We start from the raw sequence: 61,215 nt of genomic DNA on the forward strand, positions 1-61,215 counted from the left end.
AAAAAAAAACAAAATTATAATATGCTTAAGATACAATATATATATATATTTACTGCGAAAGGATTGAAATAAAATTTAAATTTTGAATATATGTTAAAAAATAATGAAATTAAATCTATGGACTGTTATAATATTATAATATGTACGAGGCTATAATAAGTCAAATTGACTTAAAACCAAAAAAAAAAAACATTATTTTTCAAACGATTTCGAATCTAAATTCATATTCTTAAAAACTATAAAAATGTTTCATTTTTTTAATCGATGGGAGGGAAAGGGGAATAGGTTCTTTGAGATAAAGTAAGCTAGTTTAGAACCATTCATTTGTACTCCGTAAAGTCTCGGTTAACTTTATAAACTTATTGTAACATTGTATGTAGATTTAAATACTCATAAATTGTTTAATATTTATAATAGTACTTAGATACAAATTTAGTGAAAGAGAAAATATTTTATAAAAACATCAGTAGGTATACGAAATCATTTTTTGAACATTCTCGCCTGATCTTCATAATTAAATTATGAATTTATTTAAGATCTTATTTATAAATGTCCTTAATTTAAATTTTTTACAGTATTTATGTTTTGGATATTACAGTATTTTCTTCTTTTTTTACACAAAACAATTTTATCTAATAAAATTAAATTTAAATTCCAACTAATATTAATTCAAGTTATTCAACTTTATATCTTGTGTAACTACTGAATTTTTATTTATAAATTTGTTAGTAAAAACGGTATAAAGATATTTAATACATTAACTATTTTAATGTATGATTTGAAATCTATGGTTTCATATAATATTGAAAAAACACTGAAAAAAATTAAACTTATTGAGTAAGTGCTTAATTACAATGCTGCTGCTGTAGCTTATATAAATATCTAAATCATTATTGAATTTAAAAACATTTATAAATGATTTTCAAAATAAAGTTTTATTAAAAAACGAAGATTACTACCAAACTCAAAACATGAATTCATTTTAAAAATTTGGATACTATTTACACCCTTGATTAAAGCAAAAAATGTAATCAAACATATCTAAACTAATACTGTGCACTTATAATATAAAATATTATATAATATGTATATAATACGTAAATTAATAGTAATCGTAAATCACCACGTTTGGATGTTACGATAGTTGATGGGGTTTCTTTTTTTTTACATCATTGACAGAATAGTTATCCCTGAATATGAGATAACTGCAACACTGAACACACTGTAACGCGTGTTCTATGTCCACACATCACATACACGCACGTCACGCACACATATATTTCTATGTACAAGTGTACTTACCTAATGCCACAGTCTATAACTGCAATTTATTAAATAGTTTTCGTTTGTATACGATGATCAAACTGGTAAAATTTAAAAAATAAAAATAAGGGGATGATAATTATCAGCTGAATACTGGCATACCTATATAATATATTATCGTATATATTATATTATAATGAACCGTATCTCGAGAGCAGCTTGTACAATATATCTGTATTTTATAGGCGGTAGTAGGCTGTGTACGACGAATGACCCAGGTCGAGTATAACAGCGGAGGCTTACAGTAGATGAACTATCCGCAGGAGAACTGAAAACGGTACGACGGGGGCAGACGAAGGTCGAAAGTTGTAATTAAAAATGTGTAAATAACCGTGGAACTTAGATAAGAAACGCGCAGCCAGTTTCGCGCGCGAGCATATAATTTATATATATATACACACATACACAAACCCGTGTACACACTAAACGAATGCGCGTTTATTCGTTTCGATAAGACTGATGCTTCTTATATTGCATATATATATATATATATATACATTTTTCTGCCATCCGGGAAAAACGAGTTGCAATATTAATGTGACCGCTGATGGGGTGGTAGAAGTTTTTCTTTTCCTCGGCTCTGAAAGGACATGCGCTTTATATATATTATTATAATATTATAATAATATTCTATGTAATACACCATATCAACTGGATTTTCTTCTCAATTCTTTATTGTCAATTCTCTCCATGCGAAAATACACAACTAATATTAACGGCCATTTTAGCACTTTTGTTTGCGGACACAGTGTACAAAACCAACCGTAGATAAAAAAAAACACACATTCACAAAAATTGATTAAAAGTTAGAACATTGAGAACTAATACTTGACAAAAAAACATTCTCATTCCTTCCTTTACTTTTGGGGTTTTATGATTAATTTAAATTTATATTGCATGTATAGTGCTCAAAACATGGAACAAAATTATTATGCTCACGCGTCACGTGCAACCAACTGTCACATGTTTCAAAGTTCATAAATATACTAATTAATTAATATGATTTGTGTATTATATGTGTTTTTTTTTAATTAATTGACATTAGCCGACAAGTATCTCTTTTGGAAAATAAAAGTGTACAAACTTGAGTACCTACCTATAACTTTGTCAATATTGTTATATGATTTTAAAATGTTTCTAACTTTATAGATTGGTTGATTATAAGTACATAATTTCTTTTTAGATTGAGTATTATTAAAACTGAAAATAAAAAATAATCATATATTTAAGTGGCAAGGGAACGTTTAAGTGTGAACATCTACAGTTGGACAAGTTTTGGAAGGGTTGAAATTATCGGCATTTTTGTTATTAACAATATACTATTATTATTTAAGTAGTCAAATTTTATATTCAAGCCACTTAGCCGAGTATAACGTTTATCCTGGCGGTTGCGTTCGTCGTAAAAGCACCCTGTACAATGTTATTGTTTTTATCTTACTTATTAATACACTCGCCATGTCCTGCTAGTGGTTAATCAACCACGCGTTCTTCACGTGTTGGAGGCGCGTTTTTATTACACGGCCGTCGTTGTGAACTTAAGCCGAACGGTACGCGAGAAGACTCGTGCCATGCAATTCCGTTGCACACAATAAGACATGCGGCACATTATAACTGCACTTATAATAATCGCTGTAATAATAACATTAATGACGCGCTACGCCGCGGAAATTATAATAATCGTAATAAGTATAATAACGACAACGATGATAATATTTACGAAAGATCGAGAAGAAACGAAACTCGACGGATTAAACGCTTAAAGATGGCAGCGATGCATATACACACACATTTATATATAGGTATATATTATGTACATAGTCCATAATATATATATATACATATTTGCCGGTCGTACGCGATATACTATAATAATAATATACTCTACTGCACCGGTGCGGCGGCGGGGCAATAAAAACAATAGGGCGCAATAAAGAATATTATATACGACGCGCGCGTACCGAGCATATATTATTGTTGTCATTATATATATATTATATTTCTAATGAAAAAAAAAACGGAATTAAACCGGAAAGGATTACGACGGACCGACCGTGTATAATAATATATATATATATTATATATAAAATATATATTATATTATATCGTATATCTAACTTTTAAACGGGTTTTACGCGCCGACCGGGATTTGCGTAAATGAACCATTACGACGACGACGACGACTACGATATTGTTGTAGTGCACTGTCGCTGTAATATTGTTCTTTTAATAACAATATGTGTGTATATTACTATATTATTGTAATAATATTAGAGCGCCACGACGAGTAGAGTTCTGCTGTATTATCTCGTCATTATTCTTGTTGTTATTATATTCACAAGACGTGTTTACACATAAAAAACAGTATGTCCGTAAACTGTTAGTATCATGAAATTTAAATGTCACTTATAATAAATGATAAATCAAAGGCTTGTAAATTTTTTTAATACTCTATCATTATAGACTGTAGGTGCATATCAATGCTCGTATACGCATAGATAAAAAATGAATAAATTAAATTTGGTTATATGATAACGTTGTTGGTTCATATGATAAGTCTATTTTTTCCTATTTAAGTGTATCATGTATATTATAAAAATAAGAATATGTTCTATTCTTATTAAAAATCGTCATTCTCGTGAAAAATTTAGGCAATGTGAAAAATAATGAACGTATAAAACAATTTTTGACGGTCTTTTTAATTTTTTATAAATATGAACACCCAACGATACACTGTTCAATCATAAACCATACAATTATTATTTAAATAATATACTTTTTTAATTAATAAAATAGGCAACATTCATTTTTAATGTACATTGTTATACATATTTTTATTTGTGGTATGTGGACGCTTCAACACTTTTATCTACTATCTATTTATATCTCCATTATATACCTGTATATAAGTCCAATATTATCTCATCCACCTGTGACCATGATAAAACAACTCAACCTAATATATATTATAATACATAATATATTTTCTCACTTCTTTATTATTTTCGATTATAGTACGATAGCAAATATGTCATCATTTGCATCACCATAATTTATAATAAAAATATAAAAAGCAACAATTATTTTTTTTTAAATTATGATATTATGATGTTTCTTTTCAAATATATTAAATGTTAATAAAACTAAATCACATGTCCCACAACATTGTCATACCTCAATTTTTATTTTTTAAATTATGAACGAATTTAATTTCTTAATAATAAAACAACTATAATTTTACAATCTGAATGAAATTAATTCACGTAAACAATTTTTTCTTAAAATTCATAGCTGCTTGCACCATTATGCAATGTATTATATTTAAGCAATATAATATATTTATAAATATGATTCTTTGAAGTTTGATTGTATTGTAACTCTTAAACATCATATCTATATTTCATATTTAAAATTGATCCTTACACTGCAATTACTCTTCTTGTGGCGAAAAATCTGTAGTTTTCTCAAAACGTAACAGAACATTTGTTAATTAAAAAACAATCAACCGAAATATAATTTTTAAATTTAATAATACTACATATTAATATCATAAACAAACTCTGAAAGCTAAATTTTATTTTTACGTGAATCTGGAATAACAACTACCTTATGAATTTATTATTATAAACTGTTAGATTTTGTTAAAAACTGTATAGTCACTTTGTGTAATGTTCAATAAATTAAATAAAGTGAAACTACTTAATCAAAATAAAATTTGATTGTACTTGATTCATATTTTATATGATAACGTTTTTTATTTTTTAATGAACTACAAAACACGTAAAATTGAAAGTAACTAAAAATTATGGCATTGGTTAAAGTTGACGCGAAATAATACACAAAGGGAAGTATTCTAAATTACTTTTTGTGTGTGTATACTGTATGTTGAGTTAAGATTGCAAAACTAATACAATAGGGTGAAGATTGAGTATTCATCACCCTCCCTCCCATACGCTTCCCCTGAGTATTGCTATTATTATAGACCTTTATTTCAGTGTAATTTTCAGCTGTTCAAAATATTGTCAATTTAGGTGGTGTTATATATTAGTGGCTTGATAAATTCTAAATTTTATAAGCATAATATACTTATCATGTATAAATACACAATAAACGTTTATCAGATTATTAAATTTAAGAATAAAATACCAGAATACAAAGAACAGCCAACAGTAAAATATAACATAGATGGACACAACTATATACAAATTAAAATATAGTTCGTTAAAAATGAATAAAAATAAAAACCTTTTTATTATTTTTTTTTTTTTTTTGTATAAATATTTTAATACATATAATATAGTATTGTATTAAAATAAGATTAACAAACGTTATTTATTGTACATACTGTGTTATAACAATAAAAACAGTTATTTATTCTTAGTGATATTACTTTTTAATACTAAATAAACTAATTTTGTATCATATACATATATATACAATTGTAAATATAAAAATTTTTTATTAGCAAACCTTAGATTGCTTAAATAATTTGTATATTTTTAAAAGTATTTTAACGAAAACATTTATAAAAAATAAATAACTTTCTAACATAAAAGAAAAAATATAATAATGTACTAATCAGAAAATGTTAATTAAATGTTTATTTATTTTCAATAGGTTATTAAAAATTATATAACTGTAATATTATTTCTAGTTAATGTTATTTTAGTTGAGTAATATAATATATGACACTAAGACTAATTATTGTTCTATAAAATAGTTATAATAATAAAATAATTAAATTAAAATAATAACTTTCCTTAGTATGAATTATATAATAAGTAGATACACAGGGCATAATCGTTAGTTTCATTTTTGAGCGGAAAATGATTTAAAATTTGCAGTTTACCTACAATATGAGTGCTTAAATCGATCGTTATCAAATATTAAACAATGGAATACGAAAAAATTGGTAAACGATACAATTAAAATCAATCACATCCATTCATACCACCCAATAACATTCTTTTGTATACCTACATTACAATAAAATGACGCCTACATGCGTTACGAATAAAATACTACCCCGTACCTCCGGAGATATTATGTATGTCATAATTTTCATATTGAGTAATATGTATTTAATTAATAATTCCTCCTCATAGCTCTATGTAATATTATCTGAGTTTCTTCTAATCGGTAAAATTGACGCGTTCCGAGAGTATCTCTCGCATTCCTGTAACTGCGAATTATAATTCTATTATGCATCACTGGAAGGATGTTTTCGATGTCATATTGATTTGCGAACATAAAATAGTTAAATACAATTAAATATTATAGGTCAAAGTTCTTAGCATCGTCTGTGAAACACGTCTGCTTTAGTGTGGTGAACGTAGTTCTGTCTGTGAGACGTATACATTTATAGTTATATTATTACTCGAACTTTCTGTTCACTAACCTAACCAATACAACCAACACCATCTGACCCTTCGATCAGGTGTAGTCTATATTTAAAACAACAAATTGGCGTGTACTGCACTGGAACTAATTAACCGGTCGAAATGCGTTTGTAGTACAAACGAGGCATGTATACCTAACCTTGTTAAAAAATCGAGAGAGCGAAATAACGTAAAAAAATATGTATATTGTTTATATATATATATGTATGTATTATGTATAAACTATACATACATATTATTTTATACTACCTATATACAATATTATAAAACCGTCCGCCATTAAATTTCACTACGGTTTCCGTTCAGATTGTGACGCTCATCTCTGGGGTACGATTTTTCGGGACGTAACCGTGCCGCGCGAGCTCTCTGCTTATTCCGAAACGATATCACCTGCTAAACTGCCTCTCACCGAAGCCCATCGCGGGGACCCATCAGAAAATTTGCATATACGCGCTCTCACACATACTCACAAGCATACGTGCGTTTATTCGACGCCATTATTTTAAATTGCGTTCAACGATTCTCGGGGACCGAATCGCAAGCAATATCCACCGAATCGTCGTACCGCACGCCGTTGCATCCTCATCCGCCGCTGTCAGACCTCGGAGAGATATTATCACGCGTGATGAGATCGCTTCAGTCGTGTATAATGTGCATACATAATATTAAACACGTGTATAGGTTATATGTTGTTATCACGAGGGTATCCCCACGCACAAAAATTATACCACGCATAAAACCTCTCGAATCACTCAGGACGCCAATGATAACTACTGCATGGATAGTAGGTATATAGCTACATTAGTATGTTATTAATTGCACCTAATCATATAAAACCGTATTCACAGCTATGTCATTTTTTATATCGTATCCAACACTCGAGCTCGATCTAATTCAAGACACTTCTTAGTAGATTACGGTTAGTAAAGGTACTCTGATAACTATATGGCCAGTCAGAATACAATAAAAACTATACGGTACTACAGATAATATCTAACTTATGTGGACTCAATATAACGCAATATGGTTAAGGTAATCATAGAGTTGGTATAAAACTAAAGAATCATTCATTTCCTTTATTTTATTATAATGCTACCATCGTAAAATATCACAGCTGAAGGCATATACAGTTTTAAGCGAAATCGGATCAAGAAATAAGGATCATTATTTTAGACTACACATATGATACACAAGATTCAGAATAAGCTCTTTAAACTTGTCGCACATATTATATTATGATAAATACATATACATATATATAAACACATAATGCTAAAAAACATTTTTCAATAAAAGTTTTATAAAAAAATAATATAATACTCATTATTACTACAATTATTATATGATGATTTATAATGTTATCGAATACTTTCTCACCATTCTAGAATTTTATCAAATTCAATAACATGCTGTCAAATTTTGACTTTTTTTGATAACAACAATCTCTAGGTGATTGCTTTCAACCATAGGTATCGTCCTTTATTTTATCGTTATATCAAACTAATTATATTAGCTAATCGTTACCTTTATATATATATATATATATATAAGTATAGTATATTTATTGTCATATTGTATTATATTATATTTATTTTTCGCTTTTTAAACGTCTCGGAGGATAAGTTTTGCAAAAAGGATACGCCCGCACACACGCATAATGATTTACGTACACATTTATTACTCTTGATGCCATTATTTAAATCACGTTGTTCAACGATTCTTTGGGGCGTAACCCAAGCACAAACAATATTGGAATTATCTCATCGTCGACGTCGTTTTAAAGATAATATCTGCACAAAAGTTCTCAGACGACGTATCAATCGAAGCGATCAAATCGCATTGTAAACGTTTATCCAAATATTTGTCATGGGGGATAAGTTTCTTCGAGTGAAACAAAAACAAACAAACCATTAGGGGCAAAAAAATAAAAAATAAAAATAAATTCTTTTGTTAAAGTGCGAACGTTAGTCCTCGATAAAAAAAATAAAACTGATCTATGTGAATTAATATAAACCTTTTCGGAATTTTGTTCTCAAAAATTTGATTGATAATATGTTTATCTTTAATTTCTATTAATTATTATAACAAGCTAATTAAAATTACACACCGCCATTGTTTTATTTTCTTAAAATTCGATCAAAATTAAATTTTATATACTCTATTATAAGTTATATCTCAAAATCTTGACTCGTCTTATCACGTATATGCTTGATCATATATAGAACAGGATCTTGCGCAGACATATTGTAGAATAACATGCAATTGATTGGAAGTCACTCAATGAACGAAAATATACTATTACTTATCATAAATTAACCACCCGCTCTGTATAGTAATCAATTAGTAGTAATTGATTATTGATAAATTATCATCCATCATAAGCTCGTATACATCTTCGTTCATATAGAGCGGAGAGACTGAATATTATCATCTTTATAATATATTATTATTGTTATTCTTGTTCTTATTATTATTATTATTATTATCATTACCAGGAGACGCTACGAAAACAGTATAGAGTTTATAATCTCGAGAACTCCTCGTAGTGGCAGTATAAAGATACGACCGCGGCGGGCAATACTTTACTCCCCTTATTTCGTGCGGTATAGATTTTTGTTTTTTTTTTCGCGCAAACAATAAACGATAATGCGCCATCGTTACGTATTGTTTGACTAATTAAAAACAAACCCTGGCTCGAATATCTCGGGGGTATTAAAAGAGCGAACATTGCTCCCCACGATTTTTTATGATAGTCGTTACTCGTGTGTATATATATATATATATATATATATTAAATATTCCTTTTTCATCCGTTCTCTAAAGACAATAAACGTATAATAATACAATATGTCCCACCGATATGGTAGGTATATATTATTATATAATATACAGTGTTTGGTGTGTGCGGGGGTTCTCCTTTATTTAACGCTTCGCTGCATTTTGCAATCGGGTTCGCAAACATTAAGAATATCAGACCACTAGTATAATTATATACACTTATAGTGTATACATAATAATATATAGCCATGTAGGTACTTTAAACTAGTTACTGAAACTACTACGGGTTACATCTAGAGTATCATCATTTGTACAAAGTCAGTATTTTGATTATTGATGATTCTTTTTTGCTTTTTTTTTTTTTACTTAAAAACATTTTTAAGTAAATTTTTTTCAAGTCCTATCTCCGACTTCGAGTATTCACTTAAATCGACTTTTAATCAGCTCCTAGACTTATAATATAAAACCAAAACGAGCTTCCGAAAAAATCCGCCAGAATGCACGCACTTATATATATAAATTAGTATTACATTGTGTTTCACATCAAACCTTATCTGTTGAGTTTTAAGAAATTTTCCATAATATGTCATGAACCAGAGACAGGTAATACAATTTCCTCTGTGCACCGGTTTTTAGAATTTTAAGTTTCACAAATTGAATGTATTAATTTTTTTTTAATTTGAATAATTAATACGAGATAAAAATTGAACTGGAGAGTGGCCTGAATAAAAATAATAAATTGGGTTTAACTACAGACTCATGCGTGATGTATGACATAAACATTTATAGCCGTGTAGAAGGTAATATAATAAATAGGACGTTGATCACTCGTCTTGTCTTAAACACATTTAATAAATATTGAGAGTTGTAAACTGTATATATCATATAGATTATAAATACCTATATATATTATAAGTACCTATACACGCTACTCACTCTATAGTTGATAATATGCAAATGTTTTACGTATAGAACATCGTTTACTTGTGTGAATGTATTCGTTCTGCATAAGAAAAAGCTGATATCACTGTTAAAATTATTCGTTTAATGTTAGTATACACCGTTAGTTGAGTGAAATGTAAAAACTATGAGTTCACAAATCACACAAATCACAGTGACCTTAAATAACAATGGAAACAACAATCGTTACGTAACATTATTTATAATATTATTTATAGTGAAAGTTAGAGTAAACTTTACAAATGTTCAAAATACATTTTTCTTTTTTATTACACGTAGAAACCACATTAAAATATATTTATTTCTGACATGGAAAAATTATATAACTTTAAGCACTGTGCAGTAGGTATATAATGCCATTAAAATTATACATCTATAGTTTTTAAACATGTGTTGTTACTCCCGTCGTCAAAATGCCATAAAAATGTTAGCTTATGCTAAATTATTTATGCTTATCAAATTATAAAACTAAAATTATTTTTTAAACATGATATATTTAAATAATTATAAATTTGTATAACTATTATGCATAATTTAATATTAATTATATTTATATTATATTATAATATAATAATTTAATATATTTGACTACTTATATATAATTATATTGTATAATTTGTTATTGAAATATAATATTAAACCACATAATATACTATATTATTTTTTATTTTTTTGCATAATATGACATGATATTAGTGTAGAGTAACCATATTTAAAAAAAATAAAAACAGGACAAAATAATAATCATGATATTTTTAAATTAATATTAATTATTATATTTTTTTTTTTTTGTTGATTTTTAATTGTGGAAAAATATAATTTTTAAATTATTAAAAATTTTAATTTAAACATATAAAAACATTATTTTGAAAAACATAAAATAACATGGTTAAATTAAATTAATACTTTTTAAAATTTCCTTTAATCACGTATTTTATTATTTTACTTAAAAAAAAAAAAATGTAAATTTTAGAAACTTACCGAATCATTGAACTCATTATTAATTATATGTTATTAATTAATTGTCAGCTGTAGATTTAAAAAATGGTATTTCAAGGCGGGTGGTATGTCATGTATATGTAATTAAATTTCATTATTGAATATTACATTTTCGATAACGAGAGAGTAAGTAGCATATAATCTTATAGTCACTACCTGTGAACCGTTAGTCGATGATTATTGCGAGTGCCAATCGCAAATCTCGTATAGGCAACACGGCCGCCTCGAATATCGATTATGGTTTTAAAGTTATAAATAAATGTTGTATATTATTATTATACTTTTTTATATAAGTAACCTAATAACAAGCTTATAACAAACAAAAACTAATAACCACACTTGGTTACGTTTAAGGCTAAACAAATGCTTAAAAACATTACCATTGTATAATTCATTTTTCGAAATTATGTTTTGTTCGAAGTAATGAATTCTTGTATAATCGATGTAAGTATATAATATTATAATGTTTTTATTAGTTACAAATTGCTGGAAATAATATTGTTAGGTATATTTTTTTAGATTAAAGATAATTATACCGTGGATATTAAAACAAAAAAAATGAACATAAAAAATATCATATTAGTTTTATTATTATGTTTTAATTTGGCTGGTAATATAATATATATTCAATTGCGCAATTAGTAAATACTAAGTTTAGAATGCATAAAAATTATTATAATTTTAAATTTTTTTTTATTCTTTTTTAACGAACCCAAGAATAAAATGACTATAGAAAACAACAAAGCAATATTTAAAGAAATTTATGGGATTAAAGAAAAAAATAATGAAATAGAAAAACAAGAATTACCAAATATAGAAACCGCGGATAAAAGTTATAGCAAAATTTTGTTAACTCTTACTAAAAGGTACTCCAAAATTTCCAAACTATATCAAGCCATAAGACAAAATACTTCAAAAAACAAAGAACAATCTACTATAACGAACAATTTAAATGGGTCAGGTAATACTATCATAAATAATGGAAATGGAAATATTTATGTAAATTAAACGATCTATCTAAATAAAACAATTCCATAATAACCGCTGCCCGCTGCTCGTGAGTCACACCGTTCGATGAGTTGCCGGTGGATCTCCTGAACTCAACAAGCACCGCCGATCCACATCAATAGTATATTTAAGTATGTTCTGGATCTCCCGCAAAACCGGTTAATCTGGATACCCTGCCAAGCTTATAATTCTATGCTATCACATACTTACCCGGCCATGTTCGGCCGGGCCCCTCCCCTCCCATCCATGTCTATCACTTACGTGCTCGTCTATGTCCCCTTCCCACTCGTCATATCATGTAGTATCCACCCTTCTAAGTACAGTTGTATTAGAAACTGTACCTTTAATAATTTATGTGAAAACAAGACGTGATATATATAAAAAAATTTTATTCATTGAAATAATATTAAGTTTTACGATAAATATTGTTTTTACTTCGTCTTTAAATTGATTATAATTTATAAGTTATAATTTGGTCATGTAATATTAAACAATATGCCGAAGTAAGGCTGAAACGCTTCATCGGTCTCAATATCAATCCTTAGATCAACATCTGACATTTTTACATTATCGTTCTATCTGCTCATAGAGTCATATCCACAACTATAATCGGTGATAGTTTTTTTTAAATTTAATCGAGTCAATTAGGGGAGTAACATTATTACGACCCTAGTAGGATTTCTGGAACTCGGTATATGCGTGGTATAATGAAGCCATCTTGTTCTTAGTAAAGTCGCTTTGAAAATCTTCGTAGGGGAATACTTCAGAATTTAAATAAACCTTCAAGTTTTTGATTTTACAATGATTAAAACATGACATTGCTTTACTCATACTGTTTTTCCTATCAGTCTGAAATCCGATTATAGCATAGGCACCCAGATTTTTCTAATTTCAAAATATGTGTGACGACGCTTGTGCTCAACATGGAGCGATTATAATTGGGATATACTTAGAGTAATAAAATAATAATTATAATAACAAACATTTTATAAGGAACAAGTTATGGTCAATCGCACTGGTCGGTAAATATAATACTGTTATACGTAGGTATACGGTTTACGTCGCCGACAACAATAAGATTCAGCAATAATTATGGTAAAAACAAGAATCCAAAAATACTATTGAAAAGTATAGATTCTTTTATTATTCTATTCAATAATTTCATACGAAAATACCGTAAAAAAAACGACTTTTTCCTAAAATCAATTTCAAAAGTTATAAATTATAACAATAAGGCAAAAAAACGGGATTAATACGGGACATATTTGTAAATACAGACAAAAAGCATCCTGAAAGAAGATTTTCAGGACAACAGAACTTAAAGTTTAAATAAAAACAATCCTGTATAAAACAGGACGTATGATCACTCTATATTAGTGTACAATATTATACAATACATTTAACATTCACATATGTTCAAAAAATATTGTAGATAAATGAAAAAAAATAAATAAATAAAAAATCCAAAACAGATTAACAATATTTGTTTTATTATTTTAAACTAATAATGGTCGAAAAATATGCCAATTTACGGTTTGCCGATTATTATAACACTACGAATGGATTTAGCGATTGATATATCATAACTTTCGATAATATTTATAAAACATTTTAGGGAAAATATTAATTTGCGAAGTGAAGTGATGAAATTAACTACAAAAAATAATATTTGACATATTTAAACATTTCTAAAATTTTTTTTTTAACACAAATTTATTTTGTGTTTTTTTACAAATAGTGACCGGTTTTTAAAATTATGTGTTCTTTGATTCGGCATATACTGGTACAAGTTACTACGTCTTCAGTTTCAGTGACTTCGATTATACAGTGCTAACATGTCCATCCAGTATAACTTCCTTAAATTTTGAAGCCAACGACGCTGTTCTATTTTTATTACCATCCAAAATTGTTCACAGTCTCCAAATTACTATTCACCACACATTACTTAGTATATAATTAAAAAAATAAATATGTTTACAGGTATTTATTTATAAATGTCAGTGAGTATAAATATCAATTACACTAAAACTATGAATACAATATACGTATGCAGTTACTTTTATATAGAAAAATTGAATTAATAGATAATTTAAGCATACAACTATAGTAGGTTAAATAAAAATTATAAAACCCTTAAGTGGCTAGATAGTCTGGATAGTTTATAAATTTTATAAAAAGACAATAAATACAAACAAAAACAATAACATTTTACGTGGTATGCAAAATACTTATATTATTTAATAATTATATAATTAATATATCTTATTTGTGGTTCAATCGTAAATAAGTAATAAATTAATTAATTAATACATTTGTATATAAGGCGTACACATATTTATTATTCAATTTGAAAATATTTACTTCAAATCGTCTGTGTATTTCTAATCTCGATTTCGAACGAAACACGTGATAAACAGTAGACTCATTGAAAGTTTTATGGACACTAATATCCTATAATACGACGAAAAAAGAAACGAAAACCGCTCATTACATACGTAAGATAATGCATCATCGAGAGTTATTTACCACGAACTACGTGTATGTATCGGAGTCCTTAAGTTACGTTGTCGAGATGCCGAACGAATGAATTCCACGCATTAATATGTAACATATATATGTTATATAAAACAACGAACGGACGTCTTTAACGTCTCGACCACCGCCACACCGCGAATCCACAATCGAGCGAGGATATATAAATCTTCAGCTCGGCAGCCGGGTGGTCTGTCCGACGTGCTACTCCTCCTCGACCTCCGTTTAACGAATATCCATCACTATGCGGGCTCGCCTTCTTCCCACCTCCATCACCGCCACTTTTGGTAGCCAAGGCAAACGGAAAAACCGTTGTAGATTTCCCACAAGACAGAAGGAATCTCGAAGGTGTATAGTGTATTTATTTGTATGTGTGTATGTGTGTGTCGAAATAGGAGAGCTAAACATTGTGGTGCGGGGGTGGCAAGGTTGTGCTAGCGGTGCAGGGTGGCCGAACTCCTTTGATAACTAATTAAGAAGGTTTGGCTTCTGCCAAGACAAAAGGAGTAATTAGTTACCACCGTGCCGCGACGCGCAGTGGCAAGTTCCTTTGGGCGCAAGCTGGCTAAACAATATCTTTTCCGATGCCCCGAGGGCACACAACCAACAGTCCAAATTAATAGCGCACATCGTAATTGCTTTTAATACAAACTGCCCGGTCACCCGGTGGATCGACAAGACGCGCGGCCGAATCCAGTGGCGGCAGAGGCCCAGAGCAATCAAACTTTATGTGTACTGCAAGACGCGAATACGCCAGACTTTTTGAATTTACGATCCACGCCGCGACTACACATCGCAGTAAATAAATAAATTTATATCTGTATATATATATATATAATACATTTATGAACGAACACTACATAAATAGTAGCGGGTAATGCATTAATAGTGTATACAAAATTGCATAAAAAAATTAAATCTTTTGTACACTTCTAAACTTTGACCGTTTTCCTTAAAAAAAAAAAAAATTATAATAATAATAATAATAACCACAAGCTCACGGCTATTTCCCAGATGGAAATAAGCCTTTCTTTTTTTATCTCTATATATGTGTGTGTAACTGATTGTACCGACTCCATCTTGGTCTTTAATCTCCTTCCACTTCAAATCCTGTACTCAATTGGACTGCATTGTAAAATAATATATTTATACGAATGTATTGTTGACCGTCATTTCGAGTGATCTTTAATTTTTTCTTATAGGTTTATAGAAGAACTCATTAAATCTAAAAACTGAATTGTTATAATAATTATTATTATTAATCGAGAAAAATAAAATTATTTTATAATTTCTATATACACATTTAACGCTCGTATAATTATACTATAATTTTTACTGTATAAGTACATAAAATATCCATTAGTTGCTTAAAAAAACTCTGGATAATTCAATATATATATATATATATGTGTGTGAAATTTATAATTTTTAGATTAACAATGTATAATACAAGCGCCTAATCCATAATATTTTTATAATTTATAATGTATGGATTACATTAAATTAACTTTTTCATAAATAATATATATACGAAAAAAAATACTATCCCATGTTGGTGGAGTTAAAGCAACACTTTTATTTTATAAATGCACATAAAGTATAATTTAAGTTTAACAAAAGACTGTATTCAAACACAATAGTTGCATGTTAAACGTATTAACTCAATACTAACGAATCGTAGATTTTATCCAAATCATACACAAAAGGTATACAAGTCTATTTTTTATTTTGAGGTTTTGATTTATACTGACAAATAAAAATATTAATGTTTCTTTCTTTTAAAATAAACGAGATAAATCAAATTTATGTCAGAATTATACAAGTTTTAATTGGTAAATATTTTAACATAATTTTTATGAATCAAATTAATGAAAATAAACTCAAAGTTATTTTTAAACAAATAATTCACTTTTCAGCATAAAATGAATCCATTACATTATATTAAATAAATTTAAAAAAAACTAAATTCTCAAAACATTAAACTTTGATGAAAATATTTCAAAGAACAAAGTCCGTATAACTCATTACGCCTATTTTTATAGATAATCATATGCATATTAGTATAGCTGTATTTAAAATATTGTACTAATTATAAGTTATACTAGATGTTAAATGCTATTGTATACCAATTATTTAAATAACTTTAACATGTAAATGATTTAATTTATAACCATGTGATATAATTTAAGATTTATAGAATATAAAATGTTATATATGCTTTATATGTCTCATATTAAATACAATGATTTTTAAAAGTAAACAATAATTCCATTTAGTCCAATTAACTCCATAAAGCATTTTACAAACCAAAATAGTCTCAAAAATATCCATTTTGAAAACGTATAGTATAGTAATTTGATATTGGACGTTAAGGTAAATTATTAAAGAATGTACTGTTGTCATAAAGTATAGCATACTTAATAGTTAAATAATGAATGATGAAAAAAAAAGAATTTTCCTGTTATTTTTAAATATATTTTAACATTTAATTGTAATTCAATTGATTTATAATATATTTAACTCAATAAATTATATCTGTTAACAAACATGTTTAAACTACTCAAGTATACATTATTATTTATTAAAAAACTTTTTAGGAATTTAAAACTGTATCTACTTTTTCGAAGAAATACATCAATTTAATCATCTGGAAAATCAAAAAAAAAATCAGATTTTTTGTGATTTTTTGCGCAAATGAAATATTTTTAAGGTTTATTTGTTTTTATGTGTTAAAAAGTGTATAATAGATTTTAGCATTTTGGTCACTCCCCAATTTCTGCCCACTCGAAACGCCTTTATTAATTTTTGTTTCAATTACAGACCGCAAAGTTATCCAGTCAGGACTCAGGATTCAATTAGCCTATGGAAATTTGTAATACCTACAAGTATAATATTATACATATTAACAAGTGTTTCACGTGTTCTGTCTGCATAACTTTCATGGTCAACAATGAAAAAAAACCACTTATTTGTATTTTTAACGAGCAAATATCATGTTGTAAAATAATAGACACGATCGGACGCGATTTGGTCAAAAAAAAAAATAGTATTGAAACATATTTTGTTCAATGGTTCTCAGTCATTCGATAGAAACTATTGTAAATTTAAAGTATACTAAAAATTATAAATCACATGTAAAAATATGAATTTTTAAGTCTATATTTTACAATAATTCGTTAATTGCTTAAGAGAAATAATTTATCAATCTTTCACAATGGCAAATAAATATTATAATAGATTTGTTACGTTTATATCAAAACAATATATTATTACCTTACAATAAATACATCTTTTACACAACAAAGCAATCATATAGTATCAAATATTATAAAGGGATGATATATTGATATAATAACATATTTTTATAAAAATGTATTACTTTTTATTGGCAGTAAGTAATTTTCTTGTTAGTATAGTATTAACTCTTAATAAATATATAGCCTTTTGTATGAAAGTATCCAATAAATTGAAAAAACTTGAAAAATAACATCCTTGTACAATTCAATGACTCATTTAACACTGTAAATGGTATAGAATTAATTAAAATTACTATTCTGGCCAAATCTTTTGTATACTAAAATAGTATGATAGGTATATAATATTATTCAAACTTATTAACCAATTTAGACTCAACATTCAATTTAAAGTTATTAATTATTCACCATATGATAATTTTAGTAATGCATTATCTGTATTAATTAGTAAGAACAAAACAATATGTATGTATTTTTAGTATGTATACACGTGGCATTTAAAGTATTAGTGTAAATTATAATGATATCAAACATACTAATTAATAATTATCAATAATCAATATTATTCACCTTGTAATTTGTATAAAGCATTTATTTTTGTATAATTTATTTAGATAATAAGTTGATTAAAATAAAATTGAAATCAATTAAAATTACATAAAATAACTTCGTGAATTATTATAACTATAGTAAAAACACTGCTTTTTTGTTATTCAATATTATATTATATATATTGTTATCTATTATTCAATATTTTTAATTGTATTATTATTTTTTCCTTTTATAAATACCTAACTATAAAAATATCAATTTCTTAGTATAACTTTGTAATTTAAATATTTTAATATTAATACCAATGTAAATTTTACACCCAATGGCCCTAGATGCCGTGGATAGATTTTTAATAATAATAATAAATGTTAATAATCACTATTTATATTATTATTATCGATTAATGTGATTTGCACATTTTAATGTTTTATTTTTTATATACCTAGCTAAAACTTCACTTACCTATTTAAATTTTATTTTGAACATTGTTAATATAAACCATTAAAGAATCAAAGTTTAGGAACTCCTGACCAACGGTCATTGACGTTAGGGTCGACTTTAAAAATATGTAGGTACTCACCTTTTAACCGAAAGAGAATTGGTATATTGAATCGTAGGGTTGTAAAATAAAAAAATAAAAAGGGTTACGATGACCGCCGATGAAGATAAGCTCACAGTTAATTTATACGAATTTCGCATGTAAGGTCACGTGATCGAAGCAAAAGACATGGAAAATATTACGAAACGATGTATTTCATGCACGGTTGTTCTACTGAATACGTTTTGCATATAAATAGGCCGGAAAATGATCGTCGAATTCAAATTTTTACATTTCTGACGTGAACCCGCCCTTTCTTCATATAAGTAGAGCACAAGTGTCTTGTATTACAATACACGGTCATTGTCTGAAAGTTTTTTTTTTTTTTGGAAAACACGAGAAAATGTATCGCCATCAGCGGCGGAACGCTTCCGGTTTTATTCATATGTACTACATAACGTGGTGGTATTCAAGACAAACGATATTAGCATTATGTGTTTGTAAGCTTTGACATTTCTTTTCTCATGTCTCCAGTTTTTTCATACCCGTCTCCTTCACACGCACATGTGTGTGTATTATTTTTTTTATTGTAGAAAAACGTTTTCCCGCTTTCCCTTTGACAGGACGAAACATTTGATGGATATCAAATCCTGTAAAGAACGAGACTATGACGTCTGGTCGTATATACAAGTATGTATTACGTATAGCATACGTAACGATTACTAACCCCCTCACAATAATTTTGTTTCCGTCTCGTTTTCTCATAGCATTACGATTTGACGTGGTTTCTTTTTCAGTTGTATAATAATATACATAAATATATTATATATGTATGAACATATACACATTTATATATGTATGAAAATAAATTCGATAGGACCCTTCTGCAAAGTATTTGGTAAATCGTTTTTATAATATACTTATAGAACTAAAACATAATCTCGATTTTATTACAATAAAAGTCCTCTAACAAACCTGTGTAGAAAGCAGTACAGCAACTTTATGATATGAAATTTTACTTTATTTTACTGCAATGAGAATAAATCATATCAATTCCATCTGTATTCTAGAAAAAAAATTACAAAAAAAATAATTACTTGAATCCAAAGATAGATTGCTATACTTTGCAATTCGGTATTGCAGATTTAGTTTAATTTCATACTTTATATAAATTTTAATTGTTTTATCATAAATATTTAAATAATGCAATTAATTCCATACATGTTATACACCACAATAATTCATATATTTTATTTTATCAATGTATAATTAAAAATTATCGTGATATTTAGATTGTAATTAATGTTAAAAAAATATATTAAGCGAATTATTATTGATTTTCTATAACTTGGTTAGTAAATTTAAAATTCTATAAATAATAATGGATTAAAATTATTAAACATAATTCAGATATAGCATAATACTTATTTATACTTATTATAACTACATACATAATATATTCGTAAATGTTTATTTTTAGTCAAATGTATTTCATATATTATATTAAATTGTTATCAACACCATTAACATGAATACATTTCCACTTAAGTGAGTTGAAATTTAAAGATGAAGTTACCGCTAAACAAACAGTAGGTACACAAGTTACACTCGATTTAGAGCCAACTATAATATAAGTGGTTGTGTTGTAGGAATAATTATACATCGGACCATTATAACCACACACGGAATGTTATGAAATCATCTGAATCGATTGATAAAGTTTAGGGAACCCTAAAACACAATTATATATACATGCCTACCTATAAAACATACATTATATACATGCACAATCGGTATATTATTTCGGATGAAAGGTTCTTCCACCGTGCGCATTTGATCACATCAAGGCCATAAATTGTCAATGTTTACCCGTTCACCACCCTCTCACAACTACCAATCACCACCCGACCGCCCTATATCTATTTTGGACAAGGTATTTGGTGGCAAAAACGTCCGATAACTATTAAACTGGGTGCGTATTACCTATATACTTTTGACAATCTTATGTTAAGTATATCTATACTGCCTACGGTATTATATATTGCATAGAGGAAGTGGAGTAAATGTTTGAATACAAAACTTGGCCCAAGTGTGCGTTTAAGAGCCCTTTCCTCCATTAAACCCGCAAACATCGATGTCTCCACACCTATGCGTAAATCACCTCGGAAGTCTAGAGACTTAACCTGTTAAAGACGCTCCTTCATCACCACCCTTGCATAACTCAATATATAGTATATATTATGTTATATACATAACTGGAGTATCTTAATTATAAATGCACGTTTTCAATTTTTGACATTTCGTCTAACTATATAGTCTATAATATATATAATATATTATGAATAAATTATCGTTTTATTTAACTATCTCGCATCAGAATTAATAAATATTTTATTCCGTATGCAAACAATATTATTACAATATAACAATTCAAAATATCTTAAAAATTATAATATATTATTTTGCATTTCCTTTTTTTACTACTAGGTATGTGAACAGTTTTAGATCAAAGTGAAAAAAAACATTTTACTGAAAATTCTTGTACATTAGCTCTAATATTGAATACATACAAAATAATAAGTTAAATGTTAATAAAAAGAATATGTATATATAACTTCAAAGTTTCCATAGTCCACATACTGCAATAGATAGTTAAAAGTTTGATGTAATTTAAATTATCTATATCATCATACATTAATGTAATCTTATATTTTTCTTTATAAGATCAACATGTTTACCTATACACACACATACCCTAAACTAATACTAAAATAGGTACTTGTTTTCTGGCATGAATTTTCAGGTAGTTATAATTATCTATGCATGAATAATCAATACTTACATCGAAGAAATCAATAAAAATATTAATTCATATTACTTCTACATTATAATAATAATAAACATAATATTCTGTAACGATATATTTGTATAATAGAATCGTAAATTGTAATTTGTTCAAAAAAGTATAGAGTAAGAATAAATGTCAAAAGTTATTAAAATTGTTAAAACGATAAGCTAGTATAAACTTTTATTAATTTGGTTTATAGTATTTATTTCAATAAAATTCTAAATTATATTGATTATTTAAAAACAAATTAACCCTTATTACCGTTAAAATTTTTAAAAGATCATTTGATAGTTAGTATTATAATATTATAAGCTGGAAAAATTTTTCAAAATAAATATAAAGTTAAATATTATTATATAATATAGTTATGTATTATTAATTAATTAAATTATTTATAATTTTAAAGATTTAAGTCCTAATCAAAAAAAAAAAAAAAATCAAAATAATTATGCATAATTTTTTTTCTTTGTTTTATAAAAGTTAGGTTTAAGAATGATTTATAATAAATTTATTTAATACTTAATTTTTATGCGAATAGAAATATGTATTGGTTTAAAAACTAACTACATTATTATTGTAACAGTATAACAGGTGTATATGAAATTATTTTATTACATACCGAACACATAATATTCTTGTGGTTGATATATTTTTAAAACTGAATAAAGTAAAATAAAGCAAATTATATGTGTATACTATATTACTATATATCCACTCAATAATATAATATATATATATATCTGATGGTAGGGTAATACTGAAATACTAAAACATTTTAAGTTTTTATCTTAAAATTATTTGATATCACGATGTACATAAAGTGGGTATGTAAAAAAAACTTAAATATGATAAACAACAAATAGTTTTAGAATCTGATATTATGTATAGTATTTTTAATCTTTTTGGTATACCTACGTACTAATAGATATGTACCTGCTATTTTTAGGTATATTATATAGATGATTTTACTCTAACGAGTAACGATGTATGATTAGCTGTGTATTTATAATTTTATTAGATTTTTAGCGTTTTGTTGAAATTTATAAAATTATATTTTTCCTTATAATAAAATGCCCTTAAAAAAAAAAAAATTGAAAAATATTCACTGCTATGTATTATACCTAAACTATATAAACAAATAATATATTATCAATCTTTAAAAAATATTCATTAACCATTACAATCCATATTAAAAATGTATAGGTTCCGTATAACTTTAGTATTGTTGGAATACTTTATACTCTGATTGAATACGATATGATGTGTGTATAATTTTAAAATATCTCAAATGTATTTTTGGCTTAATGTCTACACACGACTACACGAGACCAAGATAAACTCGTTGAGCATTCAATCTTCCAAATTGTCCAATTTACGGGAAACGAATTACGTATATATACCTACGGCGTACTACGCGAACAAAAAGTTGGCAAACACTGTTGTGGTAATCGTCTTTATAAAGGATAACCACGTGTCCTTATTGAAACAACGCGCTATACAGAAACGAATCCCAGGAGAAGAAATAAAAAAACACGTGCACACATCCAGGATAAGTCGTTAAAGAAGGGAAAATAATGATATATATATGTACTCATGTATACATATTACACATATATATATGTCTGCTATACAGCAGCTAGTATTAATAATTTAACAACACTTTGATCGTTGTTCAATACATGTATAAAGCTTATGGAAAGTTTTTTTTCAATTTCGTTCTTCGAGTCTATTATCTTCGAAACAATTTTTTCGTCGCCTTAATAATTCAAAATATATTATGCTTTCCCTCTCCTCATTGCTGAGCGCTAAACAAACATAATATTTTGTACTTGCAGCAATTGCAATAGGGCACCGAAGGGCTACAGCGGTGGTGATACACATCGTGGGCGCCATTCATCACATAATAGCTTCAGCTCGATTAAAATTTCACTACGAACTAATTCGGTTTCTTGTTTACATTCCATGCTCTCCTTTGTCTATTAGTGTATATATAGGTGCATACTGCATACACATGTTCTAATACACACACACACGTACACGTACAGACACACGCGTATAGACCCTTCTTAATTTAATGAACTGTCCGGTGCGTAGAATAAATGAAAAAAAAAATTCCTACTGTTTTATATATTATATATAATTTTCGCTAGACTTACCATTTTTGTAGTTGCGTATTATTCTATACAAGGTCGTTGTATGTAATGAGCTCGTGCACATACTCCTTTACCGTATAAGCTACACGCTCCTTCCACTACATAGTTCTTAATTCACGAATGGCGAGGTGTGTCTATGTTTGTGTTTCTCGAATACGTGACCAGAATTTCACCTACTGCTGCGCATCCTTTTTATAATTTGTTTACCGACACCAGTAGCTAAGAAGAAACGAAATTGGTCGTCCAGAACAAAGGCAATAACAGTTATTTAACAGATCATCATTCGCATTCGTAACAATAACGAACATTCTACAAGTAAAATAAAATTCAATTACGTGTTTAAAGTTTTTTTTTAGAAACATAGTATTATAGATCTATACACACTGACTTTTAAGTCAAGAACTCAGCAAGTTATACAATATAGGTATAATATATCATTTAAATATAACATGGTGTTATATACTTATAATATATGTCACTTTTATGTATTTCAATAAAAAGTAGCTTATATTACTAACATTATTATATAATGCATTATTATGTTAAATTATTGAATAATTGTTGTAGGTAACACGTAAGTACCTATGTCGTACACTAAATACCTTTCATTGATTTTATGAAGACTAATACATGGCGCATAGATAAATATTTTAGTTGGAAAATAACGTTACTCATTTGGGACCGACATATACTTTTCATAAAACTTTGGTAAAATATACATGAAAAGGTATTATTATAGACCCTTGAGTTATATTTAAGTACTATAACTGTTAAATTATAATTAAAATTAATGCGCAAACTAACAACAAATTTTAGAGTAAAATATTTTTGACTTGGTAACTATATAATATACTGCAGCTAGTGCTGCTTACGTCATAATGAATTTGAATTCATAATGAAAAAAGACGGAAAAATGGTAACCTACTGGTTCAGAATGGGTGTCGAGTAATCCACTGTAATAGATGTGTTTAGTTTGAATTCATTGATATCTTACTATATATACGAATAATATTTATGAGTTATTACTAAACAATACCATACAATGTTGACTTAAAATTTCTGAAAAAAAAAATTTGGTTTTTTTTTAAACTGAGTGGTTTTACTATGAATAACGTAAAAATTAACTATGTATAACATTTTCAAGACTTAAAATATTTTTTTTATAAATTTTTAACTACAAAATTATCTACGAATTTTGTCAAAGTTATAATTTTAAACGTTAATAAAAAACATTGTAGTTTAGTAGTTTTGATATTTTTTAATTGATAAATGAAAAATTTATCAGAAAATTAGAATTTAATTTTCAAACATTGTTATCCAACAAAAATATTTTTTTCACATTAATGAAAAACAAAAAACTAAAATTAGAATTGTAAAAATAAAATTAATTTTATACAACTTTTTGTTATATATTAATTTAATCAAATAGAAAAACAAATTTAACAGAAAATGATAAATTTAAATAAGTAATAACAATAATATATACATTATAATTTATAAAGTATAAAAATTATTAAATTTATCAATTCAATGTTCAATAAGTTGTGTGGTAAAAATTAATTTTCCAATAATTAAAAAATAAACTTGGATCATGAGGATTAAACACAAATTATGTTATATTTATTATATATTTATATATATTAGGTATACTTAAACGTCTTTAACACATTTTGAAAAAAATAGATAATATATTTACACACAAACATGTTCAGTGTATTCATATACAAAATAGTTTAACCAATGGTTACCCTCTGACACTCTCATTCAATATAACTTTATACTTGATATTTGCTCCTAATATCCTAATATATAAATTGCACATACTATAATTACACAGATTTCTATATAATTTTTAGTAATAAACAATAGTATTATTATTATGTAAAAATGCGTGTATAATAATTTTTATTATAATCAAAGCAAAATATATTTTACTAAATTTCGCGCATTTTTTAATAAATATGTGAGCTGTCCTAAGTGGTAGCACTGGTTTATAGTTAATAGCTTATCACTAAGGTTGGACCATTATGTTCACGTGTGATAAACAACGTTATTTTTTTTTTTTTTGAAAGATAAAAGTCATAAAAATATAAAATCGTGTTTTTCCGTTTGTTTTTTTTAAATCCAGTGTTTCGTAATATTTATTCATACAATACGTTATTTAAATACTTGCGCACTCAAAATGCCTTCCATTACAGACATGCTAAACTTAAACAAACTGGACATGTTTCAGACCATGAGAAAGGTATTAGAAACCGATGGTGCAAACATCGTTCGAAATCTAATAGCATACAAAGACCAAATATTGTATATTTGGAATCCCGACGAATGCTGTTTATACTCACTACTATTGAATACAGTTCATGAGGAACATCCATTGTACCAAGTAAGTAAACGATATTAATATTAGTATTAAATGTATCTTATTGTGTGTAACCTGTTGTGTTTACTTAATAGTAGCTTTGCTCAACATTTATTTCTCATCAAGGAATGCTTAAAAAATACTTTTTATTATTATTTAACGATACATCTTAAATACATTAACCTGCTGTGAAATTAATAATGATTGTACTATTATAGCAAAATGTTTTTTTTGGTTTTTTTATTAAAATATGCTTTACACAAATAACAATAATATTACAGTACAACATTTAAATAATTGTACCAGACATAGTTGACTGTGGCTAACTTTACTTGACTTGTGTATCATATTATTAAATTTGATGACAAAGTAGATACATACATAAGATGAAACTTGCTTAACCACTTTATGATATTCAATTATTTGCCTTTAATAAAATTGTGACATTTAAGTATTTTGCTAGGTATTATTTTGTTATAATTCAAAATTTTTATAGATTTTATTTTAAACATGGGATACAATAAAATAATATATATCTAACTTATAGAAATATTCCTTATCACTTAACAAAATAATTTAAATAATAAACAGATACTTACATAATGTATGCCTAAATAATTTAAATTATTAATCTAACAAAAGTTAAATGTTAATAACCTTAAAATTGGTTGCTTTATTACACGAAGGAACTATTACTCTAAATTGTCATCATATATTGTTCTTAAAATGTAATACTTAAATTGTAAATTGTGTAGGCAATATTAAGTATACCTATTATAATAAAATTATATTTTAGTAGTATTTTACAATTATTTTTTAAAAGTAGGTACATATATAATAAAAACAATGTTTTAAGTTATACTAGCTATTTCTCTTTATAATTTTTATCTTTAAGTTGTTAATAATTTTAATAAAGTATTAGTATTTATTAAAATGCTATTCCAATTTCATTTTTTTAGTTCTTGCAGACAGAACCGCGTTAAGCTATGTTGTTGCCCCGGGGCAAATTAAAATATGCCGCCCTTACAAAAATTACAATTCAAAATTATATTCAACACACTATTAATTACAGTCAGTAGCGTACAATATGAATGAAGTTTTGGAATTTTTCTGAGCAAATTATCGGTTTTTTTTAGTTTTTCTTTTGTCGTCTTTTTGTATGCTGCGCCGCTTAATTTAATTCGTTTGTCTGACATTATTAATATAAAAATATTGTTACCTATCTAATTTTTCAATTAATTCTTATTACACTATTTGTTGTCAAAATAATATTTTAACTGTCAAAAAAAAAAATCATCAAATTGAAAATATGTTTGCACATCTAACAGTACAATGTACTTATTATAGTTATACAGTCACACAAAAAAAATTATAATTATACATTTTTTATTTTATGTTGATCCTCCAAAATTTGCCGCCCCGTCAAACTTCAAAAAATTTGCCGCCCTGGGGCAATTGGCCCTCTTGCCCCCTGTTAAACGCGACTCTGCTTGCAGAGTATTCATTGCATTATATTTTTATTAATTAGTAATGTTGGACTATGAAAAATATTTGGCCCTTAAAAATGTATTGGACTGAGTCTAAAATTTGTTTTGAACTGTGTAGTGTGTATAATATATTTTGGGAATAAATGAATGCTAATTTTGAAGTTAAACGAAAAATGTGGTCCTTGTGTTGATAATTATCAAGTTAAATAATATATTTTTTCACTTTTAAAAAACAGCATTTATTATTTAATACATTTTTCTCTGTAGCCATATAGCAGAAATATCTAATTATTAATATTATAGTAAATAACAACCCACTACCGGCTAGAGAAAGTCTGATGCCCTACCACCATTATTAATTAGTTACTAGTTTCTGTTTTAAAAGACATTCAATTTGACATAATTAAATGAGTTCCTATAATTTTTTCTGAAAATAATGTTTGGTCAGTACCTACAGTTATGAATTAATGATATAGGTATATGATATATGTATTGAAGTTTTTGATTGAAATTATTGTGGATCATTACATACTTAATTTTAATATAATCCAATACATTTCTATTAATTTCATTTTTTAATTATTTAATGGCATACTATAGAATAAAATGTAAGTATTTATTATCAAAGTAAAAATGTTTTCCTAGCAAACCTATATCATCATTAATATCTTAAATTTACCATTTGTATGTATGATGACATAAATAATCACTTAACATTTAATAAATCAATAGTGAACTAATGTTCTTTGCATAAATGATTTAGTGGCTCGTGATTGGTTAATTGATAATTAGTAAACCATTTAATTAATTAAATGTTGATAAAATCTAGCATTAGAAGGTATAACTACTAAGTAAATTAATATACAATTTTTCTCATAAATAAATATAGGTTTATAATAAGAAGAAATTTGAATACACTTAACTAAAATTCTGATTTGAGTATATTATAATTAGGCAAGAGCATTAGCAAGAAAGTCCAAAAAAGTCATTGCACCTCCCTCTCTTTGGAAATTGTTTACTGTATGCATTTTAATACCACACATATGACATTCCATTTTACCATTAAATTCTATTCCAGAAATTTGAAACACTTTAGTATCTAATTTTAAAGAAAGTTCTCTTAGAAATTCAGTTGCTCTAAGTTTAACAAGATGGCCAGAATCCTACAATGTTTAAAAAAAAATAAAAATGAAAATAAATTACTATTACTGAAGCTTTGAATTATATTTAAATTAATAAGTAATAAAGACACATCAATTAAATAAAATTAAGTATATTTTTAATTCAATAACTATATTGTTTTTACTTTGGTTAAGAGTAATTGCAAAATATTCAGTTATTATAGAAACCGTCACTAATAAACTACAAGGTATTGGAGTTAAAGTGTTAATTAATTTGCAGTACAAAAGCTTATAGTACATTTGACTATTATATTTCAGTTAATAGAAGTAATAGTGAAAAGATTTTTAATATTTTGATGAAACTTAAAACAGTATTCTAGTTATGTTGGTATTGAATTTGTGATAATTAAAGTTACTTCTAAACAGACTTAAAATAAAATTATTTTTATTAATTAACTACTTTAGAATTACAGTTTTCTTCTAAATTTGGGCATATTAATATAATTATTTTTAAATTTCATTTTGAAGCATTATTTCGACTACTTCTGCTGTACATAGATACAAAAAATAAAAAAAAACACACATCATTGTAAAATCAATACATTCATCACTCCGTTCAGAATCTAAAATGTAGTATTTACTTCTTAAAAATAAAATAAAATATTATTTTCAATAACTTTTTTTTAATTTATTAATATTTTAGAAAATAATAGTGATGATAATTTTTAAGCTATGATTTTACCATAAAATGTATAAACATGTTTAAACCTATATTTTATGTTTAAACTTAAAAGTAATGTCATTCTTAAAAATGTTTGCAAATTTTTAGTAAAATTTTTTAAAAATATCGAAAAACAATAATATTTAGTTTATTTGATTTTGATTGGATTGAATATATTATGAATACTTACGTATTAAAAATAATTAATTAATACATTAACTAAAAAAAAAAAAAATGTAAAAAAAAGTAAAACTTATAAGTTGGATTAAGCTTTGAAGTTGTGAATAAGAATCCGCTAATAAAACAAATTTACTAAATTGGTAGACTACAGATTTTAATGCATTAAATTGTACTATCATCGTCGAGCAATTCAAATACAGGGTCAAAATTAACTATAGATTTTTAGACTATATTATGATGGTGGTGATTAATTATCTATGTGTACCAAAATATATATTAGAGAACCTATAAAATAAGTATATAAAAAAAAATTCATTTTACTCTATTATAGTTATTAGATTAAAGAGAATGATGATTTGAGGTCTGGGAGTTTAAGCATCTAAATTACTTTTTCATTATTATGTACTCGCCCATAATGTTATTTTATTATCTATTTATAAAGTATAAAATAAATGTAGTATCATAACTCTAAGTGTTCATAGATATTTTATATGTAGTAGTAGCTTGATATATATAACCATATATGTAGGTTCTGCAAATACTAAATTCGGAATTTAACAAACAATCAAAAAAACATAGTATAACTATGTTGACTAGATTGAAAATACTTTTATTCTGAATATCTATTACACACGCATTCACGGATCATCATATAGTTTTCGATCCATTTGGTCTACCGTACTAAAAACCAAAGTCTTTAAATTTACACGCTACATTAGTGTTTTGTATCCACTTGCTCCCTTCCCCCCATACTTCCTTTTATTGTTATTTTAATCCTGAGTGCTATTTTGAAGACTGATGTTTATTATGCACATTTTTAGAATGTTGTGCTGACGAACCCCGGAGTCTGTTTAATGAACGTTGAATTTTGAAAAAAAAAAAAATAAAAAGTGATGGTTGGGGATTAAATCGACTACGCGTATTGAACATTTTTAAATAAAAATATAGGGCGTGTCCGGAATATTATATTACAATTCCATATCAGAAAATAATCGTATTAGCTTAATTAAAAAATAAATAACGAGAAAAAATAACATACACCCGTCATTCTATATGATTGGTAATTATCGTTATTACTTTAGCGTAGTTACTACCTATAGTTATAAAAATGAATATCGTTTTGAAAAACGAAAAAGTCAAAACTTTTAGACCACACCCTGTGTGTCATTAGAATATTAAGCAATGTGTCATATGATGTTAATGTATAAAATAACAGTGATAAATAAAATATTAATAACATGACTGATGGAAAAAGTGAAATGAAACTGCAATGGACTATTATAGTAATCGACTGTGGTCACGCTGACTGTTGTCAAAGAATTCATTATTGCTGGATGGGTTATGTTAATATAACGATATTATATTGTACATAAATGTTTTTTATCCTCTGAATTATTTAAATCCAGTTAAACTAATTTCAAAAAAAAAAAAAAACAAAATAAAATTCGTCGATGCATAGTCATTTTAATGTGTAAGCACAATAATAATATTGTGATAAAGCATAATATAACATTAAATATTATGAAATATCTTAGTTATAGTAAACGCTATAATTGTACCAAACACTATATTTACTTTTTTTTTAGGTATATTAAACGTGTATAACGTAGCTTATTTTATTTTCCCTATGCAATACAATCGTATATTGAATGTCAGTACAATTAATTAGTTGATAGTAGGTAGTAATGAAATTAATGAGCTGTATAATTTTCATAAATTAATCAATAATATAAATACTTACGTTTATTTATGCATATATTATAATATATTTATCGACAGTGAAAGGTTAATGTTTTTTATGACGATTAAAGGTTAATACGTTCTATAGAATAATACAATACTATCGAAAGAACCTTTTAGATATAATATACATTTATCAAATTATTATTTGTATGTATTATGCTATGTACGTATATATTTTAGCCCTACCGATAAATACAAGTCCAGGTTAATTCATTATCCAGTGTCAGGGAAAAAGGCACTCATAACGGATGTGATGCGATTACCCGTTATGTCGGCATTGTCCCAAGAGAAAATCCAGACGGATCGGGTATGCGTTTTTATTGGATGAACTTTCTTCTCCTCTTCTTTATTTTTTTGTTTCCTGTGTTTCTATTTCTTTTTCTTCGTTCTTATTACTACTATCGTCATCAAGGACCAAACTTTTACTTATTTATTGTCGCGTTTCTCACTTTATGAAAAATATATCTAAAGATAAAAAAAAAATATCTCTATCTGGGCCTTGCAATCTAAAGGGGAAATGTTTTATTCGACTCGATTTTTCTTGCTTTAAAACAACACGGAATTAAGTTAAATCCGCGGCCATTAGACCTTTTGCGCCCTTTGTATTGAGTAGTTGGCCGCCCAAATCCGTGACACGGTAATCAACGGGTTTTACTTGGCAATATAATAAATAATGAAAACCATTCGACGTGGAAAAATGATAAGACATTATGACAAAGATATTTGGATTGGTCAAATATATAGGATGCGGTAAAAAATAAATGTATACACGTGATCCTCGGCCTGGAAGGAAATATGGCTAAATGTAAGTGCATGGCATTTTTATTTTTCCATTATGTCGCAATTAGGATTTTATTTTTACCCCTTTGGTTCCTATTTCCTCCTCTCTCGGAGATTAAAACGAAAGTTGCCTTTCGGTAATTAGATATGCAGGTCCGAGTGGGTTTTTGTAATCTGCGGTATTCTTAAGCTCGGACACGTAAAGGATTAACTGACACTGGGCGAGCAAAAAACTAGTTTAAAGGACATTTTAGGATTAAGCACAGTTTAAAAAGACATTTTAAAAAAACATCCTCAACACTGGATTTCGTAGCAGCTTTTAAGAGCTACTCTGAATTTTTGAAATAAGCTTCAACTCATATCCTATTTTAATATCACAGTCTTTTGTAACTTTTTTAAGTTATATTTGCATTAAAATTATACAATTGCAGATGCCCAACTTTAAGACTCCATTTTTTTTTTATCGACAAAAAAACAATTTATTTATAGTCACTATGATATAATATTTAAAATTTCAAAATATACTTAACTTATATTTTTATTAAATAAAATAAGTATTTAGTAATCTATAAAGCATAGAATATTATAAAATATATTATCTAATATTCTAGGTAGGTCAATAATTTAATTTTACATTTTTTTTTTGTCTTCACTTTAAATTTAAATTCGTAGTATAGAAAAATGTTGATGTATTAAAGTGATTAAATTGTTTATGTCCTTATTACTTTTAGCTTTATTAAACAATATAAAATAATGTGTTATGGTACTTGTAATTCATAATATCATACCTATTATACTTATTATTTAACTAGTAGTTTCTATCAGCCTAAATATTTGAGATATAATAACAAATATTGCAATTATATAACACATTTTCAAAAATATATGAATTTAATGTTTAAAAACACTAATTTGATTTTAAAAATCCTAATTTTTGAAATATTGTTTCTTTAAAAATCATTTTTTATTATTATTATTATTCTTAAATATAGTGAAAATTATCAAATATAAAATAATAATATAATGCTGATTTACTCTAAGATAAATGAAGGATCTATATCCATTTGTACCCATCTATATAATATATTCATATAGTTCATACCTTATTTTAGATTCTGATCGAAGTATAAATTGCATGTGTACAATTTTGAAACTTAAATATCTAAAGAAATATAATTTAAATTCTTAATAAATATTTATGTCACAAGTTATTATTTTAAAGTGACAAAACAACAATTAATTTTAAATTCTAAAAAATGAGGCTTTTGTAATGAATATATGTATAATATATATTATATATTATTTAATTTATCCAAATTATGTATTTAAATTTATTGTTTTAGCTAAAGTACATTATTTTCTTACACATAAAAATGCATTCAACATGCGGTTTTGAAAACAAATTTGTATAAATAACATAAAATTTATACAGATTGTAGGAATTGTACATAAGTATTACTTGATATTGGAATAATTAAACGTTTAATTAAAAGTCCGTCGTCTATGGCCGATAGAAAATACCGCTAAAAGCCTCGTATATACGCGCATACAGGCGGCTTTAATTACAAGCCCCCGAGGTCATGAGCTGGTTAAGTGAAGAAGTGGGGTGGCAAACAAATTTATGTGCTGATTTTAGACCTCTGGGAAACGAGACTTTGTTTGCGGTGACAATTTGAACGATTTATGTGCGTTATGCACGCGGTAGAGGTTTAAACCGTCTGCTTTACCTCTCTAGAACCCAATGCTTTTTAACAGAGACCTCTGTGCTTGTTTATTTGGATCGTTAATTCTTAATTTTTAATATTTTAACATCAAACCACAGAAATCATGAACATTTTCTAAAATTATAACTATTTTAATATACTATATTGTTTATAAATTAAAATAAAATTTATATGAAAATAAAAAAATTAAATTGGCACATCTGTAGTTTTATGACATAAACATTTGTTTTGTTTTAAAATATAATTATAAGTTATTCTAAGTGGTTATGTGGGCATGAAATTCATACTTGAACAAATATGAAATTAAATCATCTTATAAATCTATTAACTTAGAAACTGATTATTTTTGTTACTATTCTTATGATTCTAATACAATCTACCTCATTTTTAGCCGATAATTCTATGGGTCAAACATATTCAAGTAATAGAAAATGACAATCTTGTACAAGTATCATAACAATTTTACTAACTTAAATCTCTGGAGATTTAAAAAATATTATTTCACATTACATACACTATTGTATTGCTATATACATCCTGCAGTTAGTTATGAAATATATCTAAAGAAGGTAACAATGATAATGAAAAACAACCGACATGGGATGTATATGCCCCACTGACCGAGGAAATAGATGAATACCATCGGGGACTCTCATCACGTTCGTGTAATTTGAGGGACAATGATTGAAAAGCGTTGGGTTTAATACTGAAAAATGACTGGAGATCAACGGCAGACGATTTTTCAGAAAAAAAATACTACGTCGACCAACCAAACTTACGACCTAGAATTTTCAAAAATGTCTAAATCGTAGCGAAAAAAAATATACATAATATACACTTTTTATCACTATATCTAGTGTATTTTTATTTATATATCAAACAAAGTGTTTTATAAGTAATTTAAAAAAAAAAATAATTCTTATAAAATTATATTCACAAGATATAACTAAATCAATTAAGAATATAACTTGTAAAATATGTATGTAGGTTAAAAAAGTTAGGTATAATTTGTGATATTTATTTTCAAACCACAGTTAATATTTAATAGATAATAAATCATAAATCATTTGTTTACTAATTTTCTTTTACATATCTATATAAGTTAAAGTTAAATAATTTAAAAATAACAGTCTAACTCTTTTGGAACAAAGTGTAAATTCAATTTTTTTATTATTTTAAAAAACTTCTCATGAATTTCTAAAATAAAGTTGTATTATTATATCAAATGAATCAATTTAAAATCTGTAACATAAGTCACTTATATAATTTTATATTATTAATTTATACAATTTATATGTTAATTTATTGTAATTAATATCATCTCCTTCTATACTTATCAATTTACATTAAAATATTTTTATTTACAATAAAATATCAAAACATAAACTGTACAAAAATGAATTTAAATATTAAAAAGTCTATTCAAAAACATTTAAATTTGGTTGTTAATAAGTTAAAGTAGCATTCTTATTTGAACAGAATATGAATAAAAAAAAAAACACTTATAACATGTAGTTTGAACATTATAGAATCAATAAATTTTTAATTTTATGGAATATGTAAATGTATTTGCCTAACTTTTGTGTTATACTTTATTTTTAAATCTCAAATTAAATATATGAATAACATATTTTTCGTCATAATACAATTAAAATGTTTCTTGGTATTTGATATTTGATTTTAACTGTATGTTGTTTTTTAATTAAAGGAAAATAATTAAAAAGTTTTATTTTCTAAAACTTGTTTTCAGTTCCAAGTTGAACGTGAAAAGAAATGGTTATAATGTAATAAAAGGGTTAAAATGATATAAAAAAAAAAAAAATAGAAGCAAACACCCCGGGGTAACTTTTCCACACAAATACACAAAAATATCCATTCTCATTTCTTAGTTATTTTTTCCACTAAATGCTTCAGGCTTATTTGGCTAAAATTACCAATGTGAATATTTTCCTAATGTTTGAACTTCAAAAAAAAACTCCAGTGGCAATGTAAATAATATTCTGTATTCTAACTATAAAACTCGTTTTCACTCACAGTTTTTTTATTAACATTATTTCACATTAGAACAGCTATTTCAAACAATATTAACATAATGAATTTGGCTAGTTGTGCACTTGCCTACCTACCTTGTATCTCGCATAGTTGTACATTATACCCAATTTTGTTTTAATCCATAAATTTACGTATATCATTAAATATTTACTTTGTTTGATAAATAAAACTATATAAAAATTATAAATTGCATTAAAAGTGTTCTAATATTATTTAAATTTGACTGAATTGGTTTCCGGCTAAACTTTTTTTCAACGATTATTTGCGTGATATAATTAATTTAAATGTGTTGAAGAATTGTATTATTAAAATATAATAATGTTAACTTTATCAAATATAAACAACACAAAAGGTCAAATATTGCGTTTGTTATTTTATGGTCACGATAAAAAAAAAAATGTACTGCTGTTTTAAATACCAACCCTATCACTTAAATGAACCTTTTCCTATCAACCCTTCACATCAAATGATGTATGGCTGTATCATTTCTTCGTTATATTACTCAATGAACCGGTGCATTATATCGTCGATGATAATAAAAAGCCGACGGATTACGAGTGGTAAACCATTTTTTTTTTTTATATTCATCCCATTATTTATCACCCCCTACACCCCGTTCTTTTTCGAACCTATATTTTTTTTTGAGAGTTATATTTAATTTTTTTTGCTCTTATTGATATGCAAAATACGCATGTATTTACATCGGGTAAAATGGAAAACCATCAACGTCGCTGCTGATCGGATTTCTGGTAAATAAAACAATAATTTTATGGCCACTATTCAATTCGTGTTCCTCCACGTACGTATGAGTAGTCAATAATAATAATAAAAATATTCTTACTCATTCATACTGCATTGTAAAATTATTTTCAAAAAAATGACATCTGTACTTTTTTGTTGGATTTTTCTTCATTTGAACCAATTGTATTTGCACGTAGGTACCTACATCGCGTGTGAATGAGATTGAGATTGCCAAAGTTTAAGCCGAAATTAAGGAGGGTTACTAGATAAGAAAAAACTTTTCCATGTGCATTTTGTGTATACAAAAGAATCTGATTGTCACGACATCGTTTTACAACGATTTATTGGGTTTTGTATATTTTTTATTTACTCTTTTGTGGAGAAAAAAGCTGTAAAAAAAACCAAAATACAGCTTTGTCACGCAACCTATTGAAATAGACTAGAATCAATCATTCATACTTTTATTCAGGCCTCATCATCTTTCTAGATTTATTTATATTTTTTAGCCTTGGCTGTATTATTTTATTTTATTGATATTATCTAATTTCCTTACCAGAATTAAATTATTATAAATACCTTTTGTAGTCAATAAACGGTTTATATCATATGATTAGAAAAATATTGCGCTTAGATACGAATTTCTATTACAGAATTAAGTACAACATAACTTATACTTAACATGTAAATTAAAATAACCTCTTTAACTGTTCAAACAAAAAAATATATAATTTAAAATAAACCCTACGTATTTATACGCATACTTAGGTATATCTCAATATTTTTTTATATAATATATAAATGGGTATAAAAATATATTTTCAAGTAATTCATAATTTTATATAGGTACTTACTATAAAATATATTAATATGAATTTAAAAATTGTAGTGTGTCTTTAATTACTAAAATAAAATAATCAGTTAGAATTCTAATATCAATAAATCTGTTACATAATGAAACTCCCTCCATCAATACTGGTCTATCATATGTTGGTGTTATTGTAAAAAATATTAAGTTCAGTAGTTTTCTTCCTAAAGTGAAAACAGACATAATATAAAATGGTTTTGTAAAACCTTTCTTTATTTTTGTCGAAACATAAATACATATTACTAAGTAATAAATTATTAAATAATAATTTAATTATCATTATTATGTTATGTACCTATATTGATTTTAATATCGTTATTTAAGAATTAAAAATTTTTTTTTAGATTTGTATTTTATACTGCTTATTTTAGATTAATAATTAAAGATATATTTATATGCAGAAATAAAGATATCTTACTCACCAAATCGTTCGATAAAAAAATTGTTTTGACACATTATTTGATAATACGAAGTTAAACACAGTATTTTATTTTATGATTATACTTATTAATATATGATATGATTCAAGCAATATAATACTTATAGTATAGGTACTTATTTTGAGATTTAAAACAAATATATCTTGTATATTGGCCATTCTTTCTAATGTATTTATCTTGCCATTCTTACCTGAATTGTTTTCGACATATGTAGTTCCACATCTACGCTGTATTCGTGAGGTATCGGATTTTTTTGTTTTGACTTATACAGTGATAAAAACGTTTGGCCAAAACTTAATGTTCCTAGGCGTTTTGTAACGACTTCAAAGGAAGACGGATGGCCGTAATAACAGTAAGGGCTTATGGTTCGGACTTTGCACAAAGGTCCTTTGTGCAAGTGGCATCCTTTCAACTCGACCATTAAGCTTTTCCGCGGGGCACACATACTAGTAATATATTGCTGGTAATTATAATAATAATAATAACAACAGCAATATTATCATCGTCATGCGTGTAATCTAGCCAAATCTTGTGTTCGTTCTCTCTCGGAGAGTTTTAAATAATAGCCGTCCACCTCTACAATTAAATTACATCCATAGGGGTAAGCAGGCAGGGTGTCTGTCGTCCGTCGTAATTCGCGTGTTCTGTGATATACGAGTGTACCTGTTGGATTTTCGGACGTTTAATCACAAAGGCTTTTGTGAGCGGGTTTTCGAAAAACTTTTGTCCCACTCTACCCTTCGGGCTCGTTTCATAATGTTTGATAATTATTAATTTTAACTTGCTCATGAAATTTAAAATAATAAAATAACAATAATAAAACTTATGACCAAAACAAAGCGATTTTATATCTTATTGTGATGTCATGCACAATATTATACCCGTTTTATTTTTATTATTATTTTATTTTTATTTTTATTATTTTTTTTTTATTTTTTTTTTTTTTTGACATTACTACACGATTATTTAATTAATTATAAACTCTATGTTTAGATACAGCATAAACGTATTATAGTATTAAACAAGCAAAATTGTTCGTAAAAATGTTAAGCGTTACGATACATAGACTATATTATATAATATAGCCTCATATTTCAAATACATAGTCGTTATATAAGTGTATTAAAATCCCATTTGTAGCAACAATTATAATAGAAATTTGAATGGGAACATTTAACCCCGAAACCGCTATTATATCGCATCTGTAAATGGACCAAAACAAAATCAAGCCAACTTCGCAGAACTCTTAGTCAAACAACATGTAAGCAACTATTTATATGTACAGTAAACATAAACTTTAAAAAAAGTAAAATGTAAAATGTTTTATTTGGTTTGTGTAAAAATAATGATAACAAATCAGGGCTAAAAAAAGTATTGTATAGTCTTAAGGTTTCGATTTGGTATTACCTATTTATACATCGTATAATTGAAGAATTTTTTTTATTTCAAATTTAAAAATATTTATTTTTTCAGGATTATTTTATCAGCCTAGAATCTTCTTATTTTAGAAAACTAAACTTCTTAAGAGTAATGATAGAAAAATGCTTTCGACAATTTGAAAACAATGACGTTTAAAAAGAAGTGGTTGTTAGAACGGTTGGTTAATTTATATATCAAATAGTTTCCATTATCTCGGTTTGTAGTTACGTATGTATATGTTTAATGGATAGCAGAAAGCTTTTATGCGGTACTATTTATGTTTGGTTATATGCACCGATTGATTTATATGCGCCTAAGAAGTCGCGCACACGGGGTCTTCTCCTTGTAAAACTTCTAACGGTATTTTTTCCCCTGCTCGCTATTCCTATCATTATTGTTATTATTTATTCACCGCAGTTTTTTCGAAATGAGAAACAAACACATATACACACACACATACACACAAGCGACCCGAGCCATTAATATGAAATACTGTTTAATCGAAGATATTGTTCTTAAAACTTTACCGAGGGCGTTTTTTTCTTCGTTTTTTATTATTCGTTATTTATTTATTATTTTCCATCCCCCAGTCTCAGGGCTCTTTAATCGTCTACACTTTGAGCCGTCGAACCCTCTTCGGGTAGAATAAAAAAAAATATAATAATAATAAAAGGAAATAAATAATAAGAACAACCGACCGAATAATATCGTCTGCAAACGACCGAAGGCCATATTTCGTAAAATTAGGTTTTTATTTTTATTTATTTATATTTGTTGTTATTATGTTTTTTTTCTTGCTTTTGTAAAATGACTTGTTTTTCCTCTGAGAATTTCTCGCTGAACAATCGATTGAAATCTGTGGTTTTGAGGCTATTTAGTATTTACTAACATACAAATCGCTATGATTGATTTTACTACTTGTAATAATGCAATATAATCTAACTATTAAAATAAGGAGAAATAAAAAATAGGTGACGTGTTAATTTAACACATTTTATATAATATATACATAGTATTATAATTTAGCAATGTGTTTGTAAAATAATTTATTTAAAAAATTTACAACACTGTTAAATCCAAATTCTATCTATCAAAAACAAATATTTTTACTAACAATATCATGAAACAATTATTAATCATATCATAGTAGAGTGATGATGAAGAGATATTTTACTTAATCTACCTTGAATAAGTTTCCTCTTCTAAATTTTACTGAAATAAAACATGGTGTGAATTTTGTCATTGAGAACAAAAAGGCAGCAGAGTTGTCTAACGTTTTTGGTGTGATGTTATTATTGTTCTTCTATCATGCCGGCGTGTTCATGCAACCAATTTCGTCTTTATATAGAACATAGAAAGCAATAACCTTTGATGGGGAAAAGGCTGTGTATTGGATGTTTTAATAAAAGTTTAAATTGAAAACGATTCGTAGTCGAGGCCATGAGGGAGATGAAAGTTTTATAATATTATTATAATAAATATCCGCGGAACGTAATCGTTATGCGAAGCGAAAAAGGGCTCTACTCTCCTCGATTGATTATATATGTATAGTGTCTTCGTCTTCCAACGTTTTTTAAACGAGTTTCGAGCGTATTCTCTCAAGTTAACTGACATCAAAGTCACCTTATATAATAGATATTATACATGTTACACAAGGTTGGAAAAGTCGAACAAATTAGAGAATAATATCAACTTAGCTGGCGAACACATTAATGAAATTTGCTTAAATTCAATTTTCATTGAATGACATAAATTTGACATGCAATAACATTAGTTTTATAGTTGTCCTCTTGAATAACAACTATTACCTTCACATATATATTTTAAGACCATATAGTTGGTGTACATTTATCAATATATGTTTATTGTGTATGCTTACTATTATTATAACTAATTAATTTTTTAATAATTATTTATACTTCGTAATTTATGTTTATTCTGCGCAGTCGTATTTCGTATTTAAAATGTTAATTGTTTCGTTTTTATGCACTGCATTTCATTTTTTTTATATATATATATATATATATATATATATATATATATATATATATATTTATAACAACTACTCTTTCATAAAAAATGCTTATTTTTTATGAGAATGTACGAATTATATTATAGACTAAGTTAAGATTTTCAAGGATTTCGATCTACAACAGAGACTATCGTATTGTACATATTAAATCAACTTAAGATTTTGTTCAACAAAATTACTTTCAAGTGAATAATTACTCCTTTTCTATAGTCAAACATCGCACTTCTTACCAAGTCATGTGGCACCCCTCTGTTTGTACACAATACAATTGCAGCTGTATATAATATTTTATATGTGTGTGTGTGTGTGTGTGTGTGTGTGTCTAAATGTACTCGTTCGTATAATATATCGTTTTTATTATACACAGAGTTTTTTAAAATTACTCTATGTTCCAATTAATTTATTTTTTATATACATTCGTGTTCATTAAAAACCATATTCTTGATCGCACTGCACTTCCGTTTGTTCAAATCCACTGAATTACTTTTCGAGTGTGTTTCTGTTTGATTTTTAGAATCATTTATTTAACTTTGATGTCCTTTTTTAAATTCCATTTATTTACGCACCACAAAAAGTCAACACTTTTTTTCGATTTGCTTATGACATGGGTGCTCCTCCTTCTCTTCCTTCTCCTTCTCAAACTCTTTTTCCTTCATCTATCATAACTTTAGAAATTTAATAATAATATAATAAAATAATAAAAATCATAAATGTCACTCTTTTTCCTTTTACTTTGATATTATAAGTGCGCGATTTTCACTCTTAACAGTACACTGTAATTGGCGGCTTGAGTCCTCTAATGACTTTATCAATAACAAAAATACATAAAAGAATAAACAGTGAAAAATCAAAGCCTGATAACGGTTCGACTAACTCATAAACGTTAAGAAAAAATCTTTTGATTTAAAAAAAAACCCACATCTTTGGACCGTAAAATCGGCGATTTTTATGTGCTTCTCGCCTTTTTTCAAAACGAGTTTTAAAAGTTTTAACGAGACTGCTATTTTTTTTACGGGCGATGAAAATAAAAATATATTGTCATGTGTAAAAGCTAATCTCAGAATTTGATTTTTTTACAATTTAAACATACATATTGTGACAATGTTAAAATAATGATCTTGAAAACAGTGACAATCGTTTTAAAAATATCTTAGCTATAAAATAAAAATGTCTTATAAATATTAAATATTTTTGGTATATGAGTAGCTTAATATACATGAAAGTTTTATATATAAATGTATGAAAATTACAAAACTATAATTATTATTTTTTTTTTTCACAATTATATATTATTAGCTATATTATCTGACCCACAGAGAAAATATGAATAAATATAAAATACAATATCCGGTTTATTTTGAGTTTAATATATCTTTGGTCTCATTGTATATGTACTTTGATTTGAGAACAAATCTGACCATGATGAGCATCTGTTTGATACAGTGTTTAGTGTATTTTAGTTTAAATTTAATATCTTTATAAGCCAATCAGTTTAAATATAATTTCGACTATATAGAAATTAAAAAATTTAAACAACACAGATTTTTAAAATAATCAAGTGAGTAATTCCATAGAAATTACTTTAAAAATTGATAAAAATCAAACAATGAGAGTCATGTAGAAAAACAAGAGTATTTCCTGGATGTATTTCCTTTTTATCCCTCATTTTTTTTTTGGGAACATTAGTTGTGTCTATTTGCTTGAAATCTGTTCCGAAATAAGCTGGATAAATCTTTCCTGTAAAGTCAACTCGTGATAAAAATTTTAATTTCTTATATTTTATTATGATGGATATTTATTATATTATTAATATAAATCTATACCTAATATTAACATTTAATATAAATTATAATTGTTATTTTTATAAATAAAATATAACATTAGATTTACTATAGGATTAGTTATTAACGCATTAAAATTATATACAGTTTACGGATAATATTTTATGATAAACTATGTGTATAACTAGAATAATTGTATAGTCTCCATGTCGAATTTTTGTAAACACACGATAATCCTATATGTCATGCTATTCTGCAGTTCGGGCTTATATACCAATAATAACGTTCCGCATGCTTATGAAAATTAAATGGAAAATCTAATAAAACTAACGTCGCTCGGTGTGGTTATTTATAACGGATTGGTGTGATAGGAGGAAGAAGAGTAGGCGGGTTCGGTCAATTTGTTACCCTTTTAATTAACGTTTGGGAAAACTGGGAAAACGAGAATATGGAGGACCCCCCTTTTTGATAATGTATTGCTCTCTCCCATGTACGCATTATAAAATGACACTGGTTAATGAAATTCTTGTTCTTCATTAATACAGCATTATGTGTGTACACATATACACTGAGATAGTAGTGTGTGTAAGGGTGTGCGTATGTGTATGCTTCTAGTTCGGCGGCCTTCTTCAGCAGAGCACACAAAAGGGACGACCCTGAAAATTTATGTCTTCCGAGAGACTGAAAACTATGTGCTATTATCCTTTGTTTATACATACGCGCGCGCACTGGCGCAAACACATTCCGAAAGTAACATTTTTGTAGTGCCGATTCATCGTAGTAGGAAGGAGATAAAACACTTGAACTGCGTGTGCACTGATAGTACATTATCATGTTTAACAATAATTTCCAACATATATCATAACATTCATAACATAATAATATATATAATATGTACATTTTTGTGTACATTGTTTATTAATTTTTTCGTCAGTAATAATAATTCGTGTATCTTATCTTATTTAAACTATAAATAATTGTTCACAAAAAGGTCAGACACGCTGAAATCTATAAATAAACTAATTTAAAATAGTACCCCTATTTTAAATTTATATATTGAATTCTACATAATCCAAATTTCAACTTAAACAACTATAATATTTGCAATTTAAATTTAAAAAAATGTATTTCTAGTTTCTACATCTAATATACCAATCCTGGCTCAATGTTTAAACTTAAAAATGTGTTAACTATTTAAAAGTTCGATGTAAGTTTATTGGTAAAATATTGTATAATATGTTTATAGTTATTGATATTCGATACTATTATCAACTCACCATAGTACCTATTTATTTACTTACCTATTTTATTTAAAAAGTTTTGGATACATATAACCATTCATCGATAGTAATAATTAAAATGCTTAATAAACGATACAAATTCTATTTAAATCCAAAGCAATATTAAAAACAGAAAGTTTAAATTTAATCACTATTAAACTTATCGATTATTTATCATATTATATTTTAGTGGCTATATGGATAGGCACAAATTTCAACTGTATTGTTCAGTAAAAATCTAAGACTGATTTATCCAACTAGTGGCATAAATTAATAAGGAGTATGTAATTAACCAAATGCATTGAAGTGAAAAATTGAAAAGAATATGATGAACGCACTATCAATGCTATAGCTACCAGCAGCAGTCGGTTAACTATAACAATATAATAATATTGTTGTTGATTTCAATTACACACGATGATTATGTACAGACTAGCTACAGTCTACGGTGCCGTTTGTTTAGGGGAAAATGTGAATGCAGACTTTCAGTTTATCTTATCATTGTATTTTATATTATTGTTATTATTTTATATTCAAAAAACAACTCACTATGGAAAGTGAATCGTAATATCTGTGGTTATGCTAGTAATATAACATGCAGGAATAAGGTTTTTTTTCATTTATATTTTCCTTTACTCTACTGAAGGTAAATTCTGAGCTTTTTAATCCTTTCCCTTTTCAAAAAAGGATTTTACGATACGTAGAACAAAAACCTGGAGAAAAAAACGCACAATCACGCGCTCAAATTCACATATATGTATATTTGTGTATTTAAAAATGACGCCACATAGCCCTTACTTACTTACTAATCCAATTGGGTCACCACGATATTCTTTACCCTTCGAGCTGGGCTTAAGTGTATATAATATATTAATTTATGATATGTTTTGTTAATATTTTTGTTTTTTTATACAACCAACCGTTTTTTTTTTTTAGAAACTCTTTCCTGGATCTCCGCCCCTATTTGACGTTGATGAAATATTGATCAATGAACCGGGCACGTTGTGTGCACTTGTGGGCTCCAAAGGTGTATCGGTGATGAGGTTTCCAAAACGGATGGGGTCTAAATCTCTATACGACACTGGTGGCAGTCAAGGAGAAGGCGTAACGTGCAGGTAAAAATGATGCATAAATTATTATGCAAATGAGATTCTTCTGTGCAGACAGAAAAGAAAAGAGAAATAAAAATAATAATAATATTATTAATAAAACGAAGGAGAAAATATATTATGTATTATATGTACGTCTAACGCGGAATCGAGGGAATCAGCATAAATTAGCTTCAAAGCAATATAGCTTTTCGTGACAGAAACATCAAGGTTTCACTTGGGTAAGGACAGGAGGACATGAGGTCTTTGATAGGAGGAGATTTCATTAACGGTCAAAAAGTCCGAGAGCGTTCTTTTGACGTTATGGAAAATAGGAAAAGCCCCCACATGTCCGCCAGCCCGGAAAATTAACCCTTTGCCACCGACATCGTATCCACATCACAAGTATATATGACAGATCAGATAAAAATATCTAAATTATACAAACTACACAACATTATGACTCCAATAGTCTATTGTTATACACGTGTTTTAATATGTGCGTTCGAATTTTTTCTCCCAAAATCCGATTATTGCTCCTATAGATTCTATAGACATAAACTTATATAATTTAATGTATTATATCTTTTTATTTTGTTCCGAAGTCTTTTCCAAATAAAATATCCTTGCTTATATTTTCTCTGATCACTTAACTTTAGTTCAAAATAGTAAATTAGATTAGATTCGTCTGTATTGAACAAACCATAAAAAGTATACGAGCTATAATTATATGTTGGTAAATTAGCTATTAACAATTTATATTACAGTTTATATAATTCCATTATCTAATACAATATTCTGTTTACCTTGTTTGATGTACCTACTTGTAATTGTGTCTAAAATTAAATTATAAGTTCCGCCAAGCAAAATAATTGTATAATAAAATAATAATTACAAAATAAAATACTAAAACTACTTAAATTAAAACAGATTTTTTTAGCTACACAACTAAAATGATAAATAATATCTAAAAAGCTCTTTTTTACTTTTAAGGATAATTGTTTTCTTTTCGAATTATCTTTTATACATATTATGTAGGTATATAAACTAGATACACTTTACTCTACATTCGTATGTCGTGAGTCATAATATTTAAATCATAAATAATCTTATTATCTATTTTATCTAATTAATTTCTTTATTGTAGTTTATTCATATATTACCTGAATTGTACTAACGATACAATCACCTCATAATGTACAATAATCTACAGTTATTCTATCCATTAACGTTAATTTTTTTTCTTTCATAATTCTTAGATGGCCGACAGAATATTTATATAGTTTACTTTAAATTATTGATATTTCAAAGTATTGAATTATTCGATCGTTTAATAAAAAAATATGTTTCAAACATATTTGTGTTAGTTTTAATCATAAATGGAATTTTATTTTTATATATTTAAAATATATTCATTTAAATATTAAAGTCATGGTTTCTTTTTTCAAAATGAAACTTTAATTTGACATTTGACATTTAACTTAATATAAAAGAAATACAATTTACCGTAGTATTATTCTAGGCCCACATACGTATTATAATTATATTTGTCACGTAATTTCGTGGGTCAATGTATAAGGTTATCTTTAGTCATATGGACATATTTGGGTACATTGTCCCTTTATACCTTTTATTTTTCAGATCCCACAAGACACATTTACATATCCTAACTTGAAGATTATAATAATTGGTTTATGTATAGTTGAAATAACACACACTATACCGTATTAGTGATTCTTAAGATAACCAATCAAACAAAATATTAATATTAAAAATAAAACTAGCTTTAAAAATAATTAACTTATTTTTAATATTTGTAAGCTAGCTATTATATTAAATTATATTATGATATCATCGGAAATCGTTTGCATAACTTAATTAAATGTTTTGTTTTGTTTTTTTAATACCTACACACTTATTTAAACCATACAAATTAAAGGTATCATACTGAAGTTGATAAAGAAAAATAAAATATTTTAAAATTGACATTAGGGATTAAACTATATAACAAAATCGTAGTTTTCTTAGGAACGTTCATAGGGACTGAAATTATAGATAGGTATAAACATAGGGTTATATAATAAGGGGTTTTGGGAAAACCGAGTTCCGGATTGGCTCCTGGTGAAATATTAAAATTAGTATTCTAAATCCATACGTATTCTCTGTGTGTAATATACCCGTTTCTACCAACCGCAATCTGACCGCAGGAATCGCGAATGAATATATGCCTCCTTTCGGTGGCCAGTTTCGCGGTCGCATAATAAATTAAGAATTTATACATTATTGTTGTGTGTCGGGTGGTTGCCCAGGGTCCAAAGGGTATAAATGAAAGCACGTGAGATTAATGTTAAAAATCCCGCAGTAGTTTGTTTAGGACTTTGGATATTGTTATTAGCCACACCGCCAACCGTCCGTTGGGAAATAATAATATTGCGTTACGATCAATATTTAATAGACTCGCAGGCAATTAAAAATTATAATACTTGAAAAACTTTTGTCTTATTGTAACAGTGCATCTAATAAAACATATTATTCATTCATATGAAAAAAAAATAATACCTAAAATACGAGTATATTATGTATACACAATTACGTATCATCTAATACTGCAGTCAACTAATTAACTAATAATCGTTTAAACTTAGTTTACAATCTAAAGTTATTGGGGAGAGAGTGGTCCGTAAAAGTGTATCGGAAAAAAGTAATATCAAATGGATTTAAATTAGTGCAAATTTGAGTACCATTTTTTATGATATTTAGTGGCTATAGTCTATCTCTATAGCTAAGTTACTGTAGTTTTCGTTTTAAAATTGTTATAGAATGTGGAATTTTGATCCATAATATTGTAAATGTAAAATATCTGAGTAAAAATATCCATGTTCTCTTTATTTCAACTATTATATACACAATTCACTGCTATTTACTCTTGAACTATGCACACCTTTTGACAATTTACATTCACTATAGTGTTACTAAAGGCCTCGTGAAGGTATAACATTTCATCTTCAGAAATCATTAAAGTAGAATAAAAAATTATGTGTACGAGTATAATACATTTTTGTATTTGACGAAAGTAGGTTAACTATAGATAATACTTTTGAAAATTGAATTGTTAGTAATACGTTAACTATTTACTATACAATAAATATTTTATATCGACCCCAATGTCATTAAATAATTTTGTTTTTATCATGCTAAAATCTTAGAAAAAGTTTGAAAACAAAGTTAAAATAAAATTTATTATTTTATAATAACTTAATTTTTATAGCATTTTTTCGACCAATAGTGTCTATGCCTATATTTTTTTTCAACTCATTATGTAAGTTGTAATAATATTAAAAACAAATACTGTTGGTAATATGTTATACTTACGACGTACCTATGTATAATTTGTATTATATAGACTACAATTCTCGATTAAAAATTAAGAAATATATTTTTAATTATTTTTAGGATAAATGATAGACCAAAGTACGAATTTTCTTATTATCCTATATGAATTGAATCCATGAATCAAAATAATGAGCGTGTTCCGTGTTTGCATGCAAACCAATCATATAATTATTAATAACGTAACGACCAACTGTGTAATGCACGATAGTATATAGTACACATTTGTACAATTTTAATAACGTTTCGAATACCTATCCAAACGATGTTTATTGAACGTTACAATATATATTTAATAACCATTTTCGGCAATATTACACGTCATAAACTCGAACGTTGATGTACACAAAACGATACGCACGGCCAGAAACGATTGTTATCGGCCGTACATAATATACATTTATACGTCATACCTACGGGGCTATGTTCGTTTGACGGTACATAATAATGTATAAATATAATATACATATATAAATGTATAAACATGCACATAAATCTAACTAATAAGTAATTATTATTCACGACGGTGACGTTATTATTATTACCGTATATTCGTGATACAGGCGGTTTTCCAAACATTCGCGAGCCCTCTATAAAATGTTATTACACCTATACATATACCTACTTTTCAGCTGTCTCTAATACGCACGCACGCACGCACGTCAAATCCACTATCTTGGGCTTTTGGACGACTATAAAAACCACACCGCGATCCATATAATATATTTAATATCGCGCGCGCCGCCGCCGGTTTAGCTCGTGGGTGGTTTGGAGGTGCAATCTTACAATCTTATTATACACCTATACGCACGCTGCTGCTGCTGCTGTTGCTGCTACTGCCGCTGCTACTGCTCCGGAGAAGAGCGGCGAGGGTCGCATCGTTCGGAGAACTTTTAATGAATTCCATAAATAATAGACAAAACTTCTTTCGATAAGAAACGGCGATGACGGGTTTTTATAGGTTCACCCGAGACCGGGCGGAACGACGGATTTCGCGGTAGCGGTGCGCGTCGTGTTATGAGTCCGCCGGAAGCCGGAGGCCACACATGATCCACAGCGATTCTTAATGATACCTCTTCCGATGGCTCGACGGGACCCGTGTGTACAGTGTATAATGTAGTCCCCGTGCCCGGTCGATCGGTGTACGGTTTATCCGAGCGCGAGTGTACGCGCAAAGCGTTTAATAAAGAACCGCCGAGTATCGGATGATGCGCATATATACTTTTGTTTTTGGCGCGCCGAGTGTATTTTACGAGCACCGGAACGACGATTAACTTTTACGCTAATGGACCGGCTATTAAGGCACCGTTGCCGACGCCATAGCCACTGACACTACGTCGTCCACCCGCTCCCGATAATCGATACGACTACTTTTTACACCGCGACTACGTTACAACTACTACTACTACTACTACTACTACTACTACTACTACTACTAACTACTATGTGATTGTGAACTGTGTACGTGTTTTTCCGTTTTGGAAATGCTTACATGCTACAACCGTGCCTTACAATAATATCGTAAGGAATAGTTTCAAAACTATTCTAATGCACGTATTAAGTCTAACAAGAACAATATCTTTGAAACTCTAAATAATAAAAATTAATTATTCCGTGATTAATTTACGTAAAGTACTCCATAAGAATAAAATTACAAAAAAATATATCAATCCATCATTTGAGTATTCCTCGTGATACCATGTATAATTTAATACTGTCAGATTGTATTTAAAGTAATTCTGATAGTGAGATATGTGTAATTCAATAGATAGATGTTTAAGTTGTTTGTACGCATACCAAATACCTATAATAATATGACACAATACATTTAAAAAACAATTATTTTCAAAACTCTAATTATTTTTAATTATCTATTTGCATTATTGTGTGGCAGTAATTTTTGTTTTTCGGTATTTTATTTATCTGCGACAGGATAAGCACAACATTTTCAAAGCTAGGTACCCAAAAGTTTTTATTATAATATATTTCATTTCACGTATTTTCTAGTCCGTTTGGTTCTTTTTTCGAGAGGGGTGTGTACAGTCGGCTGCTTAACGCGTGTTTTATTAAAACTGGGCCAAAAATCTTTTGCTCCGATTACTTTTCATCCAATTTTGGCCGGAAATAACGCGCAATCAAATCCCCGCGCTTATCAACAAAGCGGGATATCCGGCGTGACTTGCCAAGAGTACACCCCTTTTTTGTACTCCTGACGTTTTCGAAATATCGGTAAAAAGAGGAACGAATTGACGTTGGCTCGGTGTCATTCAGCACTAATTGACGGCCGAGAACCGAGTGAAAAACAAATTAGAGTTTGTACATAATTTATACACACGAATAATAAATACTCGAACGATATTGAGATAATGCGATGAGCGTGAATACGTGATAAAAACAAAAGTAGATTGCTAAAAACAATAAAGGGGTGAACAGTTAGCTTTTGGGTGCATAATTGATTCGAATAAAATATTTATATTATAATCTCGATCAATCATCAATAGTCTTCTAGTTCGAGTTTCTATAAAGTATTTTATTAATTTTTTTTTTTTATGAAAATAATTATCATGGTTTAGTATTAATTTATTGCGTTGCTTTTAGTACTTAAATTAAATATCTAAAAGTTAAAACTGACAAAAATATCTATCCACTCAAAAGTTATGTACTTGCACATTTTATTAAATTATATAATTTAAAAAATGTTTAAAATAGGTAGGCAGCTATTGAGTTTTTTTTTTGCTTATTTTTGTGATAAGAACTAAAGATAAATTTTCTATCGAACAGTAAACAAAGTTGCTAGACTCTTTTATTACTTGTAGAAAGATATAAGAACAATCACCGTAACGGAGTGAAAAAGTAACAAGAGTAGATTTGAGTCGTCAATTTTAATTTTCCAGAATTTTAACCAATAGTATAAGCTATTCAAATGATTTTAGAGAATGTAGCTTCAATAGGATCGTGACTACGATAATTTATAGTACAATGGTATCGTGGCCATAGATCCCAATCATAATGTCAGTTGTTCATTTGTTTGCCGTAAATAATGTATAAAGGATAGGTGCGAAGTCGCTGTCATGTGCGACACTGGAATTGCAGTGTTATAAATAATTCGTCTATATTATTATAATACTATAATATGCTTGCTTGTTTAGTATAAGTATTGCCACTGCAGCGTTTTATAGTGTTAAGTTTTACAAGTTATAACTTATAAGGTTACCATCGCTTGCCGTCGTGATGCATATTGTTTGTTAAATGTTAAATAATAATAATATCCGCTTTATACCTATTATGTAATATTTTTCGTCGGGTTAAATTTTATTCGAATCCACTTCTATAATCGTAAAATCCGTGGCGCAAGTGCAATATAATATATACTATAATGTATGCCTATTTCTATATAAGTATACAATATACTGAACCATCATATCCGCCTCTGCACCTCGCGGCGGAGCCACGCGAACTTTGCTAATAACGTTAAACTTTATTGACTTAACAAATTGTAACAACTGTGTATATGGTTTCTATTCGAAATTCGGCTGATTTATTAATGACTGTAAAACGCATGGTTTCCTAATGAATTTCACTAGAATGGAAAGCAAATCTGAATCCCTTCGTATTTGTTTACGAACGAAAATACCAGCACGCAATTACATTTCGACCGAGATGAACCCTTCGAATGAATATTCTGCAAATTATCTTATATGCCGTACATGAGCCGTTGTTAAAAAAATACGACAACAAAAACATTTTCGCTCTATCAACGACTGACTTAGGTCGTCCTCGCAATTTCAAATTTTCTCCGTTTCGGTAAACTTCCAAGTGCGCTTTAAACATCCGTTATTGAATTCAAATGCACCATGTATGTATACACGACGTAGTCATTTTCTGGTGTTATTAAATGTTACGGAATAAATTACTTAATTATCTACAATTTCTACGCGAAATATTCTCTTTCTAATAGCTTGCAATTGTCTCTACTCTAACTATATATTATATTGATGGTTTTCCCTCTCTATCTAATTTTATGCATTTAGTTCGTTAAAGTTATGTGGTCCTAAAAAAAGCTATTTATTACGCTCTTTTGATTCGAATTCATACAATTTATACAACTATATTAAAACAATACCTCACATAGTACAGTATAAATTGTTTCCCTGAAGAATTTACGAATATAATGTATATTTGTTATACGTTTTAACTTCAATAGTTTGACATCGTTTATGAGCGTTGTAAACTAACAAAGCCAGAAAATAATTTTTTAAAACATAAATACATTCTATAAACAGTAATATAATAAATTCTTAAGGAATGAAATCATCAAAAAATATATTGGTAGTTTGTATTCAAATGTTATAACATCATAATTCTAATAAGATATTTTAAAATATTTTGGAATAATTTTATGATTAGATTACTATCAACAATATCTAAAAAAAGATAAAAACGTAATTAATTTCCTTTTTAGTATAGATAATAAGATACTTTTGACTTATAACAAATGTGGTTTTTATATTATATCAAGTTTACGTTTACCTATTATACACTACAATTTTATTATTCTTATTTATCGATACTTCAGTGTTTGTATATGTCTATAATATATTATTTATGTGTATAATATTATTTATTCATAGCACGGCAATTCTGCAAGATAAATTCTTCATAAACAAACACTTGACTGATGTGAAACGTGTCCGTTGGTATCCAGGTAGCCCCGAGGACAACCATCTCGTGGTACTCACCAACAACAAAAACTGTTTACGACTGTTCAAGGTAGACAAAGGTACCGGTAAGCTCGTGTCCATTTGGCGACTAGGCCCACAAACTTCTCGGATATTGGCTTCGCTGGGCGACACAGCTGTGGACTTTGATTTCGCACCGCCCATACTCCTTGGCGACCGAATCCAATCGGAACCGTCGATCATGTGGCCAATACTTGTATTACAAGGAAACGGTAAAATAACACAGTATAATATAATATAAATAAACTGATACCAGATTTGGCTAATTTTTAAAATAAAAAAGTAGGTAATTGAGTATCGCTTTGCTGTAAATTAAGTGCCCGATCACTTTTATGGATGTATTAAATTTAAATTCAATGATATATCATTATATAATATAAAAAGAAAAAATTCTGAGCGGAGACGATCTGTCTGAGTATCAGCCTATATCACAAAGTATATTTCATGATTTATAATAATATAATATTTGCTGTACAAGTTTTAAGTTTCCACGAATAATGTATTTGATTGAAAATAAAATAAACATTGTTATTCATTGTTAAAATACGTAATTTTGTTTAATTTTAACTTCTTCAAGTCTATAAAAAATAATTTTTTGTATTTTTAATTTTTTTTAGTTCCAGTATGAGATACTTATGAGAAATATAATAATAATTTTTAAACTTAATTTAAAAAATTTATTATTTTTTAGTACAAATTATTTGAAGTTAATAATTTTTGTAATCTTTCAAATTTTGTAAAAAAATTTAAGTTCAAATGCATGTAAAAAAAAAATTATGCTTTTTGTAGTTTTAAAAATTATGATTAATCAAATAATTTTTTAATGAAATTTTTAGAAATATAACTAAAAAAAAAAAAATAAAAATTTCTATTTTCTATAAATTTGCAAATATATCTAATTTGTACTGAGGTAGAAACAAGATATAATTTAATATTCAAAATCTTTTTCAAAAATAAAAATCCATGTATTTTATCTACTATATTTATCATACATACGCAGCTATACATAAAATAAATAAATTAAAAAACACATAATTATAAAATCAACATATTCAGCGGAGTGCTCAGAATTTAAAATAAATTTTTACTATATCTATATATACCTACCTACACAACATTTTAAAACGTCTGTAATTACAGAAATTTTCAACGTTTAAATATACTTATTTATTATGGTTTCATATTAAATTAATTTTAATCAAATAATGGCCGATTTCTGATGTTATGATGTGTTTAAACTTTTTCCAAACAGTAAAAAAGTTAATTTGGTAATAAAGTTAACGTATTGTAATGAGGTAGACATATAATTACAAGCAAACTTTTTTCTTTTCGATTTTATTAAAATAAACCCGTGTTTCATTGAAGTGTATCAAAATATGTAGTCCTGCGGGCTGCGTACGAGTTGATTCCCGGATCATTATAGCTTTTTTTTTTTAATCTTTATTCAAATATTCAGCCTATTAGCGTAACCCAAAAAGCACCACAAGGAGATTGGATGATAAGTTTTTCAAAAATATTGTTCTTTTTAGTTTTTTCATATTTTTACTTATTAATTATTTATTGTATTATATTTATTATTAATTTTAAAAAATTTAGTAATTTGGTAAAAATGTATAACACATTGTTTTTAAAAATTGGTATCTAATATGAGATTACCAGTATACTATAACATTACTTCTTTTAAAAAAATTGTTTTTTCTTAGTTTTTCTTAGATTCCCTAGTTCCATTGCTCCTGAATTGTATATTGATATAGAACAATAAGGAATCAACTCATACATATCTCTTAATGACCCGGGAATCAACTCGTACATAAAGTTGGTCTCGGAAATCAACTCACTTACACCGGTTCTGCGATATATTTGTTTTGATTTTAAAAATCCTAGAACTTTTATAAAAATATATAAATAACTTATGTATTATGTTGTCTTTCTCAGGAGAAGTGTTATGTATGAACACGACCGTAGATGACTCGATGAACATTAAGTCTGCAAAAATAACTGGTCCATTGACCATGTACCCGCCAGCCGACGACAACTACAGCGAGGACGCCTGTTCCATTCTTGTCATGGATACCATACCACCCTCTGTCGTTATAGCATCCAACTTCGGTGAATTATACAATTGCCTCCTGTTGCCAGACACCCAAACCAAAGTCAGTGTTTTCCATAATTTTATTTAGGCACCTTACTTATATACAACTATTCTATGTTGATTTATTATTTTAAGGGTAAAAATTAGAATTTTTATAGAGCTTCAAGTTTAATTTTTTTTCTATTTATATAAAAAAGTTATTTGAATCATACAAAATAGTAATAAGTTATTTTTTAATAACTTGTAGAGCAATATTGTTTTTTTTCTGAATTTTAGGTAGAGCTTTTCTTGAAATGTTTGCATATTTTTTTAGTTTTCGCAAGTTTTCAAGATATCAAAATCTCAGTCTTATGATTATTACAGTTAGTAGGTATCAATCTTAGTCAATGAGGCTATAATGATATATATGCTGCAGGGTTTGTTGTATATATTACGTATAATAGTAATTGATGTACCTGTGTATAGAACAACCGATTGTGTTAGTATTAAATGTTAAAAGTTTAGAGGTCCGCAAAAGTTTGTGATCCACTAAGATCTGGAAACTATTAAGTGAAACCAACCGTCGAATTAGTTTGTCAAACGAGCTTAACCCCTATTGTGGTTAACGATAATTAACGATGGTTTAATCTAACCGTAAAATAATACATTAACCATTAACGATGTTTCTTTATTGTTTTCTAACCCGCAAGTACTATGTACACCGATTAAACAAGACAAAATATTATACTCAAATTTTTAGACTACCTACCTTTAAAAAATTAATTTTTCTATAAAATCCCACCTACTTTTTACACAGAAATTTGATATATCATATATTATTACCATATTAAAATCATATTAAAAAAATGTTCTCTTTCTGTTTGTATGAGAAGTATAACAATAATGCATTGAGGTAATAATCTTTTTTTTTAACTTTTATTTGACTGTATATAACACAGTATATTAAACGATGCATTGCGCGCAAAATATAGAATTCAAAAACGCGGAAAAATACAATATAGAAAAAAATAATAATAAGAAGAATCGTTTAAAATACGTAACCAAAACTATAAAATCTAAAAATGAACGTTGTTTGCGTGGTTAGAAATAAGCTATAAACATTAAACACCCATAGCTCCTAGAATTGTGTACCGTTTCCGTGATATCTACTAAGTATCTACTAAGTATTGTTGAAGGTTAAGTCCTCCATATAGAGTTGTTTTTATCGTTTTATCTAAATAATTTAGTTAATCTACAAACTACATTTTTATTTTAGGCTATAATATACATTATACGTCTCAAATTCTTAATATTATTCATGTTTTAGAACGATGATGAATATGAGCCTAGTGAATATCAACACAAATACAGTTTGCATATAATTGAAACCATCGAACTAGAGTTGGGCTTAAACATAGAGGACAATGGCGAATATGACAGCTCCAACACGATACATTTGAAAAGAGACGCAGCCGTCACGTCTAGATATTGGTGTTTACACAACACTGGTGTACACTCGGTTACAGTACCGCTTACAGAGTTACTGGACGAGTTTTCAAAAACCACAGCTGGTATACCTACTATTAAAATTGTCAATTATAATTTATAACTTTAGAAATAGAATGTAAATGAGTAATGACAATGCTATCTATTAGCTAAAAACTCGATTCATGTCTGATAGATTTACAATGAATGCAATATAAATTTTATTTTGTCTTTTTAGGCCATTTTTTTAGTATAATTTTTAATTAACCTGTTTTTTTTTTTTGTAATTTTTCTAAAAATACATTTTTAAAAATATATTTTTGATTATTTAAGGTTTTTTGTTGTGATTAGATTACATGTGTTATGAATTATGATTCTTGCTAATTATGATTCTTGCTTTTGTCAAGTATTTTATTTATAGACAATATAGTATCAATTCGATATAATAAACAAGATTTAATTGACATGACGTATAGAACGCTGTATTATTAATTACATTAGACATATATAATATGTATTTTATTGTAGATTCTTTTGAAAAGAAATGTTTTACTACCTTAACTAAATTATTATTTATTATCATTATTATTATTATTTTTAGACGATTTCCGTGGATCACCCGACATACAAGGACAAAGTTTTGTGGAATATTACATTTGCACGGGTCTTATGAATGGCGAAACGAAACCTATCAAAGGGTTCGCTGTCCTAAGCTTTCCTACTGACTTATTAGTCACTTTGTTGAGCAACGGCGAAGTCGTAACTCAAGCTATTCCAGATTTCCATTATAATAAACTGTCTATTGCTAATATATATATGAACGAAGACAACACCGCTTCTGAAGACCAAGTAGATAGTTCTGAAAACGTAAGGTCGTCAATTCAAATTATAATTCATAAATAAATTGTTTATTTTTGGTGACTTGATTTCAGTGTATTTAAATACAAAATCTAAAATTTTACATTATGTATGATTATTTTATGTATTAATGATTAATGTTTGTTTAGGTTGACAAAGATGACTTCAGTTCTTTTATAGCTGCACTACTACAAAAAGAAAATGGTACTAAAAATACAATTCTAAAATTAGGATCAGATCTTCCCAAAGAGATTGTGGTACAGGTAAATAATACTTTTACATATTTGATTTTAACAGTAATACTGCAGAATTTAAATTTTTTTAAATAAAGATGGCTTATTTTTGAACTATTACATTTAGATGGTTTTACAAACTATGAACATACGAAGAGTCACATTAAATAACCACAAAATAGTTTCTGAAGAAATTGAACGAAGAGTGCGCATGCTTACTAAAGCAAAGGAAAGGCAGTTGCAAGAGATGCAACGATTGGGAGAAGCTCGGCAAAAATTACAAGATGATGTGGAAAATAAAGCTGAAAAATTAGATGAAATTAATAACAAACAAGAAGAATTGACCCAAAGGTAATTTGAAGCGTTCATGGTTTATTTTAAATATCATAAAATAGCAAATTGAAATGTTTTTTTTTAATTTTGCAATCAACAGTTAACACGCTTCTGTTTTATTTAATATGTTAGATATTTGGGGCTTAGGGCTTGAGTTATATGTTTAGCAAATATTAAACCTAATAATATTTCAATGAACATCTATTAATAACCTTTTTAATACATAATATTATAAAGTAAACCTTTCTAACATTAACAATTACAAAAAAAAAAAATATTTTATTTATTTAGAGCTTCTTCAATCCTTTTAAAACTAGTCTCAGCATCACCTGATAGTATTTCAATAAAAAAGAAAAGAGAACTGTTGGAATCTTACAAAACTAAGATGGATTTGATGAATAAACGTATTGAAGAAGCTAGAGAAAAATGGAACATAGTGCAAACCGAATCAGCAGCATCTGTATATAAACAATTATACGGAACCCGTTCATTAAAATTAACTCTTGAACAAGAACTAGTTATTAAAGGAAATTTATCCGAAATGTATGTGCACAAAGTGAACTATTTAATATATAACATGTTATATTTGTATTTCAATCAGATATGTAATAAATATTTTTTTGTAGGGGATCTACAATTTTGGATTTAGAGAGAAAAGTGAGAGACTTAAGAACCGTAATTAATACTTTTGCAAGTTAAAGATACAATATTTACAAGACTGACCAACTGGTTACAAGATATTTATTTTTCAAAAATGTTCTAATTTTTTTTTTTAATTTTTTCTGTTAAATGCCTATTAAATTTTTGGTTTTTTGATATCTCAAAAACTAAAATGTAAATATGATAATTTAAAATGCATTATTAATAAAACATTCATTTACCATTATTATCTTTATTTTATCAATGAATATAGTGAATATACCCAATAAACTACAATATCATTTTTCACTACCAATAGATATACTATTTTTTTTTTTTTTTTTTGCTAATAATACTTTAAAATTTTAATAGATACTACTTTTACCTGTGTTAATGTTTTACATTTTATATAAAAGAAAAAATAAATAAATATTATTATGTAGTTAGTAGATAAAAAATTTTAAAATATAATTATAAAAATCAATTATATTTTTCTTATTGTAGTGTTCGTCATGATAATAATTTGAAAGGTAAATAAAAATATGTTAGGAAATAATATTTATTAGAAACAACTAAATAACACACGATGGCAAACACGCGGACTAAACAAAAACTGAATAATACTACTCATACACATTACACACTACCACAATGTATATAAATATAATTATCTGTATAATATATATTTACATATAATATATTATTACATAAATCCATAAATGTCCATATACTAAGAAATAATTTTATATACCTATATAATGTGTATATTACATTGTTATAATAATAATAATAATCAATAGCTATTTCTCAACTCTGTGTTTTCCATTATACAATTTGTATGGTTCCTTTTTGACTCTATATGGGATAAATAAGCTTATTGAATATACACAAAAAAAAATTAATAAAAATTTACCTTCCTCAAAAAACTTCCGCCCAGAAAGGAAAAAAATCACATAATTAGTAAAAGTCCAAACTACAAAAATCATTTCGAGTTCTAGGTTTTAGCAAAATCATTTGGTAAATGTCTGAAATTCTGACTTTTACCGAAAAATTTACATTAAATTATTATTCAATTATTGTCAAATCACTATTGCTAGAATAGAAAAGTGAAAAATAGATTATGAATAAAATAAAAACTTTATTCTTTTATTCTAATATTTCAATTATTCTCATTCATTGTATTGTTCTTTAATTTTACTAAAATAGCATGCTTTATTGTAATAATATCTGATATTTTGTACAGGTATAATAATTTATGGAATTTACATATACTTTTCAATTACCATTTAGTGTCAATAAACGACCCTGGA

At 27.2% G+C, this 61,215-nt stretch overlaps 1 protein-coding gene across 1 annotated transcript; it reads left to right on the forward strand.

The window, feature by feature from the left end:
• Window positions 1-26,436: 26,436 nt before the first annotated feature.
• LOC112593745 (nuclear pore complex protein Nup88) lies at window positions 26,437-60,018 on the forward strand. Its single transcript, XM_025338268.1, has 10 exons — window positions 26,437-26,727; window positions 46,006-46,184; window positions 54,179-54,498; window positions 56,222-56,439; window positions 57,685-57,928; window positions 58,444-58,709; window positions 58,850-58,963; window positions 59,061-59,284; window positions 59,558-59,809; window positions 59,893-60,018. The coding sequence occupies exons 1-10, from the start codon at window positions 26,524-26,526 to the stop codon at window positions 59,963-59,965; spliced, it is 2,094 nt and encodes a 697-aa protein (XP_025194053.1). The 5' UTR covers window positions 26,437-26,523; the 3' UTR covers window positions 59,966-60,018.
• Window positions 60,019-61,215: the final 1,197 nt, after the last annotated feature.

The sequence above is a fragment of the Melanaphis sacchari genome, unplaced genomic scaffold (genome assembly GCF_002803265.2).
Source record: "Melanaphis sacchari strain LSU unplaced genomic scaffold, SCAv2.0 Contig20_pilon_pilon, whole genome shotgun sequence".
Lineage (NCBI taxonomy): Eukaryota > Metazoa > Arthropoda > Insecta > Hemiptera > Aphididae > Melanaphis > Melanaphis sacchari.

What these genes read in the sequence shown, in the direction of transcription:
- LOC112593745 (XM_025338268.1), top strand. Translation starts at nt 26,524, where the DNA reads ATGCCTTCCATTACAGACATGCTAAACTTAAACAAACTGGACATGTTT. An exon ending in AGGAACATCCATTGTACCAA is followed by an intron (nt 26,728 to 46,005) that starts GTAAGTAAACGA and finishes TTTTTTTTTTAG; the next exon opens with AAACTCTTTCCTGGATCTCC. An exon ending in CCAAAGAGATTGTGGTACAG is followed by an intron (nt 58,964 to 59,060) that starts GTAAATAATACT and finishes TATTACATTTAG; the next exon opens with ATGGTTTTACAAACTATGAA.